The sequence below is a fragment of the Epinephelus lanceolatus genome, chromosome 22 (genome assembly GCF_041903045.1).
Source record: "Epinephelus lanceolatus isolate andai-2023 chromosome 22, ASM4190304v1, whole genome shotgun sequence".
Lineage (NCBI taxonomy): Eukaryota > Metazoa > Chordata > Actinopteri > Perciformes > Serranidae > Epinephelus > Epinephelus lanceolatus.
In genome coordinates this window covers 21032159-21093544 of record NC_135755.1, presented here as the reverse complement: position 1 = coordinate 21093544, position 61386 = coordinate 21032159, and the positions used below count along the sequence as shown (strand labels likewise).

The window sequence follows — 61386 nt, the reverse complement described above, 5'->3', positions numbered from 1 at the left end:
CAATAATGATGGCTGCATTTTAAGTAGCTATTTCAGTTTCACAGCTCTGAACATGTTGGCCTTTATTGTTGTTGCTGTTATTTACATCTGTGTGCTTCCTGCTATGACAAGTTGAAAAGTCACCATGCCATCCATTTCCTAATTTATTACCACTGACAACAACCTTGTATAATCTGTTTTGGTTAGTTCATATGTCTGTCTGTCAGTTTTTCTGTGAACAACACAAACATGAATGGCTGAATTGACATTCAAATTTTGGACAATTCAAACTCTCAAATCCTCTGTTTATATATCTTTGTGTCCTGTGTTAATCATTACTAAGGTTGCTCACATTTGTGGAGGGAGCAGTCTTTGTGGAGTCTATATTTGGCACACGCTGCAATGCCTGGTACTTATAGGGCACTTGACCAGGGCGGGGTATGAGATTGAGCACACACACACACACACACACACACACACACACACACACACACACACACACAAAACACATCATGTCCATGCACAAAGATAAAGACGGACCATTAGCTTTTATTTTACTACTCTTTTGTAGCCTACTACTGGTCACCATAGTAGACAATGCACTTTGTGTACACTTAATTATCATTTAGAGAACTACTGATAAGCATTTTAATACACAAGAAAAACATGTAGCCTAATAGCTATTTGAGTATGCTAAAATTATAGCTTAATTGTGTGTGCATGACATAAATTATTTCTTATTTAATTACAGTTTGGTATCAATTAATGGTGTCTCCAAAAAACTGTAGTTAAATACACTTAGAGGAAGAGATTAACATTGCGTATTCCCTCTTTTACTAAATTAGATTAGAAAATCAATAGCCTACCACTCTCATGTTTGTACGCTTAAGATGAAGCTACAGCAGCTAGCAGCTAGCAGCCAGTTAGCTTAGCTTAGCTAAAGGAATTTGCTGCACCAGGCAAAGATATAGTCTGGCAAATATCTCTAATAAAACCACAACTTTTTGAACACCTTGGTTTTTGTAGGAAATATATAGACAAAATTTGTGTTAATTAGTGAGCTTTAGAGGTGCTGCTTTGGAGAGAGCAGGGCTAGCTGTTTCCCATCGTGTCCACTCTTTATGCTAGGCTAAGCTAAGATAAACTAAGCTAACAATCTGCTGGCTGTAGTTGTATGTAGTAATATTTTCTCACGAACTGTCAGCTTTCCCTTTACGTATGGTCCAGACTATTTTACATTTCTCTATGTAAAACATCATTGTGTTGAAAATAGTACTGTTTATGTACAGATAACATAGCATACTTAGTAGGGTGACCATATTTTGATTTCCAAAAAAGAGGACACTCGGCCCGGCCACGAGATGGCCTACTTAAATGATATTCGCAGTTTACTCAAAGATGCCTTATAATTTTAATATATTTAATATGAGTGAACTTGTGAACACAAATTGCACTGGCACCCACAATGGAAACAAGCCCCATCGCATTTTTGTGTATTTTAATCCCCAACACTTTTCAATATCTTGTATGGAGTCATCTTAACCTTTACCTAATATACTGTAAACTAGATCCTACCCCTAAACTGAAGCCTAAGCCCTTAAACTAACCCCTTACAGAAGTTAAGGTGGACAAAATCTCCACATTTTGGAGGATTCTCCCTCAGTCTACATCCTCGGGACACTTAGTCCTGTATTGTAACAATACAACAGACACACAGACACAGACACACAGACACACACACACACACACACACACACACACACACACACACACAGCCAGAGGTTCCTAATGAGGCCTGTCCCTGATAATGGAGGTAATCAGTGCAGCCTATCTGGCCTCTGCCCTTGCTGACATGCTGCCAGCCTTGCCTTGGTTTATTTATACACGCCTGATCTATCAGCACTAGCTCTATGTTTGGTGGGCCTCAGTGTCCCAAAATAGAAATAATTAGGACAGGGCGGGAAAAGAGGAAAAGTGAAAACGTGCAAAATGTGCATACGCTCAGAGTAGGACCCCCCCCACACACCCCATCCTCTACCAATCTCTCCATCCCTCCCTGCTACACTGTCTCCTCTCTGTTTTGGTTTCTGGAGACAGAGGCAGCAGGCGGGCGGGCGGAGGAGGGGTGGAGAGTGTTGTGTGTGGTCTGGATTGGGTGGCGATCCGCTGGTGAAGTCAGGCGAAACAGAATGATCAAGTTTTCCAGATTACCACACACACTGAGGTCCTGATACCATCTCTGATCTCTCTGTCTCTGTGCTTCTCCTCCAAACCCAAACACACTGAGTCAATGTAGATATGAGCACTGGATGTTCTGATCAATTAATTGACCTCAACTCTACTTAATTGTTTAAAGGGACAGTTCACCCCAAGATCAAAAATACCTGTTTTTTTTCATTTAACCTGTAGTGCTATTTATCAATCTAGATTGCTGGTGTGAGTTGCAGAGTGATGGAGATATCATTTGCAAAACTCAACAGCAGTGTCTCTTTGCAGAAATTATGACCCAATTACTCAAGATATTCCACAGACCTTGTTGCAAGCAGTTTAAGTGCCATCTGGTTATAGGCTAATTGAGACTGTTGCTTACTTTATCAGGCCCAATATGGTTTGTGGCTCCATACACATTTTTTCTTTTTGGCCAAAAATGGCTCTTATGATTGTAAAGGTTACCGCCCCCTGGTCTAGTGTGTGGGATTTTCTGGCATGTAGAGGTAAGGTTGCGAAGCTGGAACTTCTTGTGTGTGCCAGGCGTGTATGAGAACTATAGTGGCTGGCATGAAAATGCTAACAGCCTTTCTAGAGCCTTTCTTTGATTTGACTTTGATTTGTTTGTTCTGGTCTTATGTAGAACAATATGATTGTCTCCATATGTAGATATAAACGGCTCATTCTAAGGAAACAAAAACCCAATGATTCTTGTTTTCAAGTGATTATAAAGAAATGAAAACATGGTTATGAATACCATTTCTGCCAATAGTCACCCCCAAGTCCTTGGGCTTTTAAATATGTCACTTTTGGCTGACATTTGTCATCACTTTGGACATTTTTGTAGATTAATTTATCAAAAAAAGAGGCTTTTTTCAAGGTTACAGAGAAACTAATGAGTAAGGATGAGTTCAATTACTTGTGTCTTTAGGTAACAGGACAATATTTATAAACAAGACTAGTCCATACCCATTGAGTGCACAGTTGCCCACGTACAGTCTCACTGGTGTGTGTTTGGGAAACAGGTCATAGGAAATTGTAGATTAAATAGTTAACTGAACCCATTAGGAAGAGCAATGTATTCAGACACAGTGTTTGTGAATTTGATAGTATGATTGCTTTATTGAAAGTATAGTAGTTCCATTGCCAATAGTGGGATAGTTAATGGGCTAAAGCTGTACATTGGTAGTTGAGGTAGCACGTTGAAAGGCAGATAGTTAAAGTGTTTATATGTTGTATTGACTTAAAAGTGGGGCGCACTGGTAGTACATCACATGGGAAACATAGAGTGACCACGTCAGTGAATAGAAAAACGTGGGACAGACAGAATGACTGACTGACAGAATGACACACTGACAGTTTCTGTGATTATGTACAGCATACCATACCATGACTTAGTCATGCCAAAAATTAGAAAAAAAACCCAACATTGGTCCACAGGGGGAGCCACAGCCATCGGTTGCATTTTAGCCATTTTTAAGCATCTTTCTGTTGTTATAGCGCCACCCAGTTGCCAATTAGTGTTAAATTTCTCCAGTCACCTTGAGGCATTCTGTTCTACAGTACAGGCCAAAAGTTTGGACACACCTGCAAACAAACCAATACGTTTTCTTTATTTTCATGACTATTTACATTGTAGATTCTCACTGAAGGCATCAAAACTATGAATGAACACATGTGGAGTTATGTACTTAACAAAAAAAGGTGAAATAACTGAAAACATGTTTTATATTCTAGTTTCTTCAAAATAGCCACCCTTTGCTCTGATTACTGCTTTGCACACTCTTGGCATTCTCTCAATGAGCTTCAAGAGGTAGTCACCTGAAATGGTTTTCCAACAGTCTTGAAGGAGTTCCCAGAGGTGTTTAGCACTTGTTGGCCCCTTTGCCTTCACTCTGCGGTCCAGCTCACCCCAAACCATCTCGATTGGGTTCAGGTCCGGTGACTGTGGAGGCCAGGTCATCTGCCGCAGCACTCCATCACTCTCCTTCTTGGTCAAATAGCCCTTACACAGCCTGGAGGTGTGTTTGGGGTCATTGTCCTGTTGAAAAATAAATGATCGTCCAACTAAACGCAAACCGGATGGGATGGCATGTCGCTGCAGGATGCTGTGGTAGCCATGCTGGTTCAGCGTGCCTTCAGTTTTGAATAAATCCCCAACAGTGTCACCAGCAAAACACCCCCACACCATCACACCTCCTCCTCCATGCTTCACAGTGGGAACCAGGCATGTGGAATCCATCCGTTCACCTTTTCTGCATCTCACAAAGACACGGCGGTTGGAACCAAAGATCTCAAATTTGGACTCATCAGACCAAAGCACAGATTTCCACTGGTCTAATGTCCATTCCTTGTGTTTCTTGGCCCAAACAAATCTCTTCTGCTTGTTGCCTCTCCTTAGCAGTGGTTTCCTAGCAGCTATTTGACCATGAAGGCCTGATTCGCGCAGTCTCCTCTTAACAGTTGTTCTAGAGATGGGTCTGCCGCTAGAACTCTGTGTGGCATTCATCTGGTCTCTGATCTGAGCTGCTGTTAACTTGCGATTTCTGAGGCTGGTGACTCGGATGAACTTATCCTCAGAAGCAGAGGTGACTCTTGGTCTTCCTTTCCTGGGTCGGTCCTCATGTGTGCCAGTTTCGTTGTAGCGCTTGATGGTTTTTGTGACTCCACTTGAGGACACATTTAAAGTTTTTGCAATTTTCCAGACTGACTGACCTTCATTTCTTAAAGTAATGATGGCCACTCGTTTTTCTTTAGTTAGCTGATTGGTTCTTGCCATAATATGAATTTTAACAGTTGTCCAATAGAGCTGTCGGCTGTGTATTAACCTGACTTCTGCACAACACAACTGATGGTCCCAACCCCATTGATAAAGCAAGAAATTCCACTAATTAACCCTGATAAGGCACACCTGTGAAGTGGAAACCATTTCAGGTGACTACCTCTTGAAGCTCATTGAGAGAATGCCAAGAGTGTGCAAAGCAGTAATCAGAGCAAAGGGTGGCTATTTTGAAGAAACTAGAATATAAAACATGTTTTCAGTTATTTCAGTACATAACTCCACATGTGTTCATTCATAGTTTTGATGCCTTCAGTGAGAATCTACAATGTAAATAGTCATGAAAATAAAGAAAACGCATTGAATGAGAAGGTGTGTCCAAACTTTTGGCCTGTACTGTACATATCTACCAAGTTTAGTAAAAATCGATATGGCGGTTAGGCCAAGATAAGAAATTAGCTCTCTGGTGCCCCCATTTTGTTTGATGGGGTCAATAATGGAGGGGTCCCCTCAGATTATGTGTGGTCATATGCCTACAAAGTTGCGTGGTGATCGGTGAAACCCTTGACATGTTATACACCTTTATGTGATGAGCCACACCCTCTGCAATATTCATTGCCTTATAGAAGCTCAGTTTTAGTAAGTTTTCCAACTTTTGCCAAGAGGGAACTTTAGATATTGGTCCCTAGATTATGTTCACAGAGTTTCATGCAGATCGGTCAAACTTCCTAGGAAGAGATCGATTTTAAGTGTTTTTCAAAAAATTCAAAATGGCGGAAAATCTATATAACCGGAAGTTTTGGGTTCTTGAGGCAAATTTGTTCCTCACAAGGAGATGCATCTCTGTGCAAAGTTTCATGTCTCTACGGCATACGGGGCATGAGATATGCCCATTCAAAGTTTGCAATTTCAATTGGTTGCTATAGCGCCCCCCTTTGGCCAATTGATGTAATATTGCTTCATTCTCATCCTCCCATGACCCTCTACCACTGTGCCAAATTTCACATGGATTGACCAAGTCAGTGAGGAGAAAAACATGGAACAGAGACACAGACAGACACACACACAGACAGTGTTTTCGTCATTACATAGTAAGATACAGCAACCTTATTACCAAATATAAATGATAGCGTTACGATCATGTGTACAGATGTTGATAAAACTGCATTTTGTCATGTAATTTTTTTATTCATCATGAGTCTGTAACTCATATGGGAGGATATCGAAGACACATTCTTGTGGTAAGAAACAAACAACAACAAAACTTTCAATGCAGATAAGAGCAAAACCATCTGAGACCAGCCTGAGGGTAATGTATCACCCCAGGGCAAACCAGTACACAGCAAACTACAACATCCTCAACAATGGCCTTATCTCACTCCCATCGTCCCTTGTAACGGCCGCAAGGAAAATGGAAGAGGGCGTAGGGGTGGGACACTGCGTATACACAGTATGCCGGTATGTATGTACGTGTGTCAAGGCATGTTGTCAGCACTTAAGATCTCTTAAGAGTAGCTGTAGAGGTTTGACACTAATGATGACAATGCCAGGCGGCAAGGCGGCAGATGTAATTGGCATGTCTGAAGTCACTCACACACACACACACACACACACACACACACACACACATACACACATGCACTGACTTAGCCTAAACAGCCACTGATGCCAATCCCATAATATAAACCCACCCTCCATGCATGGCTACAAATACCCTGCACACTGTTCAGCAGCTCAGAAGACGCAGAGCTGCAACCATCACCAGCTTTGAGGACAGAACCCCACAGAAAAAAATACAAGATTTAAGGTGAGTGTGTTGCTTGTTTTTAAAGTTCACTCATGTGTGTTTACTGTTACTGACTCTGGCCCTGTTTCTCTGCTCAGATGCTTTGCTGCAGGTGTGTGCTACCTTTCCTGGCTCTCTACATGTTGCCAGAGGAGACGTCTGCTGCTGTGTTGCCGAGCAGATTCAGAAACAAAAGAGTAAGCCTTTACACACAACGTCCTCATCACCTTTTGGGGAACTCAAACACCTCCAAGCACACTCTGATTATTGTCCTCAGGATGTCATCTGGCTGGACCAAGAGCTTTTCCCCCGCATGCCTGACCGCTCAGACCAAGGAGACCTCTCTGTGGGTGACGCTGGGGAGATGGACAGGGGTGTGGGTGGCCGCCACTCTAACTCAGAGACTTTGCTCGTCCCAACAGTGCACCTTTCTCTGCAGCGCCAGGGCCAGAACCAGAACCAGTACCAGTACAACCGTAAAGCCAATGAAAAGAGGTGAGGAGACAATGACAGAAACTTTTTATCAGAGCTTAAATGGCTTCAAACTTGTATGAAACCATATTCTAGTCATACAAGGTGAAATTAACAAATAAATAAAGCTTTGAAAATGTGTCTAATGAACTAACCAGGGTTATTTAAATGCAATTAACTCACAACATAAGTAACTTAAATTGTTTTATGTCAACCATCATCTAAATTAGGGCTGGCACAATATTTTATTTCTAAATTCAATCTAAATTCAGTCAAATTCAACTTGCTTCCGTGGATTTTTGTACTTTTAAATAAAATAAGAGTGTTATTTTTGAACGTGTGAACATGTATCAGGAAGAAAAAGTATATAGGCTATTGTCCATTTTCAGTCAGCGTACATCACAGAAATTAAGTGATTTCCTGCTGCTGTGTCTACAGGAGGAAGGTTGCTCCTCTGGACTCCATCGGCAGATTTCAGATGTCCAGTTCCCGAAACCAAAAGGTGAGTTACAAGAGAAAACTTGCTAATATGGTCGCTAATTTTGAGGCTACTGAGAGTAACTGATACAGCGTTTATACGTACAAGTACCAGGGCTGTTCATACGGGGGTAAAAATGGGAAAGTTTTCTGGGGGCCAACCATTATTGGGTGCCAATGGAGGCCAGCGATAATCATGTTCATCTTAAATGTATGCAATGATTTCAGGAGAGCCTGATAGACACCATTAATATATGACGGTGGATAAATGTTATAATAGCAGACTTTTCTTGGATCACTTCCCCATTATTTGCATAATTACAATTTTCAGCATGCCCAGGTTTTCAATGACATTATCGTGCTCCTGTAGAGTCACTGATACAGATAATAATGATGATTTTTTAGCCTTGATAATTCCTTAAGACGCTGCTTTTGTACAGTGAAACACTGAGCATGTGTGTGTTTGTGTTACAGGATGAACCTGACATCTACTGGGAAGACAACCGGCATTAAAGAGCAACTCCTCCTCCTCCTTCCATAAATTTTCTCAGAGCCAATCCATGTATGAACTTTGTATGACATATGCCGTGGTATTTATTCCTTATTTAACTCACTGCCTTACTAACAAGTGAGACGCCTGTTGACCTGCTCCCTCTAGTGGTCACAGATGCAAACATGACAAACACTGCTGTGTGCAAATGTGTAATTAAATGTGACAAAATAACTGTTGTGTCTTTTTTGTGTGTCTTTGACTCAAAATACCACCATTATGTTCCCAAAGACTTTTATTTTTCAAGCTACAATTAAAGAAAACAATATCAGACTGCAGAAAATATAGATTTTGCCTGGGTATTTTCTCTCTTCACTTTCACATATGTACAGTTGTCAAAGAACAGGATATGTACACAGAATTGAAGTTGTAGAGAGAGTGCAACTGCTACTGGAGACTTACCAAGACTCTCCCATCAACAAAAAGAAAAAGCACATGGTAAAACCAAACAACATAAACAAAACGCCGCAACCTACGCGGTGTCAACTTATTTTCTGTACACTACAACTTTGTTCTCGATGTGAGACAATCTTATGTCCATTCTCTGATGCGGGCGCATCCCTAATCCCGCTTCTCAGAAAGCTAAGAAATAAACATGAAAACAGAAAAACAAATATTTTACAACCATTCATAAAACGAGCCTCGGAGCCACTTTTGATATTGTAAAGCACTGCCAAACCATTCGTCATACAACAACGAAACGCCCTCGTATCAGATGAGTTTTTAAAACATGGAAAAAAACTAAAACCACACATGAAACAGAAACATCAAAATTTAACAGCTTTCAATGTAAATGTTGTTCATGGTAAATGGCTATAATTGATTACCAAGCCAGACAGGGAGAAACAGTAAGCGCTTAATCATGAATGTACACAGCGACATGCCAAGTACAGATTTAAATCAGCCGCAGCTCATCATGTCCCAAAAAAAAAAGTGCACTGCCGAAAGAACAGTCTGTGTGCAATCTGAAATGTAGCAGTAATAAATGATGACAGATTCAACGGAGTTTAAAGATCGCTTATTCTAGAGGAGTGAGATCTCTACATTTTTAAAGTTCAGTGATTATCACTGATGACCGAAACAAAAACGCAAGCTCAAAAATAAATCTCCAGAATACAATCACAAATAGAAAATGAGCTGCCCGTCTAGCATTATAACATACTTCTAAACAAATAACAGCGGCGACGTTTCCCATCTCTTCCGCTTTAAAATTTTGTCCATGTTTAAAACTTGCATTGATTTGAAGTTGGGTGGAAACTGAAAATACTCCTTGAGACACTAAAGAAAAGTTTTACTGATTTGTTAAGAAATAATTTACAAGTGAATATGAGAGTAAGTGTGAGAGTTTATGTGCACGCTACCAGCACGGTATACAACAATAAAGCCAATTAATGAAGGGATTATTTACGAACAAATAAATGGTTCTCCGCTGTCACTGTTGCCGTCTGTCCAGTTCTTCACAGTAACCAAAGAAAAGAAGAAAAGAAACAGTGAGGATAAATAAGAATGGTTGTGATTGTCAAAAAAGAAATCCTACAAACTGACAATACAGTTGCCATCCAGGTGATAATTTAGGCTGTTTTGGCTGTAGGCATCAAAGAAAAACAAGTGTCAAGAGGACAGCGTAAAACAGGGCGGCTGCTCCTCGGTCCCTTCCCTCCTCTTCGTGTCTACAGGTCTTTTTTGTGTCCAGACCGCCGCACGTCCCTGCACTTGTGGCAGTAAAAGATGTCGGGAACGTTGGACTTCTTGATCTTCGCGCACGACAAGTGCACCCATATGCCGCACTGGTTGCACTCGATCATCGGCCGTCCTGCGAATGGCTTCCCACAGTAACAGGTGATCAAGTCCCATGAATCGTCCCCTGTGTTGATAAAGGGAACAGAACATCAGAGCTGATAAGTAATCAATCGGTGCATGCTAAGAAGAGGACAAAAAAGCTAGTTTGAAGGACAAAATGTCATACCTGACTCCACCATGATGTCTTCATCTGCGATCCAGGTCTCACCCTCACTGGAGCTCATCTCTGCTTCCCTGATGGACTCGTCTGCCTGCATCTTCCCCAGGCCCTGCATGCCAGGGGTGGACCCCCCGTGCTCCGACAGCTCCTCTCTGGCAGGTCGTACCTCTGTGTGCGTATGCCGTGCCTCAGAGTCTGTCTCGCTTTGAGCAGCTGAACTTTTGAGCTTCTTAGGCTTTGGCTGTTTTGAGTTTTTGCTGCGTTTGATGCGCGCTCTTTTCTCGCCCTCGCTGCTGCCGCTATCTGCCGCCGTCATGGCAGAGCCCAGCGACAGCTTTTTCAGTTTTTTGTCCTTCTTGCGCTCGGCCTTAGTGCTGGCCTGGCTCTCGTACAGGGAGTCTTTAAGGCGCATCTTGTCCAGCAGAGTGCTGTCAGAGTGCATGCGGCGAATGTTCTTGCCCTTATTTGCTCGAGCCTTACGGACAAATGTGTGGATGGTGTGAATGTCTGAGCTTCCATCTGCCCAGTTGTTGCCAGTGGAGCTGCTGCCTCCGCCGCCTCCGTCTGCTGATAACCCTGAACTGTGTGCAGAGCTGGATGATGTTGGAGACCATGAACTTTCCTACAAGACAAGAGGAAAAAGCATTTCAGTATTTCATCCCAGCCTGAGTAAGGCATGTGATAACAGCAGTTTCTAATATCGACCGTGACATTCATAGCAGCTTACCTCTTTAGGACTGGGGATGTAACCAGCATATGCCAGGACAAAGCTGCAGAACTTGTTGAAGTCCTCAACTGTCCTCTTTTTCCTCTCTGGGGGCTACAAGAAAGCACATGGCTTTGTTTAACAAACTGAAGCTAACATTAAAAGCTCCATTGACAAAAGCTACTCATGAGTATTCATATTCACATTGCAAAGTACTCACCAAAGGTTCCGTTTTGCACGATAACAGTGAATCTAGTGGAGACAGACAAAACAGATGAGTAAGTCACAAGTGAACCAGTCTTGATTTGCTTAATATTTTGACAGAAATAGCTCAACAGAATAACCAGTACCCAGTTACCTAGGGGTATGATGAGACGCATGTGGACTAACGCTAGCATTAGCCTGCTAACACGGCTCAATAACTTAATCGGGGTTATTAGTGATGAGTATGTTGAGCTTATTTAAGAGCCGTGTTTGTTTAGTTACGTTAAATTGACCGACAAAGCTTACTGATGGCCGTTTGAGCGGAAAATAAGCAAACCAGTCATCGGATGTTAACGCTAGGTGACTGGGTCTGCCAACAAACCGCAACCGGTGTCACTTGATCACCATCTGAACTTTACACAAAGTCCGGTTATTTCGCCATCAGCCATAAATAGTCGCCCATCGGTTTAACATCAACGCTAAAACAAATGGTTGGTTTGGTGAAACGGTAGCTAGCAAAGCTCAGTTTGAGCAATGCCAAGCTTTAAACTTGTCATTTTGTATTGTCTGGATGCTACATGCTAACGTTAGCTGACATTTAGAGGGGAAGCTAACAACACGTTATGGCGTTTGCAGCAATAACGGCAAACGGGCTTTCGACTAGAGTAAGCTCCTACATAAATATATATTTAATAAGTTGCATTTAAACTCGACATTGTTAACAGGGAATTTCGATCTGAGGTAACTTATGCTAACAAGCAGCCACTCGGTTAGCTAGCTAATCACCCTGGCTTTCTTGAAATAGAAGTGGGAGGCTTATTAGCCGTGTTAGCTTGGTGTTAGCACGGTGTAACGTTCAATCGGTTTCAACTTAGTTTTTCGTGGCTGACAAGTGATTTAATTTAACGTAAAAACTGTCAAGGTACAGATTGTTTTCTGCGAAGTGGTTTGGTAACGTTAGCTATCCAGCTATTAGCTGTTAACGTTAAGCTACATGGATCGGCGCGTTAAATAGCAAGCTAAATTCACTGTGCAAACGTTAACATTGGGTTAGCTACGGTAAGCGAACAAAACACGAGATATTCACTTTAACACAACTTTCATGGCATTTTGACGACAAATTAAAAGTTGCTCAAGAGCAAGTGATGTTACTAATACAGCATACGCAACCAAACGTAACGTTAACGGTGGACATAACTTGCGTTAGGTTAACGTTAGCCATCTTAATGTCCGCAAAATACAGCAGGCAGATTTCAACAGAGAGCAGTTTTAGCACTACACAGAAACAGTGTTTTAATAGCCCGCTAAGGAATACAGATGAAACATACCTTGGTGCTCAGACATTATGTCAAGCATTGTCGCCTCACCGACAAGGCCCCGATCCAAGGAACAGAAGCAGCAGGCGAGCTAGCCGGAGAGTAGCGGCCGTCGCGCTGTGCCTTCCCCCGGCGTGGCTGCACCTTACCGCCGGGGAACTTTAGCAGCAGCGAGACAAGGGCGCGCAACACCGAAAAGACTATTCCTCAAAAAGCACTCAAACTGTGGGTCGAAGTTGTATTATTCCCTCCCTGGGGATCCGTTACAACAGCGTGCCACGGGCAAACCGCCTCTGAACTGTCCCTTCACTAACGTTATTAGCTCTGCAAAATACTAATTCCTCTGTCGCTTAACGTGCTGCACTTAAAGCTCCGTTTTCTTCGTCACTACATTTATATAACGCTCGGTGTTAAAATATAGCAAAACCGTAAAATCCATAGATTCACGCGGGTAGTCGTTAACGTAAATCCGTAATGTGAACTTCTGCGATGAAGTTTTTTTTCGTTTCTTCGCTGTAGGCACACAAAACGACTGGAGTTTTGACTTTATTCCGCACGGTCTTCTCCCTGCGCGGCAGAAACCTCTTGAGGCTGCCAGCGCAGTGTTCCCCGCGGGGAATGCTGGGTAACGTAGTTTACTGTGTAGTCGTTCAACCTCAGACGAGCCAGGTCGTAAATGTTCCAGAACTACATTACCCACATATAATCGATGTTAGAGTGTGAGGAACTCTGGGATATGACGTTTTTGAAGCTGTACACTCCAAACATGCTACCCAGCGAAACATGTTGAAGTCAGTATGGGCAGAGGAAGCTTCATTTTCAGTAAATTATGAGTTTCTGTGACTTTAGGCGGTTACCAGTCTAATTTTTAGCGGCCTCGTTCTTCAGCCGTTGAATTACTTTGCTCTACGATGTTTTATTATCGTATTAACGTTTAAATAGGTGGCGAATTAGAGACATGCTAACTAGCTGAAGCTACCTGGACTACAGTTTACTTAGACAGTTAACCCACTACCATGTTGCCTGACTTATTGCAAGGCATTGATACTGGAGGGCTTCTCATAATACGAGGTAAATGCTTTAAGTATTGTAGAATTTAAGTCCAAACTGAGACTAATAACATAACTGTGTGAACCAAAGTATTAGCATACAATAAAGTCATGTAATTTATATTTGCATTGTCAGATTCTGTCAGTTATTCGGGTCGACACCTCCTGAAGAGCTTCATCAATGCTGCACTGAACAGGTGTGTATGTACAATGGGTTAGTAATGTTTCTAAGTTATGTATTTGCTAAAACAAACTAACAACAACCACAATTTTAAAGCTTACTTTGCCTTGTGAACTCAGGGAGGAAGCTGTCCATGTCCTTGGCTTTGACATCAGTGAGGAAGAGCTGAAAGATGGTTTGAAAGGATCACTTACTCAGAGGTAACTAAGATTAGTATTGAAAAAATTAGCCCATCAACAGTAAATTAATAGCCACCTGTTTCAATATTGATATATACCAAATGATCAGAAGCACTATCAATCCAGCTGCAGCCCTTTTTATTAGACAGTTTATTTAACCTATAACAAACCGACTGTTAATCATCTGTTTCAGGCTACACTTTCACAATGCCTACACAGACCCCCTTGGCTGGACCGATCACCCAGCTTTCACAGTTCACCAGTTCTGTTTGGAGGAAGTTACACGTCTGGTCAAGCACGCATCACACCCCAAACCAGCTACCTTAGTGATCGACTCTCTTTCGTGGATTTTGAGACACCTCAGTCCTCCTGCTGTCTGCAAGACTCTTCAGCAACTTAGAAAAGGTGATAAATCATCTTCTTCTTCTTTTTTTTTGTGGTATTTGATGACGGAAGAAAAGACATCCAGGCTGTGAGAGTCTAATTATCTTCTAAGAGAAATATTTATCAAAAAAAAAAAGAAGTGCACCATCCTATTGTGAAATAAACATCCATGGCTTATGTATTTGAGAACAAAGTGTAACTTGAAGATCATCTAGTTTTGCCACTATTTAATGGTATTTTTCTGTGTTTTCATTAGGGGGAGCTGTGAGATCTATAATCTGCCTGCTCCATGCAGATATGCATCAGAGGAGCACTGTGGGAAGTGTATGCCACTTGGCTACTTCAGTCATCACTGTAGCACCGGGGATAAAAGGAGATGACGCTGTGGCAAAGATAACTAAGCGCTCAAAATCGGGAAAAGTTATGCAAGATGTAAGGAGTGTTTCATTTGGGATCATTGTGTTACTTCACTGTTAAAACAGCTGATACATATATATATATATTTTTTTTGTCCTTAGGAGGAGATTTTCAGCATCAAAGATGATCTTACAGTCACAGTACAGGGCAAACCCAGCCAATTTGGACCCAAGCAGGCTGACCCTGAGGAGCAGGAGGTGCAGTATATCACGTTTATCACCTTCTCACCATACGGGGATCATTCAGCTAAAGATAGGGCTCATGACTGAAAAGTGTCCTTTTTGTGTTTCCATAGACGGACCCAACAGCCAACTTGACCTTTAACCTTCGACTCTCTGATACAGAGCGTGAGGCTAAAGAGAAACTTGCACTTCCCTTTGTCTTCAGCAAAGAGAAGTGAGGAACATTTGTCATATTTTTCATCAGTTTTCTTGTGATTTAGTTCCATATGTTTTGTTAATTTTTACAAACAACTCCAAAACGCTGTCCCCTTTTTGCGCCTACAGGAAAACTGCTCTGCTCCACTCAGGCCCAGGTTCAGGACGAATTCTGTACGAGCCTGATGCCAACGATGACTATGACCAGGAGGATCCTGACGATGATCTAGATGTGTAGGGTTCGGGCACAAAGGATCCGTGTTTCATGTCCTCCTTGCCTTCAAGACATTGAGCTTGTTTCAGTAGTGCAGATTAAAAGCCTTAACACTGCAGCTCATGGAGCTTTGAAGATGAAAAATAATGTCCAGTATTTCTGTAAGAAGTCCGTATTATGTTTATAAAATTGTTTTATTAAAGAGTGTTTCCTAATATTATTTTTCACCTTTTTTAATCACATTGATTAAATTTATTTTTATTTTGTCCAACTGTTAGTCGATACCACACTCTCTTTTAAAAAAATAGAATGTTGTACGCAGGGTTGAAAATTAGCACCAGCCAAATGCTGGTAAAATATGCAAGTGGCTGCTAGATTTATATCTATTGGTAGATTTTGGAATTCACAAGCCACAGTGGCAGGTGGACAAAAAAAGTTAATTTCCAACCCTGATTGTTTGTGTAATGCACCATCTTATTTCCACAGACATCAAACTGACTCTTAGCACAATGATTTATTGCAGTGGTTCCCAACTTGGACATCGGGGCAAAATAAAAATGAGCGGGGTCACAAGATAATTAAAGTGATAAAGGAAAACATGCATCCTGGATACTGTTTCCTTTCCCAGAGCTTCTAAAGATCCTATTGTCAGAAGGAAAAGTGCTGCTCACTACTGTCCATATCATGTCCATGTATGTACCCATGATCAGAAATAATATTCATGAGATTTATTATGTGATCACAGTTACATAATCTTCCATGGTTAATATTGACAAATTGGATTCCTAAATGGGTGACTTTAACACAGATTAATTACTTTATGCCCTGGGTCTATTTGCATCAAATGATAATTATTTTCGAGTGAAATCATTTCCCATTATAAATAACCTTACAATCTATGGTGCAATTTGCATGGAAGTGTCAGAGGGGATCAATATTATTTTCCTAATAAGTTGAAGTAATTTGGCAGCAAGATTTTTGCATTAACTTGCCGTTGGCACGCCCATGTGTCCACTGACAGCAGTAAAAGCTACCCATGCTAAATATTCCCATATATAGTGCCTATAAAACACATTCGCCCATGCCCAGTGAATTTTTTCATAGGCGTAGATTTTGGGGGGTGCACAGGGGCCACGTCCCCCACAGTATTTAGAACAAATAACACCATTTAAACAGCAGAGGTCTATTATTTTGACATTTAAAGACATGTCCACCATAAATTGATTCCAGAATTTGGTTTACATACACACCTCTGTTGATTGGGTACACCAGTGACACACCCACCAAATAGGAGAAAGTACCTTGAAGCCTGATGCTCACCATTTTGAGGAAACATGAAGTTAAACCTGGAAACAGTTGCAAAACGGTGCACAGTTTTCAGATTGAAAGTGTCTCAGGAAATTAAATGTTTGATGCTCTGAATTATCCAGGGAGGACCCCCCCCCCCCCCCCATCCCCGTTTCCATTGTGTCACCCACCAATTTTGAAAGAAAAAACTACGCCCATGATTGTTTTAAAACTTTGAATCACAGTGACATATATTGGATTATTGACTGCCAAAGTAAACCAACATGTTTTTATACACAAAAATGTCTAGGCAAAAATCAAACTGCATTACAAACAATAAACTAGTGTCTGAAAAATCACAGAGGCTAACCAGGCTAATTTAAACAGACTTGAATCAGGCTCACACGTTTGCTCGTTCACGTCTGTTTATTTTCTTTCCACGTGGACGTGCTGCGCGCGACCACAGGATTCCTCGCGGAAGTGACGGCAAGGCGGCGATGGCGGCTCGCAGTTTCATTCCGGATTTCCACTGGACTACAAACTGATTTTAACCGGGCCGGTTTGACTTTGGGGAACTTTTACAAAGCTGTCTCTCTTCGGACGCCGCACAGAGTGAAGTCGCGCTGACCCGGTGCCTGACAACGAGCGGCCCCACAGCTTTTTTGGGGTATTTTTGTCCAAGGTTCAAGGTGGTCACCCTGTCGAGCTAGCGGTAGCTCGGCGGCTACTAGCTAACGTTAGTTGGTACACAGCTAGCTCCGGAGCTAGCTTGTCAACGAGCTGCGTGCTAAGGTCCATACAGCAGCAGCCGTCGTGCAGCAGCTTTTCTTTTGACCACGTCCACGTTTGTCTCCCACAGTAACAATGCGAATGCACTCTATTTGATGCTAATTGTGCCACAAGTGTGCAGAGCGAGGTACTCACACGTTTGCTTGGCCTCTTGTTAATTTGAATTGCTAGTTTGGCGGCTGTGGCTAAAGACGGATTTTGACTTCCACTAGCAAGCAAGTTCCCTCTGTAATTATCCCGACAACTTGAGGCGAAAGAGTGCTACCAACTCAGAATTGAAGTTGAGTTATTGTGGGGTCTTTGCGTGGTCGTCAACATGCTGAAGACCCGGCAGTGTTTACTTGGCATCCGCACTTTTCTCGGCGTAACGTCGAGAATATGGGGCTTCATCATGTACATCCTCAGGAAGCACCTACGAACGGTGAGAAGGGGGTTGAAAGATATATGGCAGTTGATCCTGATGTGTTTCTGTGACAAGTGAGCAAAGTCTTCAGGTTGCCATGCTTCCCAGGTTACACCTTCAGGGATGCTCAGTTAGCTCTCAGAGAGCTATGCTACCTGTGTGTCTCACCTGTGATGTTATCTCCTGTCTCCTTATGTGCATCCATTTACCAATATTATGTAAATGTGACTGAGTAGCACCAACCTCCCACTCAGTAACAGCAGTGTCAAATTTATTGCTTAATCATTCAGCATAATGAGTGCTAGGAGTGTCTGAAACTTAATTCAGAAGAGGATAATGAATGGTGAAAACACATTTGCAACACAAGGAGTACTTTAAGCGCCACACAGGATGTTAAAAGTGCACCTAAATGTCCACCTGCAACTTATTGATGACTCTAGATTATATTTTCAATTAGTTAATTGTCCAGTTCATCTATAAAATGTCAGAAAGTGTCCAAAAACCAAAGGCTATTCTGAAGGAAATTCATTTAATAATGATGGAGAGACAGCAAATTCTTACATTTGTGTAACTTAAACCATGCGTGCAATCATTGGTAAATGACAGTCAATCAGTTATCAGCAATTGATTAATAGACTAATTGTTTTCACTCTTAAATAAGGTCTCTAGGCGCCTGGTTGTGATGTGATATTATGAATGAATGGCTCATTCATCTACATCCAAACACTAAATCAGAGGAGCAGCCAGGATAAGTCTGCAAGTCACCTTCAATTGCTCTCAAATGCCTCCACAATAAACATGGCATTTAAGGTGACAGAAGTCGTCTCCCCGTAACTTAGACGCACGCACAGGTGTTGTTGAGTCGTTAATAGCCATGCATATGTGGTGTAACATGAGTGGACTTCGACTCTAGCTCAGTATGAAGCCCAACAAAGCTTGGAGGAGTGCCCCGTGTGTTGTAATCATCTCGCCGGTCGAGGTTTGTCTGCGGTTTATTGTGTGGTAGCAACACTTGCGGGTTGTCAACAGGCCCTGAGAGTGAGTAGTCCAGTCCATGTTATGGCTGAAGTGAGAGGGATTATGTCAGCACAGAGAGTGTACTGTTCTCTCTCCCTCCCTCTGTTTCTCTCATTCTTACTCACAGTTTAGCGCTGTTGTTTACAATATGTGATGCACTGGAACAATGTCATGATCCAGTGACTGCGAACGTAGCGTATCATGTAGGTGATCCTGAAGCAGGTGATTTGAGGTTAGGATGTTAACACCTGATCTACGCAGTACTTTTAAAACAAGGGATTGATGCTAAAGTTGAATCCCCCAGTTTGTTATGATAACCTAATTTATTAATCTAATAATCACCTTGTTTCCTCTGCTCTCTGCGAGTAAGGTAGGACTTAAGGTGTTTCCCTTCGAGAAGTGATCCGATCCAAACATATGGATCAATAAAAGCTCTATTGGATTATAGATATTAGGACCAGGTAATAATCCCTCGCATGCCACTCTGTGTCAACAGATGCAGAGATGGTTGTTTATTAATGTTGCGTAATGGCTCTGCTTATTATCTCCTGCATGAGCGAGTGACAGCATGTAGTCTGGTGTGGAGTTAGTGGTGAAACAGTTGGCTACACAACACAAAACTCCTAATTTTAATAGTCACTGAAATGATTAGTTGATTAGTTAATTTACAGAAAATTAATCTGCAAAAACCTTGATAATCAGATAATAATTAATGTCATTTTTTGTGTCTGGTTTCAGCTTCTTTGCTGTGAAAATCTGCAGGTTTTTATAGTCTTCTATGATAGTAAACTTAATTAGAAAACAAATAATATTGAAATCATTATCCTCTCTATCATTAGCTCAAGTTTAAAGAGCTATTTCTTAACTACACTTGCCAGTATCTCAGGTACAGCCACACAAATGCAAGGACTAGCTGCATTTCTCCCGTATAAATCATCAAACATTGAAGGTTAGATTTTTTGGGGGGCAGCTGTTGGTCAGGTTAGCAGAGCAAGAATATTTGAAATGTTAGATTTAGCCTTAGTCTGTAGGTAGGGGACTCAGTCTGAGTCTGCAGGCCTGGGGTCCAGATGGACGCTCTTGGAGGTGCAGAGAGCCAAGTCGAGGGTGAGGTCCCCCTGCGGTGCTCAGCAGCTGCTCGCACCAATAGGCTTCCCCCGAGCATTACTCTGCCAGGCAGCAGTGGGAGGGCACACACAGAGGGAGGCCCTGTCCAAGGCTTAGGTACCAAGCAGCCCAGGCTCAGTCAAAGTCACCCTGCAAGTCTCCCTCTGTGTGTGCGCCCCATGCTCCACTGACACCCACTGACAGCTGGGGGGATATAAATAGCCCTGTGAAGGAAAGTGCAGAGCCCCTGGGCAAGAGTGGCACTGGAGAGGGTACTCTCTGTAGTCATCCTGAGCGGTGCGCAGCAAGGAAGTTGGAGAGGAGGAGTCATGGGGTGGACACAAGTTCATTTCAGCCTAGTGTCCTCCTCTGTTCTCTTGCTAAATCTCGGACGTACATTCCCCAAGAATGTATCGTCTAAATTCTCAAATATGAAGTTTGGGAGATAAAGCCATACTTCTGGTCTAACTCATTCAGCTAAGTTTCAGTCGTGATGCTTCCCCGAAATTGGATTATGGATTGCAGCAACTAAGATGACGCAAAACCACTTTGCCGTTATGCCCCAAAGGATTCTTAAAACACTAATACTGGTCGTCTGTGTAAAGTCACACAAGATGTTGTTGTCTTGGAGATGAAATCAGACACTTTTAGAGTGCAGTAGGAAATGAAAAGATTGGAGCCTTCAGTGTATTTGGTGCCAAACATGTAGTCCCCCCTTTTTCATCTTTAATTAAAGCACAAAGAAAACAGACGCATTTGAAAACCATCCATGGTGCAGCTACCTCATTACGGCTCAGTGTAGGGTTTGTATTAACAGTGTGCTGATCTGTTACGGATTGACTGACTGTTTCATTTGCCTTGTTCCTTTGCAGATAATCCAGTATCAGACGGTGCGATACGACACTTTGCCTCTGTCACCTATTTCCAGAAACAGACTCAGTGAGTACATGATATGATGTCATAATGTGACTGCAAAGCTACATTTCTGGGTCCCTGTGTAACTTTTTTTTTTAGATAAAATGATAGACGGCAGACACTATCACAACATAATTGTAACTTGGAAATTTAAGTACAAGTCAAACCAGTCTGTCAAGAAAGAAGGGATTGTGCAGAAAACAAAAGTTATCAGCAAGATACCAACGTACTTGTGCACAGACACACTGACCTTGTTCTCAGGACCGTCGTCACCTCAAATGAACATCATGAGTATTTCTAGACTTCTATAATATGCCTTCTCTATATGAGGAAACTCAGACAAGCTGTCATTTGTGTGTCGTGCTTATAGGTCAGGGCTGTATATATTTATTGAGATGAATCAGTTGGCCTGTATTCTTTTTTTTAATTGTTTGAGTGAACCTATTGTGTTACATTGGCCTGTAATTGTGCACTCCTGTGACTTTTAACTAGAATGCAAAGAAAGATTTTGCATGTAAGTCACTGGCCTTAAGTTTGGTTCAACAACAGTAGAGTGTGACGACGTTCTTGCGTCATTGCAACTGAAAGAAAAAAACAAGTAGTAAGAATAACGAATGGGTTTGCTGACAGCACACCTGAATGTCCCTCAGACATCATCAGTGCTTTAAAGGAAATGTCCATCTGTTGCACAGCTGTAGATGAGATTAATATCTGTCAGTGCAGCAAAGGAAGGGTGCTGTTCAACTCAAAGAAATAAATATAACCTAAACAGGACTCAGTAAAGTAAGAGCTACTACCTGCATAAACAAAACCAAAAGTGAAAATAAAACCCTTACATTCAAAACAGCACCCCTGCACCTAGGAAAAAATTCTGCATTAAAGTCTTCTGAGTTGCTAGCTGCACCGTCAAGATTGGAGAGCTAGACAGGATGCCGCTCCAATCAGGACCCAGGCTCGTGAAGACAGGAAGCAAGAGTAGGGAAGGGCCATGCCTCAGCAGGTGGACCCAATCAGGTGCAGGGGACCACACATCCCAATCAGCATGTATCAAAAGTACAGGAAAGGTTCAACACATGGGGACAGATGCATAAAACTCTTGTGTAGAGTCACGAGTAAAACAAAAGCTTACACATTCTGTTCCTCACATTTATAAAGCTGTGTGCCGTGTGATTCTGTTTTATAAATCTCAATCTTTGTTAAAGTGGGTGCATGGGCACGAGCTTCATTTCCACACCCAATGTTCGCCATGAATTGATGTAGAAACAGCCTTAATCATCTGTTTGCATGTTGATACCTGTGCCCCTCCACCATTCATTTGTCCTTTCAATGAGAAATACCTCAACAACAGTATGTCACTGACTGTGTTGCATCAGCGTGGTTCTCCAGTCGTGCCAGAGCAGCAGTCTTTAAGCACAGCTGTAAATATTTGTTGCACCAGTACCACAAATTCGTCATGTTTCTGAAAACCATCATCACAGTAAAACCCTAATCATGTGTATTGAGAAATGTCAGAAGGCTGATCAATGATTCATAGCACTCATGTGTCAATGTTAAAGCAATGTTTTCTGTCTCTTAACTTACATTTAAACTCGTCCTCATCGTCTCACCTGCAGCTTTCTCAGCTAAAACCGTGTGCATGTCTGGTCTGAAGAGTGTGTGGGGTGCGCACATTCTCACTGCACATTCTTACCAGGTTATGTGTGGGAAAAGGCGTACGCATGGTTTTCGTGCATACACATTGTTCGTGCATCTGGCCCCTGGAGTTGCCGTATCACAGACACTTCCAGAACCACAGCTAATCAATAATATTCATGTTTAATAATACATAGGCCAGTGTGAAATACCGAGGATCTGTGTATCAATACTGCATAAATAATGTTTGACATTTTTACACTGCACAGAAAGCCTTTACTAGTAAAAAGGCAGCAGACGGACCATAGTGTTTCTCAAGGCCTTTAACCAGAATGCTAAAATTAAAAGACTGCCTTATTTGGCTGTAGGTCAGTTAGCCACTGCGCTAGGTAAACTATCATTGTCCTAAAAAAGCATTTAAGTAAAACAGTGAATTATTGCAGCAGGTTTATGTCAGGATCCACCCAACACGGTGGCATGGTGACCAAAAAAAAAGAAATAAATTTAGCCTCCCTCTCTGACCCTAACAACGACAAGATGTGTGTGTGTGTGGTGTGGAAGTGGAGAGGAAGTACAAATGTTTAATGCAGTACTTAGCATGCACTGGTGTGTGTGTGCTCCGAATGCATTTCCCTTCTACCTGAAGAGAGCTCATTCAAAAGAACACTCTTGACTTGAAGGAAGGATTGCATTTCAGTTTCACTTTCCTCGCCTCTCACTCACAACAGTGACCTCAGCTAGAGATCCAGGTCCAGTTTCAAGCGAATGAGTGATTCCTTTAGCTGTAAATGGCTGGTATTTCTGTTGGTATTGACAACATAGTGAACAAAATTATAACTGTATCACCAGTGGTCTCCAAGTCTGTGTGTCACATTGCTCTCTAATACCTCTCATAACAGAATAAGGTCGGCAGAAAAGGCCCTTAGGAGGTGGTATCTGCACCTGAGTCTTGAAGTCATTGCGGTTTTCACACTACATGACTGACCAGCGACAGGGGGGTCACACACTACAAGTTCTTTAACCAGCATACTCTGATGAGTATGTCATACGATACACTAGTTGAACCACAACTCGGGGTTGGTGGGTAGACACTAAGGATGCATTCACACTGGCGCTATTTGGTCTGCTTTAAACAAACCCTGGTCCGCTTCCTCAGATAGTCCGATTCGTTTAGAGTGGTGTGATGCTCATTCGAACTCTGGTGCAGACCAAACGAGCGAACCCTGGTCTGCTTGAAAACTGGGGGTTTCAGTTCTCTTGCAAGTGAACCCTGGTGCGGTTCGCGTACATTGGGAAATGCAAACCAACAATCCTGCGAACCAAAGAGAGGAAGTGACGTAAAGTGCAGTGCATTTTGGGCCATCAGCGCGAACCGGGAGAAGCAGAGGTAAAAAAAAAGAAAAGGTTGGAAAATATCTCATGGGCAGACATGAAGTAGTGAGATGGTGCAGGCGCTTATTGATATATGGTCAGATAACTATATATTGCAGTTGGTTGTGGCTACCCACAATGGATTTCCATTTTCAGTCCTGGCCAATTGATGAACCGGGTTTTCTTCTTCCTCATGCTTTTTTTTTCTTCCTGGCCAGTCGTTGTTTCGGGCAATCCCGCCCCCAAACGAGCTGTTGCGTGACGTTGTCCAGGCAGTTTTTTCCACTTTCAAAAGTGCAGTGTGAAAGTGAACCAAACCAAGTGGAGGTGTGAAATCTTTCCGCATTCCTTGCCCAATCGAACCGAGTCCCCCGGATTATCCTGGTGTGAATGTGCCCTTAAACTTCACGTGTCCAGGACTCCCTGAAAGGCAGTATTTATTCTTGGTGTATTATCTTATAAAAATGAAGTGAATTTATTTTAATTAGTTGTCCTGGGCCCCAACAGCTGACAGGGTAGATATACATCACGTATTTTAATTGCTCAGCCTATCCCCAAAAGTAAAGTGTGCTGGCAAATGGAGCGTACCATCATGAATCCAAAGAGAGGTAAACCAGCCGCAAAATGGAAATGGGTCCAGGAGCAATTACCCATCACCATCACGTTGTACTTAAAATAAACCTTAAAACAGTGAGACTGACATGAAGTAACCTCTCTAAGTTTTAAGGGCCTAATTGTTCAGAAGTAATGTGATACGATTGGATCAGATCTTGAAAATGGGTTTGTTCAAAAGAAAAGAAAAGGATTCTGAAATCGGATTAGATTACATAATCCAATTCTGGATCAAACTTTTAGTGCGTGTGTTTTTAGTAGGATTGGGATACCTTCGATCCAAAAAAATCAGGATTATCCTGATCCCAGCAGATGTACAACCAGATTTCAGGAACAAAATGTAATAAATTGGTCGTCATGCTGTTTTCTGTTTCTTCAAATAAAACCCTTAAGGTGACTCTCAGCTGGCTATTCTACCTGTTCTTTACACAGCTAGCAGCCTACATTGTAATACACAGTCCCATTTAGAGCCCTGGTTATCCAGATTTGGAGTGATCCGGTAACCATCGTTATTACAGCGCATGTAATAGCATTGTGTGATTCCTTGTGTAACCTCATTTGTCCCAGTAACCTGATTTCCTGTGTGCATGTCAATGTGCTGAGATAAAATAGCTCATGTGTCTATGCTGTGTGATGAACTCCAGATGCAGTAAAGAGGAAGATTCTGGTTCTGGACCTGGACGAGACGCTGATCCACTCTCACCATGATGGGGTCCTCAGACCCACAGTGAGACCTGGCACGCCGCCAGACTTCATCCTCAAAGTACGAGCGTTCGGCCAAATATGTACAAGTTTGAACACACGTGCATTTGAGTCTAAACACCGTCTGTCTTTCTGTCTCCGTGCAGGTCGTCATCGACAAGCACCCAGTCAGATTCTTCGTACATAAAAGGCCGCATGTCGACTTCTTTTTAGAAGTGGTGAGCGGTCATCTTTACCATCAATCCCCATTGTACTGCACTCTCACGCTACGTGATGCCATAAAATTATGTTTGTTTTGGATAATGACCCCTCGTGACTTACAGAGCACTTACTGTAACTTGTTTACTTACAATATCATGTGTGCACAGGTGAGCCAGTGGTATGAGCTGGTGGTTTTCACAGCCAGTATGGAGATCTATGGCTCAGCGGTGGCAGACAAGCTGGACAACAACAGGAACATCCTGAAACGCAGATACTACAGACAGGTACTGCACTGTAGACTGTGTTTATATAGCGTGTTTCTTAAAGGTGATACAACTCCCACTGACCTTTGAAGTCTCTTCTGACGGTGACTTTTGTCTTGTTGTTTCTCTTGCCAGCATTGTACATTGGATCTAGGTAGTTATATTAAAGACCTGTCTGTAGTACACGATGACCTGTCCAGTATTGTCATCCTGGACAACTCGCCTGGTGCTTATCGTAGCCATCCAGGTAAGACTTTATGGCTTTAACTTATCCAGATTGCTGTATATTTAGCTGTGTGCACATGTATCTTTAACATAAAAGTCGACCCTACACATACAAACCTTGTGATGACACAGGAAGAGGACAAATAACCGAGCAGTTTATTCTTAGTACAAGGCTTGTATTGTAACTGCTGTAACAGTACATTAAATCTGCAGCTCCACTAACACTCAGTGGCCTCTTTAACAGAGCAGCATAAAATCACAACCATGTCCATTTCACTGACACGACTGACTGGCTTTTCTCTGCCCTCCAGACAATGCAATACCCATCAAGTCCTGGTTCAGCGACCCTAGTGACACAGCACTTCTTAACTTGCTGCCTATGCTGGATGCACTAAGGTAAAAGGCATAATAAAGTTGGCGTGAAAGCAAAAGAGACAATGCAAACACTTTAACTCTTGTGCACACTGTGTGGAAATACTCTGTGGTGATGGAAGAGGTGCGAGACAATAGTTGCCACTGGTGTACATGATTTAAGTTATTAACACCTGCAGCGCCTTTTTCATTGCATTTCAGTACAGCTGTGCTTGATGTTGGTTGTATAATAATCCATTCACATCCCCTTTTATATTGTGTGGTGCACAGCCTGATTAATGACTAAAGATGCCCCACCTATACTGCCCTATATTGTCAGCTGCCTTCCAGCATTTAGCCTGAAGCTAGGGCTGTCGCGGTGAAGGAATTTCCCCTGTGATGGCTTTACTGCAATTTTTTGTTTTTGGAAATGACTTCATCATCCTGAATTTAGTGCTTTGTAAATTAGATTTGTTGTTGGGCTACTATTAGGTGTATTTGTTGCTTTTAAAAAGGCAAAGATGATAAAGGATTAAAGCAGATTGAATACTTTTCATTGTTAAGTGCAGAGCACAGAAGGGCAATGAGGCGCAATAAGGGGTGGAGCACTTGTTTCAGCTGAGATGCTTTGGTTGCGTCTGGTGCACAAACACGGGCTCAGTATTAATTTCTGCTCTGTTTTGATGTTGTTCAATGATGTAATGGTTGGTCTGTGTTATTTGTCCCACCCCTTCTCTACTTTGATTGGATGTTTGGGTGAAAAGTCACAGTGACAGCCGCATTTTACCCAAATATTTCTTATCTTAACACGACCATTGTACAGCACTCAGTGCAGAATAGACGCTCATCGCCTCGCTACGCTGCTAGCATTCTTAGCACAGTATAAATACACATCTTCCATTTAAAAAAAGAAAAAACATGAACGTAGCAGTTCTGCTGATTGTTTGCCATCCCTTGCAGTTGGCCTGTTAATTGCGCGATATTGCAATACTGCGGTTATCGTGACTGCCCGATCTAAAACCTCATGTTGCACCAACAGTATACTTTGAAGGCTATCTGTGGACAAATTTTGTAGAATTAAAAAAAATGTGGTTTAAGATGTTCTTGGGATAGGTTAAGATTTTGGGAAATATGCTTATTTGCTTTTTTTCTGAGAGTAAGAAGAGAAGATTGACACTCATGACAGTGCGTAAAGAACAGAGATGGCATTACTTAAGTTTAGCTTAAAGCAGTCACTAGAGACTAACGTATCTGCCTGAATCCAACGCTATTTTAATTCCACACTGATATGTAGCCATGCTAAATATCTGTTTTTTGGGGGGGCTTTTATGAGTGGGGCAGAGCAAAGTAAAAACAAACTACAGTGTTGGGCAATATTGAGCAGACACGTTGATTTGGAACAGCCTCAATAGCAGCGTCTATCTTGTGTAGTGCTCGCCATTGTTGTTATTACTTCTCATTGGTTTTGCCGTATCACTTGACAACAGCGTTAGTCCCGCTAGTGGAGTAGAGCTTAGATCGGTCCCAAAAAATCCAGCCCGACCCCACCCAAGCCCGTGCATATTCTGTCTGAGCCTGGCCCGGCCCTTTAACTGTAATTATGAGCCTGAGCCCAGTTTAAACCCGCCATTTTTTTTTTTTAAGGATACGAATGTGGACATTGAAGGCTGACTCTCATCTTTCTTTCCATGGCAAACCCTTGTCATGTGTCTCTTAAGTGTCGAGGTCCCCGTCTTTTTGCTGTCATATACCAGCATCGTGCTGCACTTGGTACACTCGACGAAGCGGACACACACGTTGCCACCGTTGACAACTCACATATGCGCGGCCAGTGGCACCATCAAGGGGAGGCCGTGGCTTCACCCCTCAGGTGTGATAAGTAGTTGGTTCCATAGCTGAGGTCTATTATGAGGAGAGTGCACAGTTTTTGGATGTAAACCAGACTCGTCCGAGCCCGAAGATAGTGGCGGGAAATAACGGCCGGGTCGGGAATCTAAGCTCTATAATGGTTTCCCATGGCGCTCATTAGTTGTTTTTTATGTTAACCAAGAAACAGCTGTTTCATGTCACCTTGCCAGACAAATTGGTCACCTCAAACTCAGTGGAACGGGCGGATTCAAAGGTCTGGACCAGCACCTCTGACACCGTGTCTGTACAGGACGTGTAGTGAAAGCAGCACCTTAACAGAGCAGCAGCATCTTCAGTCCTGTCGTCTGTGTCTGCACAGGACACGCTGTAATGCTTACCACAGCCTGATTTATGGCAGGGTGCTTGACACTTTTGAAAAGCGCAGCTTGACAGAAATTAAAGAGCCTTGCAGCATTTTCCATTCACGCTTTAAAAGGATTCAGTCATCTCCGTGGTAACCAGACACAATCCTCCCGCCAGCTTGTTAAGTTATATTGTATCATCCTGACTGGCATTTATAACTTAACAACAGCTGTTTGTTGAGTATCTATACTTGTACTGTTTTGCTTTAATAGAGACATTTGATGAAATCAGAGTTCATTGTAGAGGAAGAGATTTGAAACTTATTCTACTGAGAAGACAACAGGAGCACAAGACAAGGAGGTGGTCGTGCGTCTATTGAACCAAACAAGGGAGCTGTAGGGTGAAAATGTTTCGGTCCAACAAATGGAAAGGATTCATTATCTGTTATTTGTCAAGTATGCTATAGCACGTAACCTGTCCTAAAGTCACAATATTACTAAACAAAGCAGATACAAAGTGTTTAATGGTAAGCTTTAGAGGTACTAGTAGGCATAATTCACTTTGGACAGAGTCAGGCTGTTGCAACCTGTTTCTAGTCTTCTGTGTCAAGCTAAGAAGAACATGTTACTCCAACTTCAAACTTAAGACCCAGACACACCAAACCAAGATCGAAGAACTCATGGGTACAAGGCTAACTGTCGTGTTGCCTCATGTTGCCTGTGTCTTGGCCAAGAAACTGCACTTGAACACACCACGAAGACTAAAGCCAGCAGCCAACTAGCATCTGTGTTGCTATCTGTGCCTGCATGAGAGGAAATAACTTTCTACTCCAGCAGGTGGCAGCACAGATTCAAGGCACTAGTTCAGTCAGTTAAAACTAAAAAATAACACACACCATTCTGCTACAGAGCTCAATGGCAAAAAAAACTTTACTTAATATAACAAGTTTGTTTTGATGTCATGTTCTCTTGACTTAAGCTGATGTTTGCTGTCCTCACTTGTGTTTCACTTCTTGTGGCCATAGATGCTCACTGACTGCCGACTGTCAGCTTGGTGTGTCGGGGCCCTTATAGCACAGAGGTGTCAGAGGGAAACCATACACCTGCATGTCTTAACTGTTGACCTGTTCCTTTAATGGAAACACCCAGCGTCAAGTAGTTAATTTGCCTCTGTCTTTCTCTCCTAGGTTCACTGCTGATGTCCGCTCCGTCCTCAGTCGAAACCTCCACCAGCACCGACTCTGGTGATTGGCTGAATCAAGAGGGGCGGGGCTTGTTGACCAGCCTCTTCCTCTCTGCCAGCCTCCACCCTGCCCTCCGTTCCCACACAGACGACCCACCAGCCCTCTCTGAGCCTCTCAGACGTGTCCTGAGGAGATGAGGGTTGGGGTGACGGCCTAACACGGGATGAACAGTACGGGATCACCAGAGCCCAGAAACTACTGAGGAGGGTGGGAGGGGCCAGCTTGTTTTTTTTTTTTCTTCTTCTTCTTCTTGATTCTTTATTTGTATTTTTTTTTTCCAAAACAAAACGGAGCCTCTCTGCCTTATTGCTCCTGATACTGACTGTGTGCGTATGGAGGTGAGCTTGTGTACGTGAGTCGGAGTGTTCGTTAGTCCCTTTTTAAACTTTTTTGACAATTGGGAGGGGAGGGGGGGGAGGAGGATCAGCAAAGCAACAAAGACAGTTCTACGTTATTATTTCTTCTTCTTCTTCATCGTCATCAGACATTGCACTTAAGCAGACAACTCATCAATTTACTATCTTAACCTCTCAGAGCAACTGAGCAGGGGAAACTAGAAAACCGCCCCTTTTTAGATCAACCTCATCCCCCCAGCGGTAATTCACTGATTCCTGAGGTACGTTTATTTTCCCTGAACACGAGTGGATCAACCTACATGGTGTACTCAATGGACTTTTGCTTGCAACATACCATTCACAGGCATTTTTCTGGACAACTAGCCAAGCAGCCTGAGATTTTTCTTTTTCAGCCATAACCATCACTCTTTCCCCGAAGCTCCTCATGGGACTCAGTGATTAGACGTGACTGAAAAGTTGTGAGAAAAAAAGAAAGGCTTGTAACGATATGTGGACTGCCGTGCCGCCTTTCCATATCTGATTGTTTCTCTATTATAATATGTGATAATATGACTTCTGCATACCACCACATCTCGCTCTCCCCCTTCGCCATCTGATGCCATCCTGATTTCATCGAATAGGAAATTGCACTTAAAGTTTTTTCCCCCCTTCTGTTTTTGTTGCAGTTGGTTTTGTATTTGATTCAGAATTTTGCTGCCTTCCTCTTTTCAGTTTCGACCCGCTCCGCTTACTGTATGGGTTCAACTATTAGACCCTCCGTCTTTAAATGCCTTCTGAACAATGTCAGTCTCGTCAAGGCTCACACCGGCTTCTTATTGGCTCTGTCTCCAGGTCTGTGTTACTAATAAAACACTTGTCAGTATCGACCAGTTATTATCCAGCTTGTTTTCTTTTCATACTGGAGGAATGATATTTTGCAGCTTGTTCAGTAGGTACCTTTTTTTCAGGGTATGAAAGAGCTCAAATGGATTCACAGTTTCTGCTTAGTGCCATTTGTGTTTTGCTAATATCTGCTGCCATCATGTGGTCTGACAGGGAAATGCATTTTTTTTTCCACTGAGTACTCCCACTCCAGCTTTTTAATTTTGGTTCAGGCTTTTCCAAAATGTTGGTGAAGATTCTCAGTTATCCAGGTCTTGGTAAACTTAAGTGCTATATTGTAGGCCTTCAAGAAACTCAAGCAAGTCCAGTTGCCTACGATATAGCACTTAAGGGCTTATCCACAAATACTCAGGCATCAAACCAGAAATGCCTCCAAATGAAGGCTACATTTGCAGTATTTAAGACCTGTATCGTGTCATATACGGCACTTAAAAGCTTGTCATTTTTGTGTGTATGTGTTGATATACACTCATCTACCAGTTTATTAGGTACAGCTAACTAAAACTAATACCAACTAATACAAAATGCATGTAATAAATCCTCCTTTCATTGTTCAAGATTATATTGAAAGATGGGTTGACTGAACTGTATGATCATTTTGGAGGCTGACGTCCACAGTGCTGCTGAGTTGTGCTGCATTATACTGACCAGTATTGTCATAAGTATTGATTTATTGATACATATCAGTTGTGAATATCTGAAGGGTTTCAGTTCTTCTTTCCTGCTGTTTCTTCTCTCCAACAGCGAATGAACACACGCTGCTGCAGTTCTTCCTCCTGTCACTCACTCACTTATTGTGCTGCCTTCTTGTCATCTCATTCACTCCGGTTGCATGGCTGCATTTGTGGAGCAGTTTTGTTGTTTAACTTGCACTTTATAGCATTTTGAATGTGTGACAAGAGTCTTTTGACCGTGTGAACTACCACAAGAAGAATATTGTTTTTTTGGTTTTTTTATGTTAAGTTTTAAGAAGAAAAGAAAAGTCATTGCTGTCATGCTGAAGCCTTGTTATAATCATGTTTTAATGACCATTTTAAATGTTATGCCCTCAATGTCAGTTTTTCTTCGTGGTATCAAAATGGTATTGAACATTGATGTCTTACAAGTTATTTTATTGTGACAACAGCAATAAAACACAGGCATTTACATCACTGAAGGAAGGCACTGTAAACTCATCTCCAAAATGATCATACAGTGGAATCAACACATCTCTAAACAGTTTTAACAAAAAACAAACATTACAACCTTCTTGAAGGTATGATTTAATGCAGGACTGTTGTATTAGAATGCATTTGTTTTAGCGTGGTGTACCTAATAAACTGGCAGCTGAGTGCATTCACCTTTTGTGATAAATGTAGGCAAATGTCACTGTGTGAAGATACCTGTGCACATTTAGAATTCTGCTTTTCTAGGCAACTGTAATTCTAGCTGCTTCTTTTAGCAGTTTGCAAAGTGTGCATAACTTTTTTTAACTGGATTTTGTTGTGGTATTGCCACAACCATTTTTGACATTCATCCCTCTCAGTCATAACAGACAGGTAAGTTTATCAACTTGGATATCGGTGATTGCACATTAGCTGATCAGTCAGTGTTGTGAGGACATGTGGTCATATGTAGAAACCATTTCTTTCCTCGACATTTAAACGTTAGACATGTGTTTTTAAATTTTCTTTACTCTAATGCAGGGGTAGGCAGCTGCACCATGGTGGGCAAAGTGTGTACGGCTTTAGCTGTTGTATTCCAACACCTCTACTTCCTCCTGGTGATAAAGCTTGAAATAGTAAACATGCATCTGTCATTGATAAGAGTAACTTTACTCTTGTGAGAGTTCCTAACACCTTCCTTGAGGCTGGGGGTGCTGTAGAGAGGGAAGGCTGCTACTTCTTGGATGCACCGTGCAGTTCACATGTAGGTGCAGCAAGGAGTTACTGTACATGGAGTTGGAGAAACATGGATTACTGTAATTTGGACCACAACTGATAAGGCAGGAATGAGCTGTCGCTGCTGAGAAGGCCTTGTGGGAGTTGGATCCACATTATGGTTTGCGGTGGAAGGAGTGGGCTTTACTCAAGGTTTGTCAGTGATGAGTTGTGTGGGGGAAATAATTTGGCAGGGAGCAGGAATGGCTTAGATGCTTAGACTAGTTAGAATGTAGATCTGTCATACCTTTAGTCCAAAAATAAGCCTCATACTAAGACTCAGGTTTTATTGAAGAGCTTTCACGTTAAGCTGAAGCTGCTGTCAGTAACTATTAATATTCTAAAATCTGTATTTTGAACCTGAAAAACATCCCGTCCACAAATGATTCAGACTCAAAAGCTTTACCCAGATCACCTAAAATTATTAGATGACATTCTGGTTTGAGCAGAAAAACTATTTCACTTTCAAAACTGTCTCCATTGTTATTAAAGAGAAGTCTGTAAACACATGAGGGACTTTTTAGATTCATGCAATCTGTCTGTCAAAGCAAGGAGGAGAGCTGAGGTGGAGATGTCACATGAGGAGATGGGGTGAGTCACAGAGCTGCAAGTCACATGCATGATATACAGGTTAGCAGCGTGGGCACATGAACGACAAACAGTGACTCTGACTATTAAATATTATATGTCAGATCAAATATTCATTTTATTTTCTGTTCCAGAAGATCCTCATGATCCCAGTGACCACATGTTATTGTGACTGATGTTGTGCCAACAGCGGAAATTGCGAAACTTCAAGCCAATTTATTCATTCTCAAGCACTGAGCTCACATAATGAGTGAATGCATATTAATTTACAATATTCCCCATTTTGCTAAGGTCCTCCTAAAGTCTTAGAACTCTGATTTAGAGCGCTGTTAATATATAAAGCCAAAACGACAGTGTTTAATATGGCATGTTTTTTAGTTTCTCTTAAGTAGCTGCTAACTGCTGGGCCTCGGTCATATGACAAGGACAGCTGCCGCCTCACCGCCCTGCCCTGTGTCTCTGCGCGCAGAGGTTGATCAAAATAAAATAGTCCCACGGTAAACGCCATTATCGACCACAACCCCCTCAAAAAAGATTGAGTCTATATTTCAGTTGGATAAAAAACGATTATCACTTTTCCATTACTGCAAACGTGGTCTAGTTTGGCATAAAGCCCACCCTGCGAGCTGCAACGTCATGTTGTTATTGTATCCCTCCGCCGCAGTCGCACTAGGAAAACAGCTGTGGACGAGCTAACGGCTAGTTAGCATCGTTTGTTTTTGTCGTGTGTGTCAGCGATTCGAGCAGTTCCTTGAGCAAAGCCCGCTATCGGACAACCTCGGAGTGACCGACTTGTCGTCTGTCATCTCTCTTAACAATGAAGTTTCAGTACAAAGAAGAGCACCCTTTTGAGAAAAGGCGGTCCGAAGGCGAGAAAATAAGGAAGAAGTATCCGGACAGGGTACCTGTAAGTAGCTAACGTTAGCTTGGCAGCGCGAGCCGTAGTGTAATGCTAGTGCTCTTTAGCCGTTTGCTAACGTCACTCAGTGTGCGCACTAAAATATATATATTTATAATCATGTGTTTCAGCTGTGACTACACCTGACTCTCCTTATCTTTCACTATAGTTGACTGCTATGTTAGCAAACAACACACTTGTTAGCTAAGCTAGCGTTAGAGGTTAACCAGAAAGAAATACGGCCGCACCTAGCAGGCCAGCTCCTGATAGCTTCGTATAATCCTTCCGTGTGTATTTATTTAATACAATACTACTAAATAACAAAGAAAATACAAGCTAACAAAGTGCCACACTGGATATAACGACTGTGGTTGTTACTACAGTGTAAACCAGTTGGAGTATACAGTCTGATTGAGGTCTGAACGGGTAGCTGGGTGTAGTTTCAGACTGTATGTTGAAACGCTAACAGCAGTGCACCTTAAAATAGTATGTGTCAACAAACAGGAGATTTGTTTACGTCGCCCTGGCTCCTGGAGATAGATTTTATAGTCTACAGCTATTGACATTTTGACACTCAAACTAATTCAACATGACTGACTGGGTCAAAACTGACAATAGATTTATGGGTTGGGAGTTTCTGTCATGTATGACGAGCTTTATTTGTCTTTACAAGAGCAATGTAGTTTCACTGCCTCTCATTTTCCAGCTGTTATCAGTCATAGATTGTGATAAATTTTATGTATTCATGCAACTAAGGCTTTAATGACCATCATCCAATTATTTCTCAGTTAATTAAACACTAATTTGGTATGTAAAATGTCAGGAATAACATAAACAAGCCCATCACAAGTTCCCAAAGTCCAGGATGACATATGCTTGTCCTATTTTGTGTGATCAATAGTTTAAAATCAATAGTCCAAAACTCAAAGATATTAATTTACTGTCATATAAGTGAAAGAAACCAACAGGCATTCACATTTGAGAAGCTGGAACCAATGAAATATTGCTTATAAAATCCAATTAATACTTAAAATTGTTGCTGGTTGATGTTCAGTCCGTCGACTAATCTTAATTATTTAAGCTCTACGGTGACATGCTCTGCCTGGTGTGTGGGCAGGTAGTATTCTGGTAGTAATCCTATTTTTAGATCGAAGAGATGGAACTGAAAAGTAGTTTCACTTTTGACTTTTAAACATATAAATAAACCATTGTCTTTTTAACTGGCCAAGTACAAAATGCCAAGTTTGAGATACTGTTAAAATGAAACGCAACGTCTGGTTTAAAATATTTCCGTCCCTGCTTGACTGAGAACTTTGTGTATTCTCACATCCCTTTTCATAGAAAGGTGAAATGCTCTATTAAACTACTTCTCGTTTGATACACACAGCCTTTGTTCAGTGGAAAATGTACCCGACTCATTTGCAATGGCTCTTGTTTTTCCCTTTTATTCAGGTAATTGTGGAGAAAGCCCCCAAAGCCAGAATAGGAGATCTGGACAAGAAGAAATACCTTGTCCCCTCCGACCTGACAGGTAAGCATTTTTATACTGTGCACAGTTCCTTGATGACATTTAAAAGACCCCAGTGCAGTAGCGTCTAAAATTTCATAAATCTTGTTTATCCTCTTTTATCAGTGGGCCAGTTTTACTTCCTCATCCGGAAAAGAATCCACTTGCGAGCTGAGGATGCGCTCTTCTTCTTTGTAAACAACGTCATTCCACCCACCTCAGCTACCATGGGACTGTTGTACCAGGCAAGAGTCATTTTCTACCTCACTGACCTGCTCTCTGAATACGTCTTTATCAGCGTAGTTTTTCTTCCTTACTTACATTAAAGTGAGCTCACGTCTACATTTTTAATGTCGCACTAATTTCTTTTTTCCTGTCTTCCTCAGGAGCATCACGAAGAGGACTTTTTCCTCTACATTGCCTACAGTGATGAGAGTGTGTACGGGAGCAGCCAAAGGGAAATATGATCCCACTACCATCCCCCTCCAACCACTACCCACCTTTCTGAGACCTCCTCCACCATTCATTCATTTAAATATTAAATCCAGCTCAGCAGCCTAGAGTTCCCAGAGTAAATATGTCAAATGCACTTTCACCACCCATTCATTACCCCCTTTCCCATCCATTTCTGTCTTTATTATTCTGCAGTCTGAATTGTATTTGCCTCCGGTTTTCTTTTCGGTAACGACTTGGGTTAAATGGTCTCGTGGCCAGTTTTCTTTCTAGCGTCGTAATTGATCATACCTTACTGAAAAACTGAGTAAACATAATGAAATAATGTTAGAGCTAGGCCGTAAATATAGTCACCCCGGGGTTAAGGGAAGAAAGGCGTAGTATGTGAGTTCAAATCAGCTCTTATCGACAATGAAGTTAGCTCATTGTTCGTCCACTCTGTTGGCTTGTAGGAGTGTAAAGCATGTTATGATTTTAGGTTAGGAAATGAATAATATCTACCAGCTGAAGGCAGGTTATTTGTCTCTGGCGGAGTGAAGGATAACTGTTTTGCAGCAGTTGTTTCCCTAGATACAAGTGGTTAGGGAGTTTTAAAAAATTCACCAGCCGCTGAAGTCTGTGAACGAGGATCTAGTTGGCTGCCCCGCATCTGACCTTAGGAAGGAGCATAATAGAATTCAGACTAAACAATCATCCTTCGCTTTCAGTGGTAAGACTATTACGTTGACTGCTACTATGATTATTGTTGTTGTTGTTATTGTTAATTTTAGATGGCTTACTTTCTAAAAAGGTATTGTAAAGCTGAGTGCAATTTTCTCTTTTTTTTTAAGTTTGTCTCCTTTTTTTAAAAAAAAAAATAAGGTTTGAACTCTGTATACAGCTGCATTACTGGCTCTTTCTCTCCACTCATGACCATACATGATAAAATGTGATGAAAAGCTAATTGTGTTTCTTGTCTTTATTTAATATATCTTTGGTTATATTTGTTACAGGATCACAAAAATATAATTATCCCTTGTGAGAAGCTCATCGTTAGTGCAGAGTTGTGGTACTGACCAAGAAACATTTGTCATTCATTCGTTAAGGCTGTTGTGATTCTTACATTCTTTAATTATAAAAATTTGTAGCCTACACACCTATTTCAAAAAATATAAGTTTGGTTAGTTTAGTTTTGTCAACTAAAATGTGCGCGTCGTACATCTTTGGCCTTCCTGGTGCTTGAGTTTTGCCGAACAAAAGCGGTGGCTAGTCCTGAGTCTCTTGAGTTGGCTAACTAAGGATTCCAGATTCAAGAAAAGAAACATCTCAAAAGGAAAAATTAAAATGTATTAGTGCTTAGACAGATTTGTTTGCTTTCACTGCCTACGTTGCTGAAGAGTGGCCCAAACATTTTAATACCAGCTCATTTAGATCAATGAGTAATGTTTATAGACCAATAGGAGCAGTGTGAAAGATTTAGTGGCATCTACCAATGAGGATTACAGATTGCAATCAGCTGAAACCTCTTCTGGTTCGAATTTCTCCAGTCTTCCTTGTTCAGGTGTTTTTTTTTACAGGGTGCTGAACTATCCACAGAGGTATGGACCTAGCGAATCTGTTTTTTTAACTATTTTTTTGGACTTATTTGTGCCTTTATTGAACAGGACAGATTAAGCTGGGCTGGATTCGACCCTGCTGCCGCCGCAGCGACGACATTGCCTTTGTACATGGGATGCCAGCTCTACCCACTGAGCTACTGGGTGCCCTGGACCTATTGATTTAAACCAGTAAAAACCCTGAATACAACAGTATCACATTACTACTATGGTGGCCAACTCAAGCTTAGCGGCCCTGTCAGGAGCCAGTGCTTGGTTTGTCCATTCTGGGCTACTGTAGAAACACGGCAGTGCAGCCTGCTCACTATATAAATAGAAACGGCTCATTCTAAGGTAACTAAAACACAACAATTCTTATTTTTAGGAGATAATCTACTAAAGAAAACAATCTCTGCCAGTTTATCCCTCTAAATTCTATACACTGAACCTTTAATATTACCTTCATACTAAGGCTCAAATACGTTTTGTTGCTCCAGACAAATTTGTTTTTGGACCAAAAATGCTTCTTTCATAGTAAAGTTTTCCAATCCATGAGATAGACCAGACACTCTCCGGTTTATTACAGAAGATAAATCAAGTCCATTTTACTAATATCACCCAAAATCACAGTCATAGAGAACATTACATTCTGTGCAACATGAAACACCCTGAATTTATGATGTAGTTCAGCTTTTGTTCCTGTGTTTGCATTGGTTGTCTTATCATCATATCAGCTGCTGTATTTGCCCAGATAATGTGTGCCTCTCTAAGTTGTGCAAAGCCACTTGTATGTGTGATTGTTTCCGTGGGTAAAAGTCAGAGAAATCAGAAGCACATGTGCAGTATGTCTTTGGCAGAATGAAGAGGACATACAGTATCATTGCAGCATGTCTTTGTGTCCAACATGATTAGATTCAATCATCAGGTCCTTCACATCATACACTCTCCTCCAGGTGACCCAGCCAGGACTGATCAGACCCCATCTAGTACTGATGGCTACTTTCGACTCCCTTGCTCTCCTCTTTTGAGCCACATCATCTTTAAGCCCTCTCTGTCGCTTTGTTAATACTCTCTCTTTCCTCTCTCCCTCGACACTCAAATGGCTGAAGGCTCTGGCTAAAGACAGGGCTGAGAATTCCCTGCATCCAACCTCCACTGGGGGACTCCTCCCTCTGCATCCAGCCTGCTAACAGTCTCAGACCAGTACTCCCAACAGGCAATGGCCTGCTCGGAGAATTGGAACTGCCTTGCCCACTCAACTTGTGCTCCTCCATCAGTACCTTGCCTCTCCAAGTGCCTTTGGGTAGCAGCTGAGAATGTACTCATGTAAGGCTTCCTTGCTGGGAGCACAGTGGACACGCTGGTGACTCTGCTTTGCCTCATGTGTGCAGATTTGATGGGCTTAGAGACATCATACACTGGCTGGATAAGAAATTTGATGCAGCTCATCTTTCTCAATCTCAGCCCAGGTCTCTTTCCTCTTGACCCCGTTCTCCCATCTTTTCCAAGCTCCCTGTTGCTTCACTCCCATCAACTTGCAGGTTTTCATCTCCCTCACTGCTGCCCTCACATCCTCCTGTAATGGGCGGCCCCTTTTTGACATAGTTATTTAAACATTTTGATAAAAAATGTAAGACTTTGGGGGGAAAAATAATCTGTTAGACCACTTGTATATTTTAATGTGATATTTACCCATTAAACTGAATGACTCGATAAAATAAGAAGTGAGTATCCAGATTATTTTTTGAAGAAGACCACGCCAAGATCTGTAAATGTCGGTAATAAACCCTGCTTTTGTGTTTCTGAAACGTTTCGCACATTATATCCACACAATTAAAGCGTCCAAGTAAGACAGGGAGTACGAAAGTTTGAGCTTTCCGACAAAACACAGCAGAAACTACAATTCCCACAATGCAATTCGATGGGGAAAAAAGCGGATGTTCTCCTTCCTGGAACCGGAAACGAACATTAGCATCCGGGCTGCAAATCGCTCTGTTTATATTTTGGGTATTAAGTTTTGAATTTATGTTATATAGCTGCTCCAGACACAGTCAAGTCGCCTCAAATTGACAACCGGAAGACGGTTAGGTTCTTATTAAACGACCCACACAGCAACAAAAGTAAGATATTTCGTAGTTTATCACTCCGCCACAGTTACTGTTAACGCTCACTGGAACAGATAGCATAAATGCGTACGCTAGTGCTAAGCGGCTTGCTAGCTCCAGTTGTTGAAAAATAAAACTGTTGCCGCTGGTTTGCATGTCTAAGGTTCACACATATTCGTCTTGTAACATACCACACTCGTTCATGCATTATACCGAAATAGACTGTGAGTAAACAGCAGCTAAAGCTAACAATGCTAACTTAGCTGTTAGCAATAGCAGCTAGGCCTTTAACCGTTATCGTTCTATCTTTGGTCTGTCACCTCAAGTGAGATATGGCCAAGATAATCGACACCATTACATGTACACTGGATATATCTTGTTATTTTCGTAACTGGTAAACTGAAAATTGTATCTCCACCAGCTGGCCCCTCCACTGCCTGTCACCATGCCCGCCCTGCTGGAGAGACCCAAGCTGTCCAACGCGATGGCCAGAGCCCTCCACAAACACATCATGAGGGAGAGAGAGCGCAAGAGACAAGGTGGGCAGACACTGTGTGTGTGTGTGTGTGTGTGTTAAAAACTGGCCTAGTGCAAGGACTAAGGACTCTTAGATTGTGCCTCCAGCTCTACAACATCCCCAGCCTCTATTCATTATTCTCCCATATATGCAGCTTTCTCTAGTCACTCAGAAATACTATGATTATGATATATGGTGTGATGGGTGTCATGGATGTCTTTCTGTGTGTCATATTGCAAACAACTCCTCTGCCTAACATATTCACTTCAGGATACTATGGATTTATTATGAATTATAAATGATGGTTACCATAATTGGACTTGGTGCACATAGGGCTGGACAATATTGAGATTATCAGATGACATTTTTGACGCACAGCAAGAGGGTTCCTGGTTTGAACCCCGGGGTGTGGGAGCCCCTCTGTGCGGAGTTTGCATGCTCAGGTTTTCTCCAGGTACTCCAGCTTCCTCCTACAATCACAATCAAGACATGCAGATTAATTGGTGACTCTAAATTGTCCGTAGGTGTGAATGTGAGTGTGAATGGTTGTCTGTCTTCATGTGTCAACCCTGTGATAGTCTGGTGACCTGTCCAGGGTGTGTATGGATTTAACTGTGTTTTCCTTTGCTTAACAACGTGATTATAACCTTTCAGAGGAGGAAGAGGTGGATAAAATGATGGAGCAGAAGATGAAAGAGGAGGAAGAGAGGAAGAGGACGAAAGAAATAGAGGAGAGGATGTCTTTGGAGGAAACCAAAGAACAGGTTGGAAACAAATGAAAACATTTTACATGCAATCTGTGTGTGCTTTGGTGTCATACCTTGGGTTGGGACAAATTATATTTGACAATCTGTTATCTTACACTAACATTCCTAACCACAATCTGAACTTCAGGTAATGAAGATGGGCGAAAAACTTCAGGGACTCCAAGAGGAGAAACACCAGCTCTTTTTACAGCTCAAGAAAGTACTTCATGAAGAGGAGAAGAGGCGCAGAAAGGAGCAGAGGTTGTGAGGATGCTGCTGCTTTACAGTACTTTCAATCCAGAAGTTTACTTAGGTATTTTTGATATTCAGTAGCATGTTTTTCCTTTCTAGTGATATCACAACACTGACGTCAGCCAGCTACCAACCCAGCCTGCCCATGCACGCAGGGCAGCACCTCCTCAGCATTCAAGGTGAGGCAGTTTTCAAGTATCAATATGGCTAACCTCACCTGGGCTATCTGGAAGATTGTCTGTTCGATACTAGTAGTAGTGAACTGATCCGTCTCTTTGCCTCTCTCAGGTAGCCCAGTCAGCCACAGTCGACCTGGTGCACTGCTTGGAGAACGTAGTAAACAGCTGTTCCCTGCTGCTGTCATTCCAGTAAGTAAAGGGCTGATTCACTCAAATATCTGTCTAAGATATCTTGTCACAGACCCTATACACTGATCATGTCTCCTGCTATCTTTTTAGGCACGTCACTATCAGACACCCGGGTTCAGCTCAGGCTCAGCAGAGCACGGACAGTTCAGCGGGGGTCAGGGCGTCCATGAGCCCTATGGGGTCGCTCAGGCCCAGCATCCCTCCACCTACGCCCCTGGACCATCAGTACCTGTCAGTTTTGCTAGCAGCTCTCAGATCAGAGGTAAAGGACACATGTCTGTTTAAGTGCCAGGGATCACACATCATCACCATTACTGTAGTATAGTGCAGACGGTCTTTCTCTTCAGATTTTGTAATCTGGATATGGGCTGTTAAAGGCAAAAGTTGCTTTCATTCTTCCACAGGTGCGTCTGCGTTTCAGGCCATGCAGTACCTCCCCCACCAGCAGCCTGGCTACCCTGTCCACAGTCATTTCACCTCCCAGCCTGGTCAGTTCGTCTGCTGTTTCAATGCTAGACCCTCCTTATGACTATCAACAGTCAAGTACAACCCAAATAAAAAGCCGAAATCACTTCAATATGGGTTCTGTATTTGATGTAAAGGATTGATTATAAATGGTAACCCCTGTGTCTCGTGCAGGTTACATTCCCGGAGCAGGGATACCCCTTCAGAAGCAGCTGGAACATGCCAACCAACAGTCAGGCTTCACTGATGCAGTAAGAAATGACATATTAACTGAGAATTTTGAGACACTCAATAAAAACTTCTAAAAAGAGGGGATGTGTTTTTTTTTTTTTTGTTTGTTTTTTTTTTTACAATTCTGAAGTCCTATAAATGAGAACATAAACATAAAGGTTTAGGTCATCACTTCCTTATCTGATTACATTTTTTGTTGGTTCTCTTGTTGATGTTCTGACAGGGTGCTTTGAGGCCGATGCACCCACCAGCCATACATCCTTCTGCTCCAGGACTGCTGCCCACACCGTCAATGGCAGTCCAGATTCCCACTGCAAAGGTGAATCCCAAATCACACACTCTGCTCTTTTCATTAAACCCTTTCATTCATCTTCATCGGACCCTGTAAACCCGGGCTGAGGGATGCAGATCTGATATAATGCAAGCAGTGATAGCTTTCCCTCTGGTGCCACCTTGAGGCCTCCTCCAACAGTTTTGCTTCCTTCAGTGTTGCATTTAAATTATTTAAATGTTACTTGTGTTTACAGCTGACCTGTCAAAGTCTCCTCCAACACTTGGTTGCACTTCCTCTTGAAGTCAGCCTTTTCATGCTGTCATCATGTGTTTCTGTTCATGATGTACACTCCACTGATTGTGAAAAATACAAGTAATTTCATCATGTTCTGTGTTTCCATCACCAGGCCCCATTCCAGAGCTCTCCCCAGGGCGCTCCTCGCCACGGCTTCCTCCCCCACAGCCAGAGTGGGCAGAGGTTCTACCACCACGGCAAGTAAGTCACAGCCACCTTCACCTTCGTCGTCAGTGAGACTTCACGGCTCCACTCAAGATTTCGGGGAACCTTTCAGACGAGCATTGGATCTTCTTCTTAAGAAACAAACAAAGTAATTTGTCTGGATGATGCCACATGATTTGTGTTTTAATTTCCTGTACAGTATCTTGTTTTTACGTTAATGAGCGATCAGTGGTCCTCATGGTTACATGCTTCTGTAAACATCCAGCTTTGACTTTTTACATACTTCAAATGATGTTAATTTGTAAAATAGATTATTTTAGCTACGCTGTAAAGCCGTTCTGGAGGTGCTCGTGTGCACTTAAGTGTTAATATCTTGTACAAAGCAAGACCGCATGAACCAGAGCTTATTCTTTGTATACTAACATTCAGAATTACAACATCAGTGAAAGGGATCAGTGTCTCTGTAGTGACTCTGCTCCCTCAAAAGATTAGAGGTAAACTTTCAGCAACACTTAAATTTAGAGTAGGTGGATTAAATCAACATGTGTCCGCTAAAATCACACGCACACTGATGAACACTACTATAACTGAAACATTTCATGTGTCGCTGGTTTCCATCAGGGTCGGTGACCACAAATGAAGTCTCTGCTGTTTTAAAGCTTTCATGTTGCCAAATAAAACGACAAGCAAACGTCCCAACAGTTTGTGTCTTTATTTTTTTTATTTTTTTTGGCCATGGAGACATTCTGCACAGTTTGGATTTGCTGTATGAACACAAAGTAAGGATACCAAACTGCCACAAGTTATCTGCCTCCTGAATCATCGTTAAAAAATCCAGGAGGATGCCAAATTACATCCCACTCATGAGCAGTGTGAAGGCCAGCTCTGAGGACCTCTGCAAAGGGCTTTAGAAGAAGTGGAAGAAGGACTTTTTTTTTAAACAGAATTTGTTTGAATTTGAAGCAGGGTTTTGTTTCCTTTTGACAAATCCTCGAGACAGAAAACAAATCGTGGTGTGCCATGTTGGTAACCTTGTTTAATGAGCAACTTTGAGGACAGCAGGGGGGCTTGTTCAGATCTCCACACAGAAAACACCAAACCTAGTACTCAACCCTGTGGCACACAGTGAACAAGCATCAACAGAAAAATGCAGATGTAAAGTTGAAGCCCTTCGCATAACAGGGGAACATGTAAAAAACAAAACCGTTGTGACACCACCTTTCTTTTCCCTGATAGAGCAGCTACTGAATATTCATAACCCTACTCAGTCATTAGCGAGACCTTCATCCACACCTCTGACCTTTTTATATTTACATCTGTTCGCCCAGACTCAGATGTGTGCACGTACATAGAGAATGTTTGTTTACCGTTTCCAATTATTTATTAAAGTTCTAATTGGACCCAAAGGAGGGTCAGAAAACAGAGTGAGGGAGAGAGAGAGAGTATGAAAAACAAAGACAAAAAGAAAGAAAAAAGAGGGAGGATAGCATTGACGAGGCAATATCCCCTCCTTTTTCCCCCAGGTCCAGTGCATCTCGTTTGCCCCTGAAACAGAAATTACAAAGAGGGGGGAGGAATGAGAGGAAAGAGGAAAGAAAAGTCAGAGGGGGAAGGTGTTCAAGACAAAAAAAAAAAAATAAACACATGAGAAATATTCTTTTTTAATGAGAGTGTTTTAACTAGCCTCTGCAGAGGGAACATTGCACAACCGACAGTTTGGACACTTTATTCTACAGCCCACAGTTTGCAGGAGAGAAGAGTGCGGGAAAGAAAGTGCATGAAACAGTTTGACCCAACAATTACAACAATGCTACGAGCTGTTTCTTTACAGGAAGCAACTGGCTAGATCAGGCTGTAAAATGAAGTGCAACCCACAGAAAACAAAACAAAAACCCATACAACTTTGCCTCAAAAATACAATATGAACCATAAGCTTTCATTTATATTTGATAGTGCTACGTATAAATGATACACATGCTCGTAATAGTGTTAACATAAGACAGGAAGTACATGAAGGGGTAGGCAAATCCACAGTAGCTCTTCTTACAGGCGTCAGTACACTCCTCAAATTAGTTACATTTCATCAATTAGAAATATGTCCAGTTTAAACAAATATATACACACAAAAAATGTTATGCAGTAATGTGGAAAAACATGGATGTTTCCAGTAGAGTGGATATGCATAATGTAATTTTAAATTATGTTGTCATTGTTTCTATATACCAAAGGCAGTAGGCGATTTGGTGACCCTGGGTTTGGACCATGGATTCGTTTAGATATCGGATGCCAAGATGGCGCCTATTCATTCCAATGGAGTTTCTCACCTGGCACATACGCCAAAAAAAGTTTTCTAGCTTCCGGGTTTACTTCTGGAATATGTGGCCCACTGAATATGTGCAGTGGTATTTCTTGGCTCATGGATTTTACATTATGATGACATCACAGATTTTTAAATCGCTTTTCTCGTCTCCAGGGTAGTTTTACAAATATGAAACCACCATGGCTCAAAAATTCAGAATAGAGAGATTCATAATTGCCCTTGCGTGTAGTTCGAGGGGTCCTATCAATAGTTTTAAAGATGTGTCTTTTGTAATGGTGGTCTATGGGGAAAATGTTTTTTGGGCTGCAATACCGTGAGTGACCACTAGAGAAACATTGCTGCAAGGCTGATTGGCTTTCCTAGGGGTCTGGTTCGGACGCAGACCTATAACTGATGATTTATTAGAAATAATTAAATTTCTATTTCGACACATGATGCATTTGTAGCACTTGTTTAGCGACCAGGAAACTCACAGACCTTGTGTTGCGTTGCTTGCGTTAAATCATCTCGCGTGATACTACTTAGCCAATTAAATCTGTCGGAGAAGAGAGACAAGTTGGAGAATTGGGGGCATTAGAGAAAAGTCATTTCACATGGCAGGTTCCAATTAAACCGGAGAAGTCAGCAAAAATGGAACTGAAGGCACAGAAATTAAATCTTTTCTATCAGTCAATCAATTTGTAGCTCACATGCAATCATACAACTCCAGTGAAATGGCGCTGAGGGTGGGGTGAAGGGGTGGAGCAGCTGGAGCCCGTCCCCTTGCTAATAATCAACAAACCGCCTACTGACCAGAGGTAAAAATCTAAGCGTCAAATCTCGGCCTCGGATCTCGTCGACTGGAGTTGCCTTCCCCTTGGTCCAATGATGAACAGGAAACTGTACATGTACATGACATCACACGCACTTGCACTGGCATGGCACATGCTTGTGGCTTGTGGTGTAACACCCAAACACACGCACGCATACATAATTTTACATAGCACACACACACACACGCACACGCGCGCGCACGCACTCCTCTTCAGGCAGGCTGGGGTCAGGCGGTAGTTGGGGGGGGTGAGAGGACAGCTGCGTGTCGATACAGCTGTGGCTCTGTATTTACCTGCAGTGGCTTATTTACCCAAGGCTTTGATGCCAATTGCAGCTTCTTCATCCATTGCATTTAGAACAGTGATCTGAAAGTGCACACAGATTAGATTCTATGTTAAATGTGTCTTCCTACTTAATTCACTTTACTGTGTTCACAGGGTTTTGTGATGCTCTCCACATCACATCACCGTGAAAGTTTCAGAACAGTAGGAAAGAGTGTGAGGAGAAATGAGAGCACTGACCAGGATCTCCTCTCCGGCTTCGTGCTTGCTCTCTATCTCTTTGCCCAGGTCTCCCTCGGGAATCTTCAGGTCCTCTCTCACCTCCCCGCTGTCCTGGAGCAGGGACAGGTAGCCATCTTGGATCCCAATCAGCTGGGGAGAAACAGGACAAACAGAAAAGAGCGATTAGAATACAGGCTGAACTAACAGGTGGAGGTATGCTTGTGATTCATACGTTTTTAATGTAGCACATAAAGTTTAATTCATGCACAAACAGTAGCTAAGTTCAGCCAGTGGAGATCTGATCAGTTTTGGCAAAGCTAAACCCACATATGATGCTCTCTTCATGCACGTGTGTTTCAAGCAGTCATTTAAGGATTTATACCCTGTGATTTCAAACAATTACCAGCATGTTCCTCTAACATTTACACCACTTGTTTCTCTTTCAATGAAATCCTTAGATGACTAATAATCACAAGGCTTTCTCAAATAATCATACAACTGTTAACTGTCCCCTAGCAGCCATGTAGAATTATCTCGGCAAGTCTCATGCTTATTAAAGCATATTTGTGTTTATTACTGTGATATCTGATACGTGACTATTCACTCCCCTCAGGCGGAACATTACAAAACTCACTCATCAGCTCATAATATCTTACTGACTAAGAGGAGGCAGCCCTAGTTATCTGCCAAGTGGACTTTTGCATAGCAAGTACAGCATTTGTTCTGAGTGCTAGTGAGGGACAGACTCAGGTAGCACTGTATTTTAACAATATACTCTCACCTGGTAATCCATTCTCTTGATGTTGGGGACATCCATGTTGTGGGTGGAGGGACAGATGTCTTCATATTTCTTTCCAGAGAAGATGTCGATCCCGACCAGGTGAACCTGCACAAGCAGAAAACACACAGAGAGGATGAACCAGCTTTCTAAATGAGGTGTATTCCTACACAAAATGTCTACTTTAGAGAAAAAGGTAAAACATATTCAATGCCCAATGTGTGAAGCAGGTAGTTGAGTTACCTTTAAAAATGGAATTTGGCTATGAATAAGTCAGTGTATCACATTTAAACATAATTTATAACTGTAACCCAGCAGGGACACATTATTGTTGTTGCACAGAGTGGAAGTGTCCATTAATGTGCATTAATATTAATGACTGTGAACTGTTTATTCCAGAGATAAATGGGTAGCAGAGTGATCATTCACTGACACTTTCCCTCCAGGAACCCTTACGTAAGACTTGTTTCAAACACGCACTATATGTTTATCAAAGAGAGAAAGATTTACTGACCTTAGCGTGGCCGTGCTTGCCAGTCTTGGAGGTGGACATCTCAACGATCTTGCAGGGTCGGCCTTTCAGCACAACAAAGCCATTTTTACGCAGAGCAGAGCACTGCATGGGGTAGGTGGCGGATGCCCCGGCATCACCTGTCTGGAAGTCCAGCTCTGCATCTGCCATGCCTGCTGTGGAGGCCAACACACAGGATGTACGCGTTAAAATACCTGTTCATAACTGATTCAGCAAAAATGATAGCAGGCACTGTATTGATTTTGGATTATGACACATTAGACTCCTGGACACAGATATGCAAAGGGCCCCTTCACCTCTCCTACACACTACACACAGACTTTAAGGTGGTTTGTCTTTTTTTGATGTTGTTTTGGATCTCTTTGTAGTCGTTAAACATCTCTCTTTGGTTTTTTGTCTCTACATGATAATTTTGGATCTCTCTGATGTAACTTTTTTGTCTTTGTTCAGTTGTTTTGTGTCTCTCTGGTGTAATTTTGTGTATTTTTTCACTCATTTTGTGTCTCTTTGTGCTAATTTTGTGTGTATTTAAAGTGATTTTGTCTCTTTTTTCACTCGTTTTGTGCCCCTTTGTGGTAATTTTGTGTCTCAAGTATAATTTTGTGTCTTTTTCCTGTTGCTTTGTCTTTTTGTGATACTTTTGTGACTCTTAAAAGTAATTTTGTGTCTTTTATCAATCGTTTTGTGTCTTTCTGTGGTAATTTTGTGACTATTTGAAGTGATTTTGTGTCTTTTTTCAGTCGTTTTGCTTCTCTTTGTGGTCTTTTGTGTCCCCTTCTGACCATTATGAGTCTCTCCCTTGTCTGTACATCTTCATATGAGTGATATTTTGCAGGTGAGGGCCAGGTGCACGTGATGCAATGTTATGAGTGAAAAGAGTGCTTCATGCCTTTACTAAGACTGGATTAATGGTTGAAGTTTGTTGATGCTAATGTGGATTTGATACCAAAACAACAGTTTTCCATTCCGTTTTTTGATAACTATGAACATGTTTTTTCACGAAACAAAAGGGGCCAAAGTTCTCAAACATTAAATGTTGCAAAATTATAATTTCAAACAATAAATATAATTGATTAAAGGATAAAAATATGATCAGATGTTCAAAACCAGCTTTCAGTACTTGACAGTTTTATATACACTGTGCTGTGTGTATTAAATCTGATTGCAAAGCCACACTGAAAATACTGTCAAACATATTGTAATATTTGATTTTATCTTCTTACACTATTTATTTAGGCTGATATAACTATTTACTTTCAGGTCAGACTCAACTAATCGTGGTGCACACACTGGACCTATATTTATATATCCAAGCATAAGTATTATACAAATTAGACGACTGACTCTCAACCTTCTTCATGTCAAAGACCACTAAATTGATACACATGTGTTTCAGGGACCTCCATTTGGAGAGATTTTTGTCATTATAAATGATTAAGAGTAGACTTCTATAGTTACAGTCAGCCACAGTTATGGAGACAAGTGTGGAGGAAGTGAAACCTTTGATCAGAGTACACATTATTATGGCTCCTACTGGCATTGGTATAACTTCTAGTGAATTTAATAATTAAAATAAACTACTCCCCATTTTTCTAGGGACCCGCTGTGACTCCCTCAATGACCCCAGTGTGGAGGGGTGTGACCTCTGGTTGAGGACCACTGTCACTCAGTTCCATATGGTGAATATGTGTCAGTCTCTCAGCAGAACAACATGTACAGTGAATGGGGAGTTGGCTGGTGGCACCAGTTAAAACATGTGGGTGCAGAGGAAGTGACACTTTCATTCAACGCTCAGCACCAGGCAGAGCTAAATTAAGCAACAGAAACATGGCACCTGTTAGCAGCACCATGCACAGCCCTACTGTACAAAAAAAAATAAAATAAATTAAAACAAATGAAAGGTTAGAAGAGGAGCTGCAATTTTTCAGACATCAATGTACGTGGCAAACTGTGAGTCATTGACCAAACTTTTTGGGATGTGGCACCATGAGCTGCCTGTCACGAGTACAATACATGACAGTTGGTGACAAAAGGTTTGTCGAAACTCAACATATAGTGTTAAAATAATGTGGCAGTGTGTCCCCTTATGGAGGCATGTTAGTTGTCCGCAGTGTTGGGGAGGATAGCGGAGGGTGGCTGCGGCCTAGTGCGCGCAGAGCGTGCCGCTGCCCGCCGTCGGTAACGTGCAACGGTCGGTGTCCCCGCAGCATCCATGCGCACTGACTGACTGCACTCGGGCCGCGGCCCTTCTCATAAAGAGGCAAAATGTTCACCTTACAGCTACTCAAGCCTGTCGTGACATTAACGAGGAGCCCCCGTGATTTTTTAAAAGCCCAGCCTGTCCGGTAACACGCCCACAGACACGGACACTGATTGACTCCTGGCCCGCTGGTGTACAGTAATGACTAAGCTAATACTCATGATGGCTACGGCCAGTTTAACCACAGTGTGTGTTGAGTTGGAGCCAGTGGCATGTGTGTGAAAGCAACACAAGTCGCTTTAAATGTCAATTTAAGCCAACTCTTGCCACATTTTTAAAGTTTAAACAATTAAAGAGGCGCGTATTTTCCCGCTTTAGCTAACATGTCACAGAGGCAGCCGTTAGGATGCGAGAAGTTAGCTAGCAAGTCGTGCTTTAGCAGAAACAGCCGTTGGTGTGACTTGATGGGGGCGTTTAAAGGGAATATGTCGGCTTCACACACACACATGTGCATAGGATAACTCGTCTGCTCAGGCGCAAACACGCCCCGTCCATTGGATGTGTTGATAAGAAACTTACCCTGGTGATAATAGCTCTTCTCTCCTCTTGTGTATCAGCCGTTCTTCCCTTGTGAGTCCTCCTCCTCCTCTTTGCCTCCCTGTATCCGTGCTCGTCTGGCCGGGGTCTGTCTCCTCCTCGGTGGCTCGTTTGCGACGTCGCTCCCTTTTTTTTCGTACCCTTTGGCTGTCTCCTTTTATTCCTCTTTCATTCCTGTGTCCTCTCTGCTCCCCCTGCTCTGTAGTCCAGGTTGCGGGTCACCTCGTGAAGAGGCACACGGACCGTTAGAGTCAGCCGCCGGGCCGAGAAGTAGCAGAGCCCTGGACCCCGCTGTGTCAGAGCTGTCTGTAGCCTGCACTCCACCTTCTCTGTCTCTCCCTCATCCAGCTCCTCACCACTGTCACAGCCTCACTGTAATACACACACTCCACTTCCCCTTGATACTGTCACAATAAAATCCCTCCATCAGCAACAGTCCTTATGACAGTGTTACTGTAGAGTCATTGTAAAAAACATGATAATAATAAGAGGAAGAAGAACGAGAAGGAGAAGAAACCTCAAGGTCAACTTACCAGCTTTTTCCTGCACTTTCAGCTGCATCTCATGGTTTTCATCCCAGGATGGAGTTTGCACCGTTGTCACGGAGACCAGGTTGTCATCACATAATGTAAGCTTGCAAAGTCAGTGGTTTGTTACGCTGCACTCGGGCATTGTTCTCACACTAAAGAAATTCTGGAGGGACTTTTTCATGAACCATATCTCTGAAGACCTGTTGGAGGTCGCAAGGTGCTGGAGCCCGTCCCAGCTGTCATCGGGTGAGAGGCAGGTTACACCCTGGACAGGTCGCCAGACTATCACAGTGCTGACACATAGAGACAGACAATCACGCTCGCATTCACACCTACGGACAATTTAGAGTCGCCAATTAACCTGCATGTCTTTGGACTGTGGGAGGAAGCTGGAGTACCCGGAGAAAACCCACTCTGACACGGGGAGAACATGCAAACTCCGCACAGAAGGGCTCCAGAATAGGTTTCAAGATTAGTGACAATGATAATCACTACAGAAAATTCCTGCCTTTGTTATGTGACTTAAAAAGACGAGCATCAGAAATTGTTTGCCTCTTTTTAGGTGGCAGGATTGAAAATTAGTCCTCTTAAATATCTGTTGTGCTAAAGTGGGAGAACGATTACATACAGGCAGCATGGTGGTGCAGTGGTTAGCATTGTCACCTCACAACAGTTCGAACACAGCCCCTCTGTGCGGAGCCTGCATGTTCTCCCTGTCTCAGTGTGGGTTGTCTCTGGGTACTCCAGCTTCCTCCCACAGTCCAAACACATGCAGGCTAGGTCAAGTGGTGACTCTAAATTTCCCATGGGTGTGAATGATTGTCTGTCTCTATACCTCTGTTTACATCAAGCAGTACGGTGCCGTGGAGACAGACAACCATTCACACTCACATTCACACCTACGGGTAATTTAGAGTCACCAATTAACCTGCATGTCTTTGGACTGTGGAGAAGATAGACCTGGAGAAAATACACATGTTCTACTGTAAATACTGACGGAGACATGTCCCCTGTGTCCCCTAAATTGCATTAGACACTATATTTCAATGAAATGTGTGCACTGTATTCAGAATGTAGAGTAGAGCCTGACTGATACTGTGTTGTCAGCCAATTTATAATCATGCCAATAACTAAAATGTGAAATAAACTTTCCAGTATTTATTCCGTCCCATTACTGACATGCTCACACACTCTTACATTGAAGGTGCATTTAAAACTTTTCCGGTCGTCTCCTGGCTGACTGAGAGCGGCTTGATGCTGCTCATCCAAATGCACATGAAATAAACCTCGGCAATTTGGCATGCTCTGCGCATGCGCGGCATTTCATTCTAGTGCAGCATGGACCACTGGGCTTCTCCTGAGTTACTTACCTCGCATGGAGCCCTCACTGTAGGCGCCACGGCAAATGTATGCGTTAATAGCCACGTATTTTACGTACATATCTTAAAGGTTTATATAGTCTAATGATTAAAAAAAGTTATTTATATTAGTTTGCTTTCCAAAATAAAAGTGGCAAGCTGAGTTTTGCTGCTCTATGTCTGGTGCATAGTGACTCTAGTGCCTTTACTTGCATGTAAAGTAAAACATATCTCACCCAGATGCAGTGACTGAAAGTACAACGCTACATCAGGGTGTGTTTAAGTCAGTAAGCAGGATCTAAGTATTTTTCCTTATAATATACCCTGCACTTTCTGAATCCACAGTGGCAGTGCTGCCATCCCGTCAGCTCCTCTCACTGGCTGTAATTCCCTCAGTCTTTTTCTATCCACAGGCGCATGGCTTCTGTGCACAGCGAATGGTTTCGTTGAACTTGGCAGTTCTCAGAGCTGCTGGGTTAAATTTAGTGCTGTGAAACTGGAGTCCTATGACCTATGTGTGCTCAGGGCTGCAGTTAAAGGCATATAAATCCAAAATGAAAATTCAGTTATTGCTATCTTAATCCAGTGTCAAATGAAACTTCACAAAGGTTCATGTAGCCCTTAGAGCATAACAGCATTTGCAAGCTGAAATGGGGCAAGCTGATGAGTATGGTCTCTAGTTACTCTGCAGTGTAACACAGCATTATGACAATAGTAGGATTACTTTGTACATAACAAGTACATGTTTGTCTCACTAATAATAGGTTAGCTCATCATATGTAATACTGAAATGAAATCTATCTCCATGCATCACCATCATCACTGACACACTCAATGCATCATGTTGCAGCAAGTCTTTCTCTCCCCCTACTGGCCAAGAAAAACACTTGTCAGAAGAACCCATTCAACAAGTTCATGGTCAATTGGTTATGGTATCTCTTTGGCAAAAACTCATAAAAAGGTCAATAAAATGTCTGCCAAATACACACAAAAAATGTTTCAGATGCTCTTTAAACGCTCCTGCATGATAAGCCTATTAAGTAGCATCACAACCTGCAGGGATCTTTATAAAGAAAACACTCACTGTTATAAAATCAGGCTCCACAGTCCTACCTGTCCACCTGTCATTTATCCCCTTGAATGATGCAAAATAATGAACAGAGAAAAACAAGACAATCTACTGGATACGTCCTCACGAAATTAAATCTCATCTTACGTTATAATGCCAGAGTTTATGTTTTATGCACAATAATATAACTGTTGAATAACTAAAGATCATATTTGGGTCTTTTGTTCTTAACATTAGATAAGATGCTGCTATATTGTTGAAATTCATTTCTTATGAATATCGAATTTTCCAAAAAATAACATACAACATGGTTTCAATCTTATCTTGACTAAAATATAGCTTTACATCAAATATATTATTTCAACATTTACCTTAAGTTTCTTTTTTTTTAAGAAAATTTGCTACATCAATCCAAAACATTCTTGCACACAGATTAAAATAAATAAAGGAGAAATCCAGTTCTTTCTCCAGTCCACAGAAATCACAGTTATAATCAATATTCAGCCTGATCCTTTCCAGCAGAAGCTTTACTGGATTAATTCTTTGTAATATCTTGAAAGATACTTCTTTACACTTGTCATATATATACAGTATTTATCACAACTTGTCTTTCATTCTGAAAACAGTCATCTATCTGTGTCACTCTGCAGTTACACCTCCAAAACACTAGTCAGCGATGGTGTTTCTGTTAAGTGCTGTAAAGTTTAGTTGATTCAAAACACACCCAAAACACACATTAAACATGGCTTAATAGAGACAATTTCAAACACAAGTACACAAATCATCGTCACTCTAACTCACAGCATTCACAGACAAACACTTGTCTTTATCTGGACACATTTTATCCACATATACAACATGCTAATGTTTTTAGCACAAGCCTATGGTATTTTACATTGTATAAATTAGCCTGGCAGCTAGTGGACTTTTCCTCTACTCATATGAAGCCAGGATAAATCATACACAAGACTTGCTATTTTATGCAGGCATTATTGTCTTTGTCATTATTGTCCCAATTTATAATTTCTTATCTGTGAAATTAAAGTAGGCTAAATAAAAGCTTTGTTTCCACTGAGGGAACTGGTTACAGCTCACAGAAATAGACAGGGGGTCTGCGTCAGGGTGGAAAAGCCTCTGTACCTGCTCACTGTTCAAACTGCTCCTGAAACCTCCCAGCTTTCACATGTGCATCACTGTTAGGTGTGCAGTTACCTAAAGGGCCGGATTGGACCCTTTGGCGGCCCAGTTCTGGCCCCCGGGCCGTATGTTTGACACCCCTGACTCTGGATGAAGGGACAGCAACAAGAGTGTTCCTAATATAGTGAGGAGGACTTTATCCAGAGGGAGGCAGTAATGTGACGGTAAGGATGCCAACTGCCGGGAAAGCTCAAAGAAGAAGAAGAAGTAGAAGAAGAAAAGTTTCGGGAAGAGCAGGAGGGAGGGGACTCCGGAGTGAAAGTGTAGTAATCCGACAGCGAGCATGACAGACGCCGAGGCGCAGAGCGCTCCACCATCGGCACCTGTGGAGGACAAGCCACAGCCGGAGAGGAAAATCATAGGTGGGTGTACAAAGGGACTGAGATACAAACCTGTGTGTGTGTTTGTGTTAACTTTTTCAAGGGCCTTTAAAACTACTAAATTTGACTTGAATTCATGCGCGTTTTATGGATGAGTCAGGGACACAGTTATGTTGCAACATAACATCTAGTCACATTGTTGTCCCATTAAAAATAAGCTTTTTCCGCGTGTGAAAATTGTTTTTTCTCATTTTCTTTGCCAATTAAGGTTTCAATTTGAGCTAAATCGACACATAACAGTCAGTCATTTGTGTTAAGTTTCTTGGAGCCACACGTGTCCTGAGTTTTACGCATGGGTTTTGTTGGAATCAATTATTTATAGGCTACTAATGAAGTCAAACTTCTGTTGTGACATTTAATATTAATACATGTGCTTTTACTGGCAGAAAAAATAATAATTTAATATGCATTTTAACCTAAAATAGGTCACTAGAACAGACCTAGTTGTGTTTGCATTTGCGCACATTTATTCAACGCCTCACTTTGTGTTTTCTGCACCAAAAAGAAAAACTATTGCACATTATGTGTGATTTTTAAGTGTCTGTTAACAGTATGAACACATGACCTAAATCTCCTCTTTATCAGATGTGGCGCGCGCCAACCCGGACGTGCGCGCGCCCTCCCACAGGTGCAACTGATTTCACTGAGAAGCTGACGTCCCAATTAAATGTGTCGAGGTGATTTTCAGGGGGAGCCACTCACCTCGTCCTCGTGAGGCTGATGGGCTTTTTGTGTGTGTGTGTGTGTTTTAATGACCATTCTAAAGATGACAAACATGTAGCCTTGTAGTTTTGCACCCTCCCCTCCTCCCCTCCTCGTGACCTAGTCCAGGCCTGGTTTCAAAGTCTTACTGTTAATGATTGACACACAGAGCTCCCATTTCTTATGAGCAAGGCTGCCATTGATACAGGCAAGATAACGGTGTGCTCTTTGAAAGGCTGTATAACGATGCATCTTATGGGAAATGCCATGTTTAACCATGTGATCCCTGTTGTTGCAGCCACCTTGGTTCAAGGCACAGTGAAGTGGTTCAATGTGCGGAATGGATATGGCTTCATAAACAGGTACAGTGTTTCCTCCACATCTCTTTGCATTACTTGCATCATAAACTATAAGCCAGGGTTGCTAATTGGGTTTTATTTCTCACAGAAATGATACCAAAGAAGACGTGTTTGTTCATCAGGTGAGTCAAAGGGCGTTGTCATGAATCAGTGTTTTAATTGTTGCTATGGAGCCGTTCTTTGACGTTAAATCTGTCTCCTCAGACTGCTATCAAGAAGAACAATCCTAGGAAATTCCTCCGTAGCGTTGGAGATGGCGAGGTCGTAGAGTTTGACGTGATTGAAGCCGCCAAGGTGAGAATCGGGGAATCCATTTGTAGGGACTGTTTATTTATCACAGGAAAGGAGTTTACTTGGGTGTGACTTAATGCCCTCCTGGTCCTGCCCCTTTTTGGTGTCCCACAGGGCTCAGAAGCAGCCAATGTAACCGGCCCAGGTGGTGTTCCAGTCAAAGGCAGCCGCTATGCACCCAACAAACGCCGCTTCCGTCGACGGTTCTTCCCCCGCAGCCCGAGGCCTGATGACGAGGGCAAGCAAGGTGATGGCCAGTCCTCTGCTGTTGAGGGCGAAGGATCTGGAGACAACGAAGGAGGGAGGCCTCAGCAGCGCCGCCGTAGACCCCGAAGACCACGGCAGGAGGGGCAAGATGTAAGCTGAGGCAGAGGGATGGTACAAGGAGAGATGTAGACCTGTAGAGCCCTTTCGATTTGAACACATTGAGTGCAAAGCAGGTTTTGTATTAAAGTAAATCTGCAGTAGAACAAGAAGAACTGAATAGTGGTAATTTAGGAGATTTAAATATATGAAAACCTCAATGAAGTTTGAAGAGAGTAATGGGATGATGTTTAAATGTGTTGGAACTCGTTTGACATTTTGTCTGCTTGATCTGTCAGGGTGAGGCTGAAGAGCAAAAGAACGGAGTGGCAGAGGGCGGTCAATCGCAGCGACCTCCACAGCGCAGATTCTGGCGCCCGTACCGCAGGTGACGTGACAACTTTGCTTATATTTCATGTTCATTTTCTGCTTCTGAGCCACAGAACTGCAAAGCTGATTTCTTCTCCTGGCATTTACAGACAGTTCCGCCCTCGCCCACCCGCTGATCAGGCTGCAGCCAACCAGCCGGCCGCTCCAGAAGAGAGCCAGGAGCAAGGCGAGGTGAAGCAGACGGAAGCCTCTGAGGGCCCCCAGACCAATGGAGATGCACCTGAGGGCCAGAAACAACGGCGCCCATCTAGACGACGCAGGCAAAGGAACTCGGAGTCCTCTACCTCGAAAGTGAGCTTGATTATCTTGAGAGATGAGTTACTAATGTTAAAGGATAACTTAGGTATTTTTTATCTTTGACACTATTTTCCCATGTTTTTGTGTCAAAGTGATGAATGGGAACAACAATTTTTAAAACTGGTCTAGTGTTTAGCAAGAACGCTGCAGCTGCAAAACAGGCTGCAGTGTAACCACTCGGGGCAATTATGCATCGTCAGTTTACGTCCAATAAAAGTGCTTGTTTTTGCCACTGAAAGACTCAGATTGTTGTGTCTGATACCATTATGTAAAGGATCCCTACAGAGAGACCGTTTTTGTTGAAGTGTAAGATTCTTCTTGTTTAACCGTAAAAATCACTCTGTGCAGACCCACCAAACTTCCTTTAAAAAAACAATAATTCTATCATCATAAAACACATTTAATTTTAAGTGGAAAGGAACAAAATGAAACTCAAAAACTGTCATGGTTAATCTTTAGCCATTCCAACAATTCCCAGCTCTCGTTTGGTTGAAATAAACCCTTTATTCACCCTGTTAAATGTGAAAATATGTTGCCTCTATACACAGTAAAATCGCTATTTATTTAAAAGGAGTCTGGTGGAATTGGTGGTGGAGATTTTGGGGTGGTTTCTGGTTAAACAAAAAAGTTCTTCCTCTTTAACAAAAAAGTGTGTCTCTGTTTGGATCCTTTCCATAATGTTTTCAAACACTTAAAATAACAATCTGAGCCTGTCGGTGGCAAAAACAAGCACTTCTAGTAGATCTCAATTGATGGTGTGTAATTGCCCTTAATGATTACATCACAGCCCATTTTTGCTGCTACTGGCTGCAGCACTCTTGCTCAACACTGGACCAATTTCAAAATTTGTTTGGGTCCAGGAGGTTGAAACATAGCAACATTAACCTTCAATGATGCCCTCTTTTGTTTACACTAGAAACATCAATACTGTCTCTGTGGTCTTCTAAAGTGTATACCACACATTTGCAATTTGCAATTTTGGCTGATGAACCTTACATTAGGTCGTCCCCTTTGAACTCTCACAAAGAAGTATCAATGCAATAGTGTTCCTAGTGGTCACCAATTCAAATTTGCTGGTTAAAGTTCAACAAGTCCGCACCCTGACATGCAAATCTGCCAAGCCAGTGCCGGAGCTTGCACCAAATCGTGAAATACATCATTGTTCTTTTGAGAGTAACCGTTTTAAACAATCTTTGCACTTGCACACATTTCAGAATGATACAGAGAAGTCTGTATCAGAGCCCGGTACCCCCCCTCAGACCTCAAAACCAGCTGACCTTAATAAATCTACACCTAAATCGCCAAAGGCACCCTCCAAAACTTCTCCTAAAACGCCCAAATCACCTGAGGTAAGGCGTTACGACTTCTGTTTCTTTACTCATGCCCTTATTGTTCACCAGTGATCACCAGTGTTTGTTGTGTTGACACAAATACTGTCTCTATCCCCACAGCAGGCAGCTGCCACAACAGACCCAGCACCAACAGAGTGACGCTAGTGAGAGGACAGTCTCATGACCCTTGGTAAGAGGTGGGTCAGGCAGGGTGGGAGACATGAGGGTGTAGGGTTGCACTTCTTGTGCCACATTAGCTACCTTTCACAGAGGGCAAGATGACGGACATTAGCGGCTGTTTGGTGACGTTTCAAATGAATTTAAAGGAATACTTCACCCTGCGCTGTATTAATTACTCACCTTGTGTATGTTAAATTTGTGAAGAAAACTTTTTTTTGTGTAACATGCCTCCGATGAAAGGAGAACCAAAAACAGAAAGTTCTTGACAAATTGCCACAACAACAAAACAACAACAAAACTATATATCAAAATATCTCTTTATAAACTCTAGGACAACTTGTGCAGTATAATCCAAGTCTCATTATCCAGTCATATGCTCACTACTTCCCAAACAGACAACACTTTCCCATGGGAACCTGAGATAAAGGTGAAAATTATCTAAGCGTCCTTCAATGCCAGACTCCATTGACAAAAACAGTGACTTTACTTTGCTGAATACGAGAGCTGCTGGTCTACTGCTGCCTTGATCAGTTCGACTGTTTCTGTTACTGTGTTACTTTGGTGTTTTCAAGAGTTAGTTTTGATTCCCCAAAGTCACATAATACGACAAACAAGCTAATAAACTGAGGCAGCGGTAGAGCAGCAACTCCTGTGCTCAGTGACGTAAAATCACTGTTTTTGTCAATGGAGTCTGGCTTTGAAGAGAGCTTAGCTAAGGTTCACCTTTCTTGCAGCTTCCCATCGGAAAAGGCTGTCTGTTTGGGAAGCACTTGAGCACACGACAGGATAAATGAGACTTGGATTATACTGCACACGTTTGCGAATTTGTAAACGGCTGATTTGAATTGCTGCTGTTATACATGGCCTCCTTTTTACTTCAATAAAAAGCTCTCATTTTTTGGATTCTTCGTTCGTTTTAATACATTACACAGGCTCAATAATAGTTAAATTATCACGATCATTTCTGAGGGTGAAGTATTTCTTTAAGGTGGAAAGATGGCAAGATATTTATAAGGGGTTCTATGCAGGAAAAGTGAAAGCTGTAACTCCATGAAACTGGATTTTAAATTAATATAATCCTTGTTCCAGGGTCAGCTGTGTCTTTTTGTGTTAATGTCTTTTGTTTCTGTGCTGTCTTTCTCTCTCAATCCCTGCATCTCCCTTGTGTTTTTTTTTTTTATCTATCTTTTTTTTTTTGCCCTTGTTTTCATAGGTCCTAGGGTTGGAGGACTGGATCTATTTCAGAACACATGCACTGCTCTCCCCTCCCTGCACTCCCCCCATCCTCCAACCCACCCCGTCTCGCTGTCATCCCTCAACGTCCCCCCCTCCCCTCCCCTCTCATCTTGTCTTGTGTTGTCCTGTCTAGACACTGACGTTTTGGAGAGGGATGAGGTAGGGAGGAAGAGGATGCAGGTGGTTGGTGGGTGCATTTAGAAATTACAGAAGTACATCTTTATGAAGAAAAATAGGAATGAATGGACAATCTGCTTGGTAGCCCAGTTATTCCAACCCCCCTTTAAAAACTATTTTTCTTTAATTGCCTAGATGGGAAACATCAAGTAGTTAATAGAGGAACCAGCCTTGATTTTTATTTGAATTTCTTTTTTAATTTGGTTGAAGAGGGGAAAACCAAGCAGGTGTGTGAGGTTGGTGGTGCATTATGGGAGTCAGTTTAGTTCTGTTACCACCTCAATCAATTCTTAAAACATACTACTCCCTTCATTTCCTCAGTTGAGGATGAATTGATGAAAAAAACTTTTTTTTGTTTTACTTATTTGTGTGTGCTTTTCTTTGGAGGGGATTATGTGCAATGTCCGTAGTTGAAATGCTAATTAATAAATCCATATATGCAAATCTCAGGGTACACTCCTTATTTCTTGTCTGAAGATGTATGTTTGTGTTTCAAAAATTGAATTATATTTTAAGTACTAGTTAGAAATTACCGGAAGCCTTCACAGGTGTTTTCAGTAACATTATTTACAGTACTTGGCATCCTCTAGTCACAACATGACCATGGCATCATAATTTACTCTATACAAATTCCAGGTCCCCTCTGAACAACCTCAATACAAATCTTCAGAAGGTAGTGATAC

The 61386-nt window shown here is 42.1% G+C and overlaps 8 protein-coding genes across 11 annotated transcripts; 6 read left to right on the top strand and 2 right to left on the bottom strand.

The window, feature by feature from the left end:
* Positions 1-5403: 5403 nt before the first annotated feature.
* LOC144459859 (uncharacterized) lies at positions 5404-8454 on the top strand. The gene is made up of 5 exons (XM_078164640.1): positions 5404-6773; positions 6851-6949; positions 7030-7247; positions 7662-7725; positions 8175-8454. Exons 2-5 carry the CDS (start codon positions 6851-6853, stop codon positions 8211-8213), a joined length of 420 nt encoding a protein of 139 aa, XP_078020766.1. The 5' UTR covers positions 5404-6773; the 3' UTR covers positions 8214-8454.
* A 13-nt stretch (positions 8455-8467) lies between these two features.
* phf23b (PHD finger protein 23b) lies at positions 8468-12995 on the bottom strand. The gene is made up of 5 exons (XM_033610051.2): positions 12449-12995; positions 11137-11168; positions 10938-11030; positions 10217-10832; positions 8468-10114 (listed from the first exon to the last, which is right to left on the bottom strand). The coding sequence occupies exons 1-5, from the start codon at positions 12474-12476 to the stop codon at positions 9921-9923; spliced, it is 963 nt and encodes a 320-aa protein (XP_033465942.1). The 5' UTR covers positions 12477-12995; the 3' UTR covers positions 8468-9920.
* Positions 12996-13040: 45 nt separating this feature from the next.
* elp5 (elongator acetyltransferase complex subunit 5) lies at positions 13041-15449 on the top strand. The gene is made up of 8 exons (XM_033610053.2): positions 13041-13507; positions 13622-13682; positions 13786-13866; positions 14039-14250; positions 14486-14661; positions 14748-14843; positions 14942-15042; positions 15153-15449. The coding sequence occupies exons 1-8, from the start codon at positions 13453-13455 to the stop codon at positions 15259-15261; spliced, it is 891 nt and encodes a 296-aa protein (XP_033465944.1). The 5' UTR covers positions 13041-13452; the 3' UTR covers positions 15262-15449.
* A 1549-nt stretch (positions 15450-16998) lies between these two features.
* ctdnep1a (CTD nuclear envelope phosphatase 1a) lies at positions 16999-30621 on the top strand. Its single transcript, XM_033651699.2, has 8 exons — positions 16999-17734; positions 20713-20779; positions 25015-25133; positions 25219-25290; positions 25441-25557; positions 25672-25783; positions 26073-26157; positions 29510-30621. The coding sequence occupies exons 1-8, from the start codon at positions 17630-17632 to the stop codon at positions 29568-29570; spliced, it is 738 nt and encodes a 245-aa protein (XP_033507590.2). The 5' UTR covers positions 16999-17629; the 3' UTR covers positions 29571-30621.
* Positions 30622-33971: 3350 nt separating this feature from the next.
* Positions 33972-37112, top strand: LOC117246510 (gamma-aminobutyric acid receptor-associated protein). The gene is made up of 4 exons (XM_033610460.2): positions 33972-34218; positions 35662-35740; positions 35843-35961; positions 36103-37112. The coding sequence occupies exons 1-4, from the start codon at positions 34129-34131 to the stop codon at positions 36181-36183; spliced, it is 369 nt and encodes a 122-aa protein (XP_033466351.1). The 5' UTR covers positions 33972-34128; the 3' UTR covers positions 36184-37112.
* Positions 37113-39699: 2587 nt separating this feature from the next.
* gps2 (G protein pathway suppressor 2) lies at positions 39700-43855 on the top strand. The gene is made up of 11 exons (XM_033609832.2): positions 39700-39863; positions 40270-40387; positions 41020-41129; positions 41260-41372; positions 41463-41542; positions 41652-41731; positions 41822-41993; positions 42136-42219; positions 42371-42447; positions 42651-42746; positions 43108-43855. The coding sequence occupies exons 2-11, from the start codon at positions 40294-40296 to the stop codon at positions 43198-43200; spliced, it is 999 nt and encodes a 332-aa protein (XP_033465723.1). The 5' UTR covers positions 39700-39863; positions 40270-40293; the 3' UTR covers positions 43201-43855.
* A 7-nt stretch (positions 43856-43862) lies between these two features.
* On the bottom strand, positions 43863-51277 carry LOC117246105 (eukaryotic translation initiation factor 5A-1). 3 transcript variants are annotated; one of them, XM_033609833.2, is made up of 6 exons: positions 50886-51277; positions 48089-48261; positions 47578-47682; positions 46815-46946; positions 46586-46658; positions 43863-44705 (listed from the first exon to the last, which is right to left on the bottom strand). In XM_033609833.2, the coding sequence occupies exons 2-5, from the start codon at positions 48254-48256 to the stop codon at positions 46596-46598; spliced, it is 468 nt and encodes a 155-aa protein (XP_033465724.1). In that variant the 5' UTR covers positions 48257-48261; positions 50886-51277; the 3' UTR covers positions 43863-44705; positions 46586-46595. The 3 variants fall into 3 exon arrangements, with proteins under 3 accessions (XP_033465724.1, XP_033465725.1, XP_078020765.1); XM_033609834.2 differs by having other exon boundaries at positions 48089-48258; positions 50886-51243; XM_078164639.1 differs by lacking the exon at positions 43863-44705 and having other exon boundaries at positions 44806-46658; positions 48089-48258; positions 50886-51201.
* Positions 51278-55233: 3956 nt separating this feature from the next.
* Positions 55234-61147, top strand: LOC117246043 (Y-box-binding protein 2-A-like). 2 transcript variants are annotated; one of them, XM_078164828.1, is made up of 10 exons: positions 55234-55419; positions 56438-56501; positions 56587-56620; positions 56703-56792; positions 56904-57146; positions 57392-57480; positions 57572-57773; positions 58994-59128; positions 59231-59307; positions 60504-61147. In XM_078164828.1, exons 1-9 carry the CDS (start codon positions 55341-55343, stop codon positions 59267-59269), a joined length of 975 nt encoding a protein of 324 aa, XP_078020954.1. In that variant the 5' UTR covers positions 55234-55340; the 3' UTR covers positions 59270-59307; positions 60504-61147. The 2 variants fall into 2 exon arrangements, with proteins under 2 accessions (XP_078020954.1, XP_033465583.1); XM_033609692.2 differs by having other exon boundaries at positions 55235-55419; positions 59231-59300.
* Positions 61148-61386: the final 239 nt, after the last annotated feature.

What these genes read in the sequence shown, in the direction of transcription:
- phf23b (XM_033610051.2), bottom strand. Translation starts at nt 12,476, where the DNA reads ATGCTTGACATAATGTCTGAGCACCAAG. An exon ending in CATAATGTCTGAGCACCAAG is followed by an intron (nt 11,169 to 12,448) that starts GTATGTTTCATC and finishes TGTCTCCACTAG; the next exon opens with ATTCACTGTTATCGTGCAAA. An exon ending in CGTGCAAAACGGAACCTTTG is followed by an intron (nt 11,031 to 11,136) that starts GTGAGTACTTTG and finishes GCTTTCTTGTAG; the next exon opens with CCCCCAGAGAGGAAAAAGAG.
- LOC117246105 (XM_033609833.2), bottom strand. Translation starts at nt 48,256, where the DNA reads ATGGCAGATGCAGAGCTGGACTTCCAGACAGGTGATGCCGGGGCATCC. An exon ending in GCAAGCACGGCCACGCTAAG is followed by an intron (nt 47,683 to 48,088) that starts GTCAGTAAATCT and finishes CTGCTTGTGCAG; the next exon opens with GTTCACCTGGTCGGGATCGA. An exon ending in TCAAGAGAATGGATTACCAG is followed by an intron (nt 46,947 to 47,577) that starts GTGAGAGTATAT and finishes GTTTCTCCCCAG; the next exon opens with CTGATTGGGATCCAAGATGG.
- LOC117246510 (XM_033610460.2), top strand. Translation starts at nt 34,129, where the DNA reads ATGAAGTTTCAGTACAAAGAAGAGCACCCTTTTGAGAAAAGGCGGTCC. An exon ending in AGTATCCGGACAGGGTACCT is followed by an intron (nt 34,219 to 35,661) that starts GTAAGTAGCTAA and finishes CCTTTTATTCAG; the next exon opens with GTAATTGTGGAGAAAGCCCC. An exon ending in CCATGGGACTGTTGTACCAG is followed by an intron (nt 35,962 to 36,102) that starts GCAAGAGTCATT and finishes TGTCTTCCTCAG; the next exon opens with GAGCATCACGAAGAGGACTT.
- LOC144459859 (XM_078164640.1), top strand. Translation starts at nt 6,851, where the DNA reads ATGCTTTGCTGCAGGTGTGTGCTACCTTTCCTGGCTCTCTACATGTTG. An exon ending in GCAGATTCAGAAACAAAAGA is followed by an intron (nt 6,950 to 7,029) that starts GTAAGCCTTTAC and finishes TATTGTCCTCAG; the next exon opens with GATGTCATCTGGCTGGACCA. An exon ending in CCAGTTCCCGAAACCAAAAG is followed by an intron (nt 7,726 to 8,174) that starts GTGAGTTACAAG and finishes TTTGTGTTACAG; the next exon opens with GATGAACCTGACATCTACTG.
- LOC117246043 (XM_078164828.1), top strand. Translation starts at nt 55,341, where the DNA reads ATGACAGACGCCGAGGCGCAGAGCGCTCCACCATCGGCACCTGTGGAG. An exon ending in AAGACGTGTTTGTTCATCAG is followed by an intron (nt 56,621 to 56,702) that starts GTGAGTCAAAGG and finishes CTGTCTCCTCAG; the next exon opens with ACTGCTATCAAGAAGAACAA. An exon ending in CGGAGTCCTCTACCTCGAAA is followed by an intron (nt 57,774 to 58,993) that starts GTGAGCTTGATT and finishes CACACATTTCAG; the next exon opens with AATGATACAGAGAAGTCTGT.
- gps2 (XM_033609832.2), top strand. Translation starts at nt 40,294, where the DNA reads ATGCCCGCCCTGCTGGAGAGACCCAAGCTGTCCAACGCGATGGCCAGA. An exon ending in TGGAGGAAACCAAAGAACAG is followed by an intron (nt 41,130 to 41,259) that starts GTTGGAAACAAA and finishes TCTGAACTTCAG; the next exon opens with GTAATGAAGATGGGCGAAAA. An exon ending in TAGCAGCTCTCAGATCAGAG is followed by an intron (nt 41,994 to 42,135) that starts GTAAAGGACACA and finishes ATTCTTCCACAG; the next exon opens with GTGCGTCTGCGTTTCAGGCC.
- elp5 (XM_033610053.2), top strand. Translation starts at nt 13,453, where the DNA reads ATGTTGCCTGACTTATTGCAAGGCATTGATACTGGAGGGCTTCTCATA. An exon ending in AGGGCTTCTCATAATACGAG is followed by an intron (nt 13,508 to 13,621) that starts GTAAATGCTTTA and finishes TTGCATTGTCAG; the next exon opens with ATTCTGTCAGTTATTCGGGT. An exon ending in ATCAATGCTGCACTGAACAG is followed by an intron (nt 13,683 to 13,785) that starts GTGTGTATGTAC and finishes TTGTGAACTCAG; the next exon opens with GGAGGAAGCTGTCCATGTCC.
- ctdnep1a (XM_033651699.2), top strand. Translation starts at nt 17,630, where the DNA reads ATGCTGAAGACCCGGCAGTGTTTACTTGGCATCCGCACTTTTCTCGGC. An exon ending in CGCCAGACTTCATCCTCAAA is followed by an intron (nt 25,134 to 25,218) that starts GTACGAGCGTTC and finishes GTCTCCGTGCAG; the next exon opens with GTCGTCATCGACAAGCACCC. An exon ending in AACGCAGATACTACAGACAG is followed by an intron (nt 25,558 to 25,671) that starts GTACTGCACTGT and finishes TTCTCTTGCCAG; the next exon opens with CATTGTACATTGGATCTAGG.